The sequence below is a fragment of the Lissotriton vulgaris genome, chromosome 6 (assembly GCF_964263255.1).
Source record: "Lissotriton vulgaris chromosome 6, aLisVul1.2, whole genome shotgun sequence".
In the NCBI taxonomy this organism is placed as follows: Eukaryota; Metazoa; Chordata; class Amphibia; order Caudata; family Salamandridae; genus Lissotriton; species Lissotriton vulgaris.
In genome coordinates, this window is record NC_141694.1 from 825,697,388 (window position 1) to 825,769,476 (window position 72,089).

The following is a 72,089-nucleotide window of genomic DNA, read 5'->3' on the forward strand; positions in this document are numbered from 1 at the left end:
GCCTTTTGTAGTTTGATCAAATCTTTTAACCCCTTTGCCATGGCCGCGATTTCGCAGCAGTGTGGCACTTCCGCAAAATGGGCGGAGCCACGTTGGCCGTTGGCCGACGGCAGCACTAGCGAGGTAGTGCTCCCGTCGGCCAACGGCAGCACGCATGGGGTTAAGATCTGTCTCTAATAAATGAGCAGTTAATCTCATTATTGATTAATTCCAGAATAAGTTGACTCACTCTGTTTAGTGGCAACCCAATTTCAAAACTCATTTCAGCCACAAAGTTCAGTTCAAGGAGGCTCAATTGGATGCAAACTGTTATATCCAAAGGTGAAGCGTGCTCTCTCCTAATCATTGAGAGCTAGGTACATCCATTCAGCTGAATAGTACCTTTGACACAGAGCTGTAGCTCTCTTCAACCTCCTTACTGTTGGCCCTACTTCATCACTGCATCTTAGGCCAAATCCGTCAGTATCTTCTGGGATAGTGTGTGGTAGGTACACGTCAGATAGACTGTGTCACCCACCCTCTTGTCTCATTGGCCACAGGTGTTCAGGTACAACTCGAACTACAACTGCACTAGGCCCTTTGCCAGGATCTGAATCTGGCACAGTTAACACTACAGGATGGGACTCTTGTGTACTAACTTCAACTGTTGACTCTCTCAGACCCTCTCAGGTGAAACAAGTGCTGTCCCAGCTTTTGCTGATCCCCAAAAGCTTAACTAACCTGCTCCCTCTGTCTCATTGTAACCACCAGCACATCATGAACAGGTTCTGTTATATCATCAAGGGGACACAGGACTCTGTGAGTATGGGCAGTTAGGGCGACCTCTGCACGTCACAGAAGTTGTGGTGATCTAGATCACTTGGTATGGTCCACGCCACTAAGGCTCCAAACACGACTTGCACAAGTGCTTCTTCACCATTACCTAGTTAACAGGACTGAGGTCATGGCACTGTTACTGTTGAGGCAAGGCTGTAGCCTCTCCAACCTGGTGAGACACAGAATGCCTTACACCAGCCAGTCCTTTGCAGTAATCAAGAATCATGTGATCTGTAATGTTCACAAGTGCATTTGCAGGTACAGCTGGCAGTCTCATTGCCCTCCCCATGATGATTTCATGGTGCGTCAACCCTGTCCTCCTAACTGGAGTACTGCGTAGACTCATCAGTACAAGGGGCAAAGCATCAGGCCATTCCAGATGTCGAAGCACACACTTTAGCCAACCTGGGGTTCAAAGTGCCATTTGCTAGCTCCAAAATTTCAGATGCCTCTGATCGGTATCTGAAGCGGAGTCTCTGTTCAGCCTGTAATCCTGCGCATAAGATTAACAGGACCTCATTCTTAAAATGAGTTCCTCGGTCTGACTCCAAAGAGGTCAGGAAAACAAACCGATGTATTAACTTCCTCAAAAACAACTTGGCCACTACGAGAATATAATTTCAGGTAAGCTTCAACCCACTGTGAAAAGATGCACACAATCACGAGGACATATCTCAACCCCCTGCACACAGCCATCTCAATAAAGTCCACTGGCATCCTGTTGAAGGGACCTCTAGATCTCCATATGTGACTCAGTGTTACTGCTAGTCTTCTGCCTACATTTTGCTGTTGGCACACGACACATTTGTGGCACAAACTTTCAGCCATCAATCTGAATCTCGGGTTAAACCATGTTTGCCTAAATAGGCGACCATGGCGTCTTTCCCTACATGTGATGGGCCATGAAAATGTCTCACCATTAGAGGTAGCAAACTATCTGACAACATAAGTCTTCCCTCTCCTGAAACCCAAATGTTATCCTCACTTCTTTTGACACAACCTGCTATTAACCAACCTTGCTGTTCTTCTTCTGACATTTCTTCCTATAACCTTTTAACTGCCTCCCACGTATCAACTGCGATCAACAACAGACTGCAGTTTGTGGCATCAGAATTTTCATTCATGTATTCCCCATTAAAGCTGCAAGAATTCAAAGTCTAGTATTGTGCTGACTCATCAGCATACCTATTGTCCATTGTCTCATAGTCAGTGTCTTGTTGATGTGTGGAACACTTCACCATGGCAATCTGGGTGGGCAGTTGCAAAGCCTGTAACAAATTTCTCATGCTTTCACCATTGCAGATTGGTGACCCAGAAAAGATCATACAACCATGTCAAGTCCATAACTGTCCAAAGTCATGAACAACACCAAATCCGTCCTGGCTATTAGTGAAAATTGTCACTTTCAGCTGGTCTGAAACACAGCATACTCTGGTAAGAGCAATCAATTTTGCCACTTGTGCACGAAAACACTAACTGAAGCCAAGAGGCTTTGACTGCACCCGAGACAATACTGACTGCATAGGCAGCTCCCAGGCTTCCATCATGGTCTCAGAGTCAGAAGCCATCGATAAACATCACATAATCTGATTCAGGTAGTGGCACATCTTGTATTTCAAGTCCTGGCTTGGTGCACAGTTCAGTAACATCATGCTCAACTTCACCTTCAACAATTTATTTTCCAAGAAGAGGCAATAAAGTAGCAGGGTTTAGTACAATACATCTTCTAGGGTGAGATTCTCGGCTCCAAGAATGATTTTATCTACTTAGCAAGCCAACTATTGGTAGGGTGCAGTGTTCTGGTACGAGTTAACAGAACCTCGATTGAGTGGGAGACAAAGAGACTAAAGGGTGACCCATTACAATGCTCTCGCACTGCTCAGTGCTGACACTAGTGGAAGCAACAGCTTTAAGGCAACCAGGCAAATCAGCAGCTATGGGATCCAGAGTGGCAGCAAAGTAGGCCACTTGCCTGCGGGCATTCCTGTGCATCTGAGTTAGCACTGAAAGTACTGACAGCATCACCAATGACTCTAAATTCTTTTTGAGTACCTGATTAAAGATGGATGGACTCTCCATATGCCCTTGTGGGACTTGGCACCATGTCAAAACATGGTTGCCAAAACAGAAAATGAGGAGGAACTGAGTATTCTTATGCAATGGTATATAAATGAAGGCTTGGCACAAATCAATGACAGAGAACCACTCAGGCTCACATTGAATCTAAAGCAAAATCACAGCTGGATTTGGTACCGCAGGACAACAAGGAACAACAATTAAATTAACCTTTCGCAGGTCTTGGGCAATGTGGTACTTACCGTTGGGTTTCTTCAATAATGGGTGAGTTACATGGACTCCCCATAATCTCTTTCAGAATGCCTTGCTCAATCATTGAGTCAATCACTGGAGTTATCACAGCTACAGTTTCAGGGGTCAGATTACATTGTGGGATTGTCAGGTACTTAGCATTTGGCTTCACTGTTGCGCACTGTTTCAACACCTTTGATAAGTCTGATGTCTTTACCTAAAAAATGGACATAACAGTGTGTCTCTCAACTCTTGAGTCAAATGGTCTTTTGTCAACATAGGGAACATTCCAATTTCTGCTCTCTATCTTGCAAGTTTAACACAATCAGTGCTGCAGCAATTCCCCCTCTGTGCTGCAGATCCTTTACTCCCATTGTTCATGACGAGCTCAGCTCGTCATGAGCACACGAGCAGTGTACTGCATGACGAGCTGAGCTCGTCATAAGCATCGAAGGGGTTAAAGGCAAATGTCCTCATCATGGGTCTGGAATTCGATTCAGTTTGGGGTGCAATAAATTGAACAATTCGGTGTGCACAAGAGATCTCGTCCATGCAGATTTATACGACATGAATCACACAACATAAATCCGTGATTATCCTCAAAGGACCCTATTTTGACAGGTACTGCTTAACCCCTTAAGTGCTGCCTCGGTGCATTGGCCGACGGCAGCACTACCTCCCCAGTGCTGCGCACGACCATTGGACGTCCATTCAGCACTAGTTCCAATGGACAGCGCAGCACTGGGGAGGAATGTTTAATAGCATCTATGAGGTTAAGAAACTGGGTTAGTCATTTGTTTATTTGCAACTCCTGCAACTTGGATTCTGTGTCCCAAGAAGGGAAGGTTGGGAAAACATTGCTGTTCTCACAGTCAAGCAGACCACACCAGCATCGCCCGGGAATGAAACAGGACTTCCATTCAACTCATCATTCATGTATGAACCACTCCTGTCTACCTCTAAGGTTGCGGCAAGTACGCAATGCTCCTTCCCTCTAATTGTAACAGGTCTGAGCTGAATTCATCAACTGCCTGCATAATGGAGTAGTGGTGGGGCATATCCTGATCCACAAAGGGATTAGTGATTTGATTGGGGATTTGATTTACAGTATATCTCAGGACATTTACATTTTGTTGGAGCATTGGGTCTGGTGGAACCTGCATCACCTGAGCTTGGGGCATTTTGGCATTTTGAATTCTTTGTTTGTGTACTTGCTGAATATGAACCATATTATTTCACTGTGCTTCCACAAATCCACCATTCTGAACCTGATTGCCAATAATACATTGCATAACCGAAGATCTCTGCTGATGCACTTCCTGCATGAGACCAGCATACCCATCAAGCTGTGGATTCTGGCCTTGCTGTGTAGATTTCATCTAGGCTATCATTAATTTCTACTTCAATTTCTTGTGTTTCATTTCTAAACCATTACTGCACTATTTTGAATATCTCAAAATCTCGCTGATGGGCTTACTCTGGCAATAAATCAAATGCTGCTGAATCATGGAACTAACCTCAGGCTTCAATCCATACACACATCTGTAAACAAAATGTCCCATATCCTTTGCCACAATAGTGTCTATCCTGCTGAACTGTTTCAAAGCCTGCAACAGTCTTTCGTAGTAAGCATGTACTGACTCTTTGGATTCTTGGGTCGTTCTATCAATTTTGGAGAGAGTTGCAATTTCCGAAATCTAATCACCTGGTTATACTTCTTCATTTCCAATAGCGACGGAGCATGTGATTGAGAATATCTCATTGGCCATCTTGGACCAATCCATAGAAACTTTGCATTCAGCCCATAGATCACCTAGAATCACAATTTCAAACAAAGTATCCAAACCTTTCCATGAAACTTTTGATATGTTCACAAATTGATCAACCTGTCTGTACTATTCCACTGGGTTCTCTCTCAATTTTGGGAAATCATTTGTGAATGATGTAAGATCAGTCCTGCTCCATGGTATGTGGACACACCCTCCACCAGGCACTTTTCTCATGGGAAGCATGTGTATATCCTCATCTTTCTCCTCTGTTCCAGATGGAGGCATCTGCACCCTAACTTTCTTTGCTCATTTTCATTTGACCATCTACCTTCCCATTTATCTAATTCACTCCATATTTGATTGTGTGCCATTAATTTCTTTATCTGTAATTTCATTCCTAGTGGGCATATGTTTGCAGGATCTTTGTCACTAAAGCTAAACCTGTAATTTTTTTGTAAGACTTTGGATTTCTATGTATCAATTTCATGTCTTTGGACCAATTCAGATAAATTCTCATGAGCCTGTTCTGCATGTTTAGCAATGTCTTTACACAGGAATAACAGTTTGTCATCAAATCAAATCAAGAGCCCCGATTATCATTTCTTCTAATTCCACTTTCAAGCTAGCCAAATTCATTGTCCTTACTCTCACTGGTACTTGGACATTCATTCTACTCATTCCAGGATTTCCACTACTTGTCAGGGTATCTATACCTTTAAACAAGTCATCAAGTTCTAGGGCATTAATGCCTTTTTGTTCTGCTGGGGTATGAAGAATTATTTCTCCCCCATAGGTACCACGGCTAGGACCAGGTGGTGAGTGCAAAAGAGACATGTCAGAAATTGGCTTTCCCATAGGCACCTGTGTCTTCCGGGTGCTGTAATTCATCATTGATGGAGCATTTGTGTTGGGCAGGAAAAAAGGTGTTGACCTCTGAGGAAATGTCCTTGTCAGGTCAAACCCTCTCTAGTTTAATGTAGGGCCTGCACTTTCAGCACATGAAGTATTCCCTTGTGTCTGAACCACAGGAGTCTGAGGAATGGGTCTCACTGTCAAGCCCACTGAATTGCTGCCCATGGCATTTATTCCAGTAGGAGCAGCCAACGTATGTGCAGTATTTCCTGCTGCTCCTGGCTTATACAAAGGAACTAAAGGATCAACTTTGACAGGAAGGGTGGATGCATCTGGGGCATTTAGAGCATGTGAATTTGAACAGGCTGTCATTCCTGAATGTTCCTCCATCGGATCAGGATTCATATTTACTGGTGCCGTAGGCATATCAAACGTTTCACTAATAGGTACATTGCTCTCTCCACCAGTCTGGGTGTCATTGTATGGCTGTGGATGATTTAACAGTAACTCAGTTATAAAATCAACCTTTAAATCACTGTCACTGTCCTCAGCTGCATTCTCTGGGTCATCTGTCTCTGTTTTCTTTTTCTTCTCCTTGTGTTTTCCTTTCCCTTTTCCTTTTCTTGTTAGGACAGGGTATAGTCTATCTCCCTCAATAATGTCAGTTCTCCAGGATTTCTGTTCTGCATCCCATCTAGCATACCCACAAGTCCATATGGCTATCTTTACTCTTCCTTGAAATTTCTCTCTCTCTTTCTAAGATGAGACATGTGTTCTCAAGCATTAAGTGCCTTCATATTGTGTAGGTCCAGGAGGTGGTTTCATTTCATACAGCACCCTCCTCTCCTCACCCTCCTCTCCTCACTCACTCCTCTCCTCGAGCCGAGTGGTCGCTCCCAGCATCCCCTGCTGGTTCCCGGTATCGTAGCGCTGATTTAACTGTGACATTACCGGCAACATTTGCCTGCTGCCTGCCTCTTTGCTTGATAAATTTGTTTTAGTCTGTTTGCTGTTTGTTTAGCGCGTTTTACTGTAGCGCATCGTAGCGCTGATTTAACTGTGACTTTACCGGCAACATTTGCCTGCTGCCTGCCTCTTTGCTTGATACATTTGTTTTAGACTGTTTGCTGTTTGTTTAGCGCGTTTCACTGTAGCGCTCCGCTTTGCTCCCCCCTCCGCCTCCATCTTGATTGTTGTTGTTGTCCTCGTGTGCCCGCCCCGCCTCCCAGCTGAGACGCCCTCCCACGAGCCTTATAGAGCGCTTCTCCTCCTCAGCGCGCTGTGACTCACTCCTCTCCTCGAGCCGAGTGGTCGCTCCCAGCATCCCCTGCTGGTTCCCGGTATCGTAGCGCTGATTTAACTGTGACATTACCGGCAACATTTGCCTGCTGCCTGCCTCTTTGCTTGATAAATTTGTTTTAGTCTGTTTGCTGTTTGTTTAGCGCGTTTTACTGTAGCGCATCGTAGCGCTGATTTAACTGTGACTTTACCGGCAACATTTGCCTGCTGCCTGCCTCTTTGCTTGATACATTTGTTTTAGACTGTTTGCTGTTTGTTTAGCGCGTTTCACTGTAGCGCTCCGCTTTGCTCCCCCCTCCGCCTCCATCTTGATTGTTGTTGTTGTCCTCGTGTGCCCGCCCCGCCTCCCAGCTGAGACGCCCTCGCCCCTCCCCCCCCACCATCCATTAATGACAGTAGCTCATGCGCGTAGCGTTCACGCGCAGCGACCGCGCCCAATCTGCGCCGAAGGTGCGCCAAAGGTAAGCCCGTCTACGCCCGTCCGCGCCTGGACCGCGCCCAGCGCCATACCCCCTGGCCCCCGTCCCTCCCAGCCCCCCCGCATTACCTACGATGCCGCCACCCTCCTAGCCCTTAACCCCGGCCGCGCCCCCAACTGCGTCCAAGCCGCCCCTGGCCAAACCCATGGACCTTTCTCCTGTTTCTCCTGCAAATTCAGCGGCACCGTCCACATCTCCGCTACGACCACACCTCAGCTCCCCGACCCCAATCACCTACAATGCATCCTTCTCAACACACGATCAGTCCACAGACACGCCATTGACCTATGGAATCTACTAAACACCATCTCTCCTGACGTCGCCTTCCTAACTGAAACTTGGATGAATGCTTCCTCCGCACCAGACATCACCATTGCCATCCCTGAAGACTATAAGATCACTCGCAAAGACCATACCAGCCACACAGGAGGAGGAATCGCTATCGTCCATAAGAAATCTATCCGCATCTCAACCAGCTCTGACGCCAACCTCGCCAACTCCGAACACCTTCACTTCCAGATCCACATCGACCCCAAAACCACACTCAGAGGCACCCTCCTCTACAGACCACCAGGACCCCGCGCAAAATTCAGTGAAGACATCACGGACTTCATCTCTCCACACGCGCTCCCCTCCAAAGACTATATTCTTCTGGGAGACCTCAACTTCCACCTTGAAAAGATCAACGATCACAACACCGCCACCCTCGTGGACAACCTCGCCAACCTCGGACTTAAACAACTAGTCACCTCCCCCACCCACATCGCAGGTCACACACTCGACCCCATCTTCTCATCCAGCAATCATGTCTCCTTCAGCCACACTACGGATCTCCTCTGGACTGACCACAGCTGCGTTCACTTCACCTACAACAAACCGAAATCCATCAACCACCCCCAACCTACCCTGCAAAGAAACTGGAACAAAATCACTACGGACCAAATCTCTGCATCGCTCCTTCGAAATTCCCCAGCCCTCTCTTCTAACGCTAACGAAGCCGCCGCCAACCTCACCCTATGGTTATCCAACACCGCTGACACCTTAGCTCCACTGAAAAAACGTCAAAGCAAACCTGGCAGCAAGAAAGCCTCATGGTTCAACGATAATCTCAAGAAGTCCAAGAAACTCTGCCGCTCCCTTGAAAAGGCCTGGAAAAAAGACCCAACCACCAGCACCAAGGAAGCCTTCAAAAGCGCCACCCGCACTCACCACCAACTGATCCGAAAAGCCAAGAAAACAGCACTCAAGGATCGACTTGACAACAACGCCCACAACAGCAAGGAACTTTTCAACATCGTCAAGGAATTTTCCAATCCCTCAGCCAACTCCAACGACATCACCCCTTCTCAAACCCTCTGCGACTCCCTAGCCTCTTTTTTCCACAACAAGATTGCAGACATCCACAACAGCTTTGACAACCAACCCGGAAACCAACCCACCCTACCATCTGCTGACCATCTTCCCCCCGTAAACACCCTTAACGCCTGGAACCCAATCTCCACTGAGGACACCATCCGCCTGATGAATTCCATCCACTCAGGATCCCCCACTGACCCATGCCCTCACCACATCTTCAACAAAGCAGACTCCGTCATAGCACCGCACCTCCGAGACGTCATCAACTGCTCCTTCAACTCCGCCACCTTCCCGGAAGACTGGAAACACGCTGAACTCACCGCCCTTCTGAAGAAACCCACTGCTGACCCCACCGAACTCAAAAATTACCGCCCCATCTCGCTTCTTCCATTCCCGGCCAAAGTCATCGAGAAAGCCGCCAACAACCAGCTCGCCGCCTTCCTCGAAGCCAACAAATCCCTCGACCCCTCACAATCTGGCTTCCGAGCAAAACACAGCACTGAAACCGCCCTCATCGCAGCAACAGACGACATTCGAACTCTACTGGACAATGGAGACACAGTCGCCCTCATCCTCCTCGACCTCTCTGCAGCATTCGATACAGTCTGCCACAGCACCCTTCTACAACGCCTCAATAACATCGGAATCCAAGGAAAAGCACTTGAATGGATCACCTTGTTCCTCTCCGGAAGAACCCAGAGAGTCCGCCTTCCTCCATTCAAGTCCGAGGCCTCTGAAGTCATCTGCGGCGTACCACAAGGATCCTCACTCAGCCCCACTCTCTTCAACGTATACATGAGCCCACTCGCGGCCATCGCACGCCAACACAACCTCAACATCATCTCTTACGCGGACGACACGCAACTGATCCTTTCTCTCACCAATGACCCCAGCACCGCCAAAACTAACCTACACGAAGGAATGAAAGAAGTTGCCGAATGGATGAAACAAAGCCGTCTGAAACTGAACTCAGACAAAACTGAAGTCCTCATCTTGGGTACATCCCCCTCTGCATGGGACGATTCCTGGTGGCCGGAAGCCCTCGGAAAAGCACCCATCCCGACTGACCACGCACGGAACCTTGGCGTCATCCTGGATTCTTCACTCTCAATGAACAGACAAGTCAACGCCGTTTCTTCATCCTGCTTCAACATTCTTCGCATGCTCAGAAAAACATTTCGCTGGATCCCCTCCGAAACAAGGAAAACAGTCACCCACGCTCTGGTCACGAGCCGACTGGACTACGGAAACACCCTCTACGCGGGGACTACCGCAAAACTCCAGAAGAAACTCCAACGAATCCAAAACGCCTCAGCCAGGCTCATATTAGACATCCCACGCAACGAACACATCTCTGGTCACCTTAAAGACCTCCACTGGCTACCCGTAAATAAGAGGATCACTTTCCGACTGCTTACCCACGCACACAAATCACTCTACGACATCGGACCAGATTGCCTCAACGCACGACTGTCCTTCTACACCCACCCCCGCCAACTACGTTCTTCCAGCCAAGCCCTCGCCACTGTACCTCGCATCAACAAGACCACCATGGGAGGCAGATCCTTTTCATACCTGGCTGCTAAAACATGGACCTCACTCCCCGCTTACCTTCGCCTCACCCAGAACCACTTAGCGTTCAGAAAACAACTTAAAACGTGGATATTTGACAAGTAATCCTCCCCCCCTTCCTAAGCGCCTTGAAACCCTCTGGGTATGTAGTGCGCTATACAAATTTTATGACTTGACTTGACTTGACTTAATAATCCTTATATTGAATGTCCCATAATGAGGAATTTTCGATGCACTGTATTTCTCAGTGATCCTAGGCCATTGTGCGAGCCAACCACATGTGAAAAAACCCAAGTCTATCACCATAATGTAACCTTGAGCACCTTCGGGTAGTGCCTCTTCTCCTTTTCTAGCAGGCACTGTAACATCTTTCTTCACTAGGCTCTGTAATGCTTTATTTTTTTTATTTTCAAACAACAATATGCCATATTCACAAATGACTCTCAGTTGAATTGGGAAATTATTTTTAACCACAATTCTTTCTTCAGCAATCACAACCAATCCTAGCACCGGTCTCTATGACTTTTTCAACCAATACCAGCGTGGCTCTACACCAACTGATCTATACCAGCTTGGCTCACTGTGACGTCAATCTCCCTCCTTGCAGCAGCTCACCCTCCTTTACAATTTTCACTCGAGAGCATTCTCTCTGCTCAACTAAATAAAAAAAAGATTATTCATGCACACAAGAGACAATTCGGAACAATGATTTCCAACATATTCTAACGTTCACTTCAAGTGAAACCTCAACCAGCGAGATCTGGTTTGGATTGATACAGTTATTCCCTGTGCACTGAGATCAACTATACCAACCACATATCAGAATCACACAAAGATAAAGTCCCTATCTCAGTAATGCTGTTGACGATGTCTCATGGCAAGCTTCAAAACACAGCAAACTTCTACACCCAGTGTCTCCTAAACTGAAGCTTGAATTTACGTCACTTATTCCAGGATCTTAGACCACGACGTACCCAATTACCACTTCAACTTCTCTGCATCAAGCTCCACATTCACACATCAACTTAAATTAGCTCTGCATAACACCACACAGCCATTTCAAAACACCACAATCTAAGCATGAGCAATAGCAAACCGCAACCCTATTAATACTCACACTTCCCCACTGTTACAAGTCATTTTTGAATTGTCACAACTCCATCAATCCTTCAACCGAACCATGAACTGTTGGACTTTGGACTGGCCTTTGGAGTTTTCTAAATAGGACACCCTACCTCTCTCAAGTCAGAGGAAAACAATCCAACGTTCTACCAGATTTGATGCAGCATTTTCTGGGCCCACTTGTTTACCGTTCGTCCGCCGACAGACAATTCTCTATGACTGAGAGGTGAAGGGAGTTAGCATTAACATTAAACTAACTTCAATTAACAGTGCAAACCATTTGGCTACACAATTAGGACCAGGAATCAGTAGCTTGGAATTTAGAAGATGCGTTACAAATTCAAAATGAAGTTCAAATACACAATTCGTAGCACTATAAAGATACAAAATAACAATGGGGAAGCCCAACCTCCTAAAGAAGTTTAGGCGTACCAGAATGAGATATACAAGAAATTCTATCACTGCAATGCAGAATAATAATAAACGCAAATAATTAATGCTCAGAGAAAAGTCACGTTTTTTTGTCTATGCATATGTAAATCTAGAATCACAGAAATCCAGGTCCAGATGAGGAGGATGGTTCTGTTAATTTAAAGAGTCTCAAAAATCAGGGAATTCCATGAAGAAAATCAGAGTCGAGTAAGGAAAATAAAGTTTAGAAGGTGTCAGCATTTCAGAAGCTCATTCAAGTGTCTTCTATGGGTCACAGAGAAAAGTGTCAGCCTAAGCCACACTTAGGAAGGAATCAATCAGGCATCGAGGTCTAAACCTATCAAGTCCAAAGGAAAGGATGGTCCCTAAAGGGCAAAGAGGGTTCGAAAGAGACCTCCTACAGCATCTCTGGAAAAAGGAGTTCTGAAGTCTGACAGGGTGAACACTTCATTATAACACATAAAGTCCAATAGGTAACAGCCCCTTTTTACGCATCATCAGTGGTCCATTGTTTTGATCCAGTTCTCAGGTAGCAGATGGCTACATCTAGAAAAAGGCACACACTAGACATGGGAACTACATCTGTTTCTCATGCACACATCAGATTGCTACATTTGCTCAATAGGCATTTCAGTTGATGCTCTGGTTCCCCATGTTCCTCCGTCAATGTATTCTTCTTATTCTCTAGTCTCTATCTCTAGTACCATAATGTATATATTCTGCAACTAACGAAGCATGTGAAAAATGAAATCAGCATCATGCAGCATAGGCAAATATAGGCATTCATAGGACAATTTAAATGTTAACTTGATGGTGCACATTTAATAAACACAAATTAATATATGTTTTTAGTACATTATGTTCACATTACATGTAAAATTCAGTAAGCCTTTTGAAATACTCGTTTGTAAGTTTGGCTGTGATACATCTAGATCAAATATTTGAAATATTAATGCACACATTACATTACCTTCATGTCATTTCAAGTAAAATCATATTCTACAAATGTAAGGATGGGTTCTATTTAGTTTTCAGGTCATTAAGTGTTATCCATGTAAAAAACGATTTTATCTAGATAGTAACTACACTAGCTACTAAATGAGGATCGTTTATTATCACACTTGGCTATGGTAAAACACATTAATACGAATGAATTATCTAATCCTACAGTGGAGGCACTTTTTAATTATCAATGTCAATTGCAACACTTACATTAGTTTGTTAAACCATACCTGAAACATGTTCTAAATGCACTTCCATACCATGTGTCTGTTAAGTCTCTGTGACATTTCTGTGACGTGTAAATTGCTAAAACTAGAGCGTGTACATTGTTTCCATGCCATAACTGTTGAAAAGATCAGTCAAAACAATAAAATAAACACTGTCAGGTTTAATTTAGTCTGTAGAGCTCTGAGCTTAACACTGCAACATTCTACTCATGGTGAAATGCACATTGGTGTAGAAAGGATGCCAAGAGCACTAGTGTAAGTAACGAAAGTGGATGACCCTATCCCCAATAAATAGAATCCACATTACATTATCCCCCTCTTACATCTTCCCTTCTTGTTTCTTTTTTTACCTCACTCGCTTTTCTTTTCATTCAGTTCATTACCTCGTTCCTATTTATCTTGTCACTTCTCTTTTTCCTGCCTACTCCCCACTTCTCTTCCGTCTTTTGCTCTCCTCTCTTTTTTCTCCCTCCTGCCTCTTTTCTCCTCTCTGCTTTATTGCTTCATCCTTGCTTCTCTTCCTCATCCTCTTTTGCTCCTCCTCATTATCTCTTTCCTTTGCCTTTCTACCACCTCTTCCTCACCTCTTTCCTCTGCCTCTCTTCCACTTCTCCCCATGTATCTGTGTGACTCGCTTTCTTTCTTGACTGACCCTATGATAAACCATTTCCTGCCAAGCTTCTTCCCATCTACATTTTTCTCATTCAGGATGGCAGAAGAATGTCATCCTCAGAACAATTCACTTGAGAGTGAGCATCTTTCCTATCACTATGCTCCCATCATGGCATCCTCCAACTTTGATGAGGTAGGCATAAGCAAATGAGGGATCCAACACATGATATCGTGATGCGGGTCACCTATAGGTTACTAGTAGCTAGGCAAACTTAGGAATGAGAAGACATGATGGCTGTATGGAAAGCCACACTCTCCTAACTATGGCACTATTGACCAGGGTTTTACCTGTCGTCTTTCTGGCCTCTCTGTGCTGGACATTCCTTTGCTGCCGCTTTCCCTGAGGGCCCACGACACCACTCTGACCGCGGCTGTGCAAACACCCGCTTCGCGGGTTGGGATACGGGTAGCGGAGGAGTAGGACTCCGTTTCCCAGCAGCCCCTACCGGCGCCCACCAACGACGTCACAGGAAAGCGCCTGGAGGCGCTTAAGAACATTGAGTGCCTCCCGCAGTGCAGGACGCGTGCGGGCGTGCCCGGGCGACACCTAGGCCAAGGGCGGGCCCGACTGCGCCCGTCGCAGCCAGAAAGAGACCAGGCTGGGCCACGTCCCTTTTATTTTTCCCTGCCCATCGTGGAGGACTCATTGGTGGACTTGGTTAGTGACTTTGCTTTGGTTGTGTATATTTATATTTTGGGTCCAATACATTGGCATTTGTTAATATAAGCATTTTATGCCCTGGGGGTACTGAGTACCTCATCTCATACCAAGTGTGCGATCAACGGTCCGAGTAATTGGGCACCATGGCTACAAAACTAAATTATGTGGGTCAAAGGGGGGGGGGCACATTGGATGCCTTTTTAACCTGGGCTGAATCCGTGTTTCAGCACGAGATCCAGCTCACTGAGGAAAGATTGTCTTTGGGAACTTACGTAGATCAGAAAAGATCATCCCTGGGGGCCATAAGAATGGCTAAATCACCGATGGTAGTCATTCAATCTACAAATAACCCAAGTTCAGACGCTACAGAAATCCCGCGAGGTAGTATGACTGATATGAACCAGAGCTTGGACTTAGAACGGGGAGACGTGTCCGATCCCTGTGTCACGGAGAGCATTAGTTCAACAAGATTGATCACACATGGTGCTATTCATGGTCCCACAGTGGCCCTTACTAATTTGCAGAACCCCGATTCCCTTTCGGCTCAAATCCCACCCCACGATCAATCCCATCCCCCTATTAATACTGGGGCAGCTCAAGATAATCGAGTTACTAGGCCCAAGAGACTTGCAAGGGACAGTGTTGGAGAGGTGGTGGGTGGCCCAGGGGAACCTCTGGCGAAGCGTACTAGGGGTGGCCTAGCCACGAGGGACAAAAATAAAGAAAAAGGGAAAAATAAGCACTAAAAAGGGAAGTTGTCCCCAAGAGCTGAGTTTGATGTCCCCCCATCGCTTAACCCCAATGTGACTGAGATGGGGGACATAGGGGACAACCTGGCTTATTAGAAACACATGGCGACATTAATTTCAACTATCCTTGCACCCTTTTGGTCCAAGTTAGGGGTACGTGAAGAAAAAGTTGCCCTCTTTGCAAAAGGTGTCGAAGCAAGGGCAAACATGGATGTATTGAATGATGTAGGGGAAGGCTGTGCATCCACAACAGGCTTGAGGAACAATGGCCCAAGCGGGATCCAAAATAAAGTTTTGACCCATGGTGTAGCTGACAGGCTTAATGGAATAACATCTATTGCAACTCCACTAGCCCAGGTTACAAGTTCAACTTCTGGGGGGCAGCCCCTACTACCTATTATTACACCACAGGGCACGGGTCGGCAGCCTATCTTGCCTCGTGCAGGTATTCAGAACTTGCACGTACCAAGGGAACCGCCCGGGACACTGATTGCCACTCCGGTGTGTCCTGTTGGTGGTCAAAGTACAAATAATGCATTACTTAAACCTGCAAGAGACATCATAGACTTACTGCCAACCGCTTGTCCCCTTGTTGTAGTCTTGGCTGGTGTTCCACCGTTGAGATCGGACCAGCCCGAATCTTGGACCCAGCTAAGAAATAAAACCAATGACTGGTTAACCAGACACAAAGGTTTTCGGTTCTCTTTTAGTAATAATATCCTGATGGTGCGCAGAGTCGCATGGGTGGGCCAATCGCAAAAGAATGTAGGGGGGGATTGCGTTATAGTTCATTTTAAAAGCCCTGCAGTTGCCCAAATGATTCTTAAAGCTCATGACCATCATTTCCGCTCTGCTACTTCGATTGTGGCATTCCCACTGGGGTATTTTTATAGGCCGCCGTTGAGACCCCATGGGGAGCTTACCCCTCTCATTGCGGTCTCAAACAGATTTGAGGCCCTATCCAACTTACACGATCAAGGTTGACTGTTAGCAAATTATGTAGATACAGAGGAGTTATCAATTAAGGAGCCACTGGTAGATATTGAATCCCCGCTCTCTATGATTAATCCGGTATCATTGGTAACACGGCATATTGAAGATCCAAATCTTACTGTGCCAGCAGATGTCGAACCTAACCCTATGGGGCAGACTGTAACCGTTCCGGAATTAAAAATTCTTTCATGGAACATAGCTGGTTTACGGTCAAAATGGGGGAGTTGAAGGAGACCCCAAGGGATGTCAACAGGGTTAAAGAGCTTAGGAGGGCCTATAAAACTGCAGTTAAATCTAGAAAAATGCAGTTAAGAGAAATGGCATGGGACAAACTCACCCAAGTGAGCATTTTGACTAGTAGCAGCAGATTCTGGAGAGTGGTTAATAGCCCAACGTTTGACGAATCAACCAATTCTGTTACAGATTGTCTTATTCCTCCGGAAAGGTGGGTCGAACACTTTGGGGATATATACTCTGATGTGAGCCAGGGGCTGTCTAGTTGGCAAGGGGCAACCACCCATGCTTCAAATGTCTTGTACTTAAAAGGGGAAGTCACTGAGGCAATCATGTCACCTCCAAGGGGTAAGGCACCAGGCCCAGATGGTGTTTCAGCCGATCTTTACAGGGCAGATCCTTTCGTATGGGCTAAGATTTAAACTTTTATTTTTAACGCTGAGACACAGGTTGGCTTCCCCCCGTCCTGGGCTAAGGCGCGAATTATCCCAATATTTAACAAGAGAGGATCCGGCCTGTTTTAGACCGATCTCACTCTTGGATTCTGAAGCCAAGATAATGGGGAAGGTCGTCCTCGCCCGCTTAACAGATTGGCTAGATAAAAATTGCATCATCTCTGATCTTCAGTATGAATTTAGGCAGGGAAAGGGCACGATGGGACAATGTCTTAATCTCCACCTAGTAATAGGGAAGTATACAGTCGCAAAGCGTGGGGACATCCACTTGGCATTCATGGACCTATCCACTGCTTTCGATCTTGTAAATAGGCAAAAACTTTGGGCTTCCCTTCATAGCATCGGGATGGAGTCTGCTTTGATTTCTTTTTTGGCAGCCATTCACGAAAATACTACGGCTGCGGTCCGTTACAACGAGGACGGTAGCCTAACAGATGCTTGGGCCGTCAAGAGAGGGGTTCGCCAGGGGTGCATTTTGGCACCCCTGTTGTTTACACTTTATATTAATAAACTTGGGGACGCCCTGATTTCCTGCTGTAAGGAGGTCCCAAAAGCAGGCAAAAAAATTATCCCAGCATTACTATACGCAGATGATGAGGTTTTGATAGCAAGGATGTCGCGGGGGTTGCAATCTCTTTTAGATTGTTTTATCGATTTTATGGACTCTCTAGACTTAATTACAAATCTTAAAAAATCACATTCAATGTCGATTGGTACGGCTAGGGAAAGGAAGGTCAAATTTTATTGTCCCCGCCTTCCCATACTTAGGTGTTGTTTTTGATGAAAGACTTTTGTGGGTTACACAGCGTGTACATAAAAAGAACACTCTTGCCAGGGCTTCTGGGGCAATATTAGGGTTTGCAAGAAGAATAGGTTCTAGACCACTCCCGCCCTCATGAAGATTTATAATGCCAAGTGCCTCCCAATGGTGACCTACGGGAGTGACATAAGGGGTTATACTGAGACTGGTGACATACAGGCAGTTGAAAATTACTTTTTTCGTAGGTTGCTGTCGCTCCCGGCATCCACTCCAATTTTTAACCATCATGAGGACTTAGGTGCTGGTTTTATCTCAGATCAGATCGCCATTGCCCCACTACTATGCTGGCTGAGAAATTGGGCGCAACCGTCAACTAACTTGAATCAGCTGATCATCCAAGACTGCGTGTCTCTAGACAAAGGGCTTGATATCCCTTGGATCTGCTTCATTAAGACCCAAATGGATTTACTTGGCTGTCTTGACTTATTTTTAAGTCCCAGAGCTCTTGGCAAGGCAGCCATTAGAGGATTGAAGCAGCAGTTCTTGAATAGATCAATGTTAATGAGGGAGGAAGGGGAATTAGCCAAACCCTCAGTGAGGAGTTTTGTTATGCTGAGCTTAAGTAGGCAGATGCAGCCATTTCTAACTTACATAAATAAACCTTACCATTTATTCGCCCTAATTAGATTTAAGTATAATATGGTGCCCTGGTTACTATCGTTCCAAAAAGGCTATTCTAAAGAGGGGTCGTTGGGTCCCTGTCCTTGCGACAGCTTCTCAGAACAGAACACCCTCCATATGATGTTTTTCTGCGATTTATACGTTACGTTACGCAGGAAATTTATCATACCACTCTTAAGAGGGCATAACTTTGAGCAAGTTAGGCCAGCATTAGCTTATTTGCAAATGCTGGGCTCCCCGGTTGTTTGCTTTGGTGTTGCCAGTTACATTACAGGGGCTATTAGGCGACGGAATAGACTTCCATTATAGTCCTGGCTTTGTTTATCTTAAGTACCCTCGATAAAATTGACTTTTTTAAATGATGGACATCGGTATGTGACACACTTTTTAGTATTTATTTAAATACCAAGTGATGTTTTTGGTAGGAATGTGTTCCACATGTTGGCCCATGGTGTTCTTGTAAATGGCATTTGAATTGAAATGAACTTTTGTATTGAATATAATCTTTTAATGTAAATATGTAATGTGATCTGCGCTTTGATGGTTTTAAATTTTAACCGAATAAAGTCAATTTTGATTTATTGTCCAGAACCTTGATCTTGGTTTCTGCCACACCCACAATGGCCACATTAGACACTGGCTGTCTCTAGAGCTCAGGACATTCAACGTTTCTCAACTCAGTGAGTATATCTTTTGAGGGGAACCATCATTTTCAGATCCCCTCCTTCTCTCCTCCTTTCCTGCACATTATTTTCTTGGATCTGGCCAAGCCCAGGCTATGCTTACTAAGCTTCAAACCATGATGATCTCTTAAGCCCCACAAACCCTGATATGAGATCGGTGCTTCATCTTATGCCCCCGCTAGTGAATCCAACTGTGCATAATTTACGGTGACGGAATGGCAATGGTCTGCTGGCAGTGTGCTGTTGCTTCTAAGGTGGTGGGTGTGCAGTAACATTGCTAGAGACGACTTGGGAACTGATTAGCTCTTTAAAGTAATCAGCCACGCAGTAGAAGGCCTTCAACATGGGCCTCTGGACCGTCTGTCATGAATATTTTAATTATATGCCACAGCAGGTCCATTGTAGGTGGCTGGGCCTGAATCTGTGAGAGTGGAACAGTATCTGTAGGAAAGTAGGATCTGCTTCTTATGGTTACGCCCACTTTTTGCTTTATGTGATGCTGTTTTTGACTAGTCTGACTAGGATCCTGCTAATCAGGACTCCAGTCTATTTGTTTTCTCCCTAAAACTTGTTATGATCAGTACCTCAGTACATCCCAGATTGGATACTGGTACCCTTGTCAGTCCCTAGTATATGGTACCCATGTACCCAGGGCATAGGTACCCCAGAGATCCCCCATGGGCTGAAGCATGTATTATGCCACCCAGGAGAAACCATTCAAAATGGAACTACAGGGCTGCCATTGTAGCCTTTGTAAGTTGGTGCTTGCACCACTTACTAAAGATATAGGTTTACTATTTCTAAGGGTTACTGCACTTAAAACCTATAAGTCACCCCTATAGCATGTGGTACTGCAATTCTGGACCCTTCCCTTTTACCAGCCTCGGGGTCCAACACTCGTGTTATAAAATACCGTCGTATCATGACGAATTTGGTATCTACGAACCGGTAATGATTAGGACATCATCCCTATGCATTTGCGTCATGATTAAATGATGCTAACACCCTCAAATCTTGATTTGCGTCTCAAACCCGCAGACTCCATTTTGTAAACGGCATCCATCTTATGACTTGCCCTCATATAGTCAATTGATTAAAACCGAGTTTGATCTGAAAGGACACGTCCACCGTAGCTGACTTCCCCATGACCTGGCCGAGCTGACTCCACTGCCTCCAGCCAAGCCTGTTTGGGCAGCTCCTCGCCCAGTGGCCGAGCCAGATATCATCAAGGCACAACATGTCATAAACCCTTCACTACATACAGACCCTGTTTTCCATACACACACACACCTGTCCATGATTCTTGTTTATGACCCGTTTTATGATGGGAGGGTGCTCGACCTTATTGGCATTTCATCGATATCTGATGGGAGTTCTGGATCTGGCGGGGTAATCCATCACCAACTGGACATCTGAAATATGTGCTGACCAGCATGACTTCGCTCTTTGTATTATTGTGGAAATATTTGTATTGCCATATCGTAAACTTAAGAATTCTTGCCCGCAGCTGTTATTTATGTATATAAGGAGAAGTCTGGTTCTGTAAAAACGAACAGTCTCCTGAGAACTTACGGCCCGTGTTGTCGTACTTCTAGGACGCATGTTACTTGGTTGCAGCCAATAAAACTCGATCACTGACTTCAACTAGAAGACTCTGTGTTTCTGTAAGTCCAGAACAGGGAGAACCTAGAGGTCTTCGGGTGTGGTCCCCTGGCACCACCGGGTCTCTAAAACCCGGCACCTCAGTTGGCGTCCAACTCGAGGCGATATCAAGCGGTGACGGTCCAAGCCAGATGTTCGTGAGGAGCTTCGTGTGAAAATTCCGGAGGACGGCCAGCCACTTCAGCGACCCCTGCATGTCGACGTGGTTCCGAAGGTCTTTGCTGCGAGGTTCCCCGCGTCCCGACGGCTACGAAGGACTGCTGCCCTGACTATTGCCCTGTTTTGGACCCAGTGATCCTTGGTAGAGCGAAACGATAGACGAGTCTTCTAGTGACGTCACCGATCTTCAATATTCAGTTAAGTATAAGTGGAGCGTCTCCCAGTTCTTAGTTTGGTTCTTAGTTTGGTTCTTAGTCTTGGTATCCCAGAGATACGGTTTGTATTGGTACTTGCAAGCACCAAAACCGAGGGATTCGTGTATTCACGATAATATCATAATTAGATAATCCCTTGAAGTTTGAAGCTAGACTAGTGAGCGAAGATGCCTGGTCTCAGCAGACTTGGAAACTTGTTTTGTCTTGGTTGTAGTAAGGACTCCCGATTAGAGGATTCGTGTCCGGTTCCTCCGATTGGAACTCCAACATATGAGTTATATATAAAGCACGGAGTAGGTCCTATTGCGTATAATGAGGTATGGATAAAATACACCCGCAAGGATGGTGTTTTAAAATGGCCCCAATATGGTAGTTTTGACTCAGAAATATTAGATAACCTCGAGGTCAAATTGTTCAAGAAGAAAGCCCGGCCGGCGATGTTTGACTCTTTCCGCTTATGGCGCAAAGAAGCCAAACAGAAAGAAATAAAATTAGCAAAGAAAAACAAAAGAGGTATGTCAATGGTACAAGCTGCCATCGCATACAGGGATAATGAGGAAGAGCAGGAAAGTGAACAAATGCTCAGAAGCAAGAAACTAGCAATAGATAAATGCTACCCGATGTTACCACATGAGGGACAAGACTCAAAGGGTACATCCGAGAAAGATCCACTAATGTCCCATTTATTGAACTCACCACCCCCATATACATCAAGTGTTGTGGGACCCCCGACACGTATTGTTATACCGCGCCCTGGCGCACGAAAAGCAGCTCTTGCACAAGCACCAGCTCCTCTTCAGCTGGTTCCTACTTCTCCGGCGCAGCCTTCTCAAGGGCCGCCGCCTTTGCTCCACACTCCATCTACTTCGACAACTTTGCCTACCGCTCCAACTATTAACTATGATACTACGTCTGCTACTGCCTCAACTTCCTCTGCTGTTGCTTCGACTTCCTCTTTACATCAGCCTGTCTTTTCTGGCGCATCTGCCTCGCCACAAGCTTCTCCTTCTGTCAGACAGAGAGTGACAAGTACTGTCACTGGTCTATTCTCGCCTTTCTTCGGGTCGCCCAAAACGACCCCTAAAACAGAACGTAGACAGTTGCGTAGTCAACTACCCGACTACGAGGAGAGAGAAGTACTGAACGAGTTAGCACGCAAATGGGTTACTGATACTGTAAGGTATGATGTTCAGTCTGTCATGAAAGTCTTCAGTCAGTGGGATTCGTCCACTCAGAGATATGTATTTGAGGAGATGTGCGTGTACCTCTGGGAAGATTTACAAGACAATGACCCAAAACGCTGAATGCAGGAACTAGCCCGCATGCGATTCAAATTTTACGAAGGCATGATTGTAGGTGCCGATGTTGAAAAAGCAATGGATCTGTTGTTATCTTATAGGAGTCAGGGAAACAGCTCTAGATCATTCGATGAGGATGATGTGTCTGGTAGGAAAAAGGCGCGACAATACCCCATGAGAGAGGTTCCTCCAGTATGGAGAAAAGGTGATGCGAATGCACAACCACCTGTTCCACCGCATTTCCAGCGAGTATGGGTACATGTCCCCTGGAAAAGATCCGAAGTTTTAGCACTCAAACAGACATTACCTGATCCACGTAAAAACCCAGCAGGATATTACAAGGAGTTGTCACAGACTGCCAGCTCATGTATAATGAATTTAGCAGATATAGACATGTTGTTTGGGAATGTTGTTCCGCATCCTTTATGGAGTAAAATTCGTCATGCAGATCACGATCAAGAACTAGGTGACTCATGGGCTAATATTACTGCTACTGATGCTAGACAAATTGGTGGTTCTAAACCCGAGCCCTTAATAGCAGACCTTCCCGATAGGATTATCGCGTACATGAAAGCATTAATGCCTGAATTACGTGTAAATTGGGACAAGCTATCTGCGTGCAAGTAGAAGAAAGATGAGAATGTGTCTGACTTCTTCACGAGATTTGAGGAGACTTTCACCGATCATAGTGGTCAGGACATGGCTACCGAGGGTGGCCAAAGATTGTTTGTAGACACATTTGTACATAATCTGCTTCCTGAACTGTGCAATAAATTGAAAGATTCAGAAAGGGCTTGGGCTGTCTCCACGTCAGCACAGATTTTAGCCACAGCCCAGTACTACGAAAATAGGCGCAAAGACGAGCTAGATAAGACATAGAAGAACACTAAGGAACTAAAGACTAAAGTTCTTCTCCAGCAAGCGTATCCGCCTAGCACTCCTAGTCAGCCCAATTATCAGCAACCACAGCAGTATTCGAGAAACGCGCAAGGGAACGAGTTTTCCCACCAGCGTTCTCTGTATGGCCCGAATCAATGTGCATATTGCAAGGAAGAGGGTCATTTCAAAAGTAATTGTCAAGCTCTTGCGCGACGCTTAAGCGGTGTTTCCGGCGCAAGAGGTAGAGGTGTTCAACAGGTTCCTAGAGGTAGGGGCCGTGGAAATTTCTCCCAGAACACCACTTCTTTTCCGCCTCAGAATTCTATGAATAGCTTTGACCAACAGAATAATGCGTCTTCCAGGTCTGCTCAGTACTATGCAGATGACTATTACGCAGAAAACAAGAATGAGGGTAATAGTTGCTAGGACAGCCATGGACAAAGAGAGGGAGTTGTTTCAGTTCCAGTAGATCAGAATGGACCTTATGTCGAGGTAATTACATCCGGAGTGTCGGAGCCATTTCTGCTGGAGACTGGTGCTACAAAAAGTTCGATTAGGCACTCAAAACTTCCTGGCGCACCTTTGTCTGGCGAAATGAATGTTTCAGTAGGTTTTTCTGGCGCCCCTGTTAGAAACCCGATCTCCAGTCCCATGCCCCTTTCTGTTGGCCCATGCGAATTAGAAGCACCCCTCATTCTTACCACAGGTTGTGGCGAAAATTTGTTAGGTTTGGATTTACTGAAGAGACTATATGCGACCTTGTACTGTTCTCCTTCGGGAGTACAACTTACGCTTGGTAAGAGAGTGATTTCCCCGATGTATTTGTCAAAAGAGAGAATTCCGACTGAGTTGTCATCTCTTCCAGATGTACTTTGGGCGAATGGTTCTAATGATGTGGGTCATTTAGAGATAGCACCATATGTCATAACATTAAAAGCTAATGTCAGGTTGCCACGTATTCCCCAATATAGAATATCAAACGAATGCGAAAAAGCTTTGCTAGCGATCGTCTATGATCTGATTGCGAAAGATGTCATCGAAGAAACTACAGGCAACATTTGCAACAGTCCTGTTTTGCCTGTCTTAAAGCGTACCGATCCTTCACAGCCCCCTGTGTACCGATTTGTGATCGATCTAAGGGAAGTGAATAAGATCGTTGTACCGCAGTTTCCAGTCGTTCCCGACATTACTGCCTTATTGACAATGGTTCCAGCCTCAGCCAATTGGTTTTCGGTGATTGACCTGAAGAATGCTTTCTTCAGCATCCCGATTGCCGAGCAGAGCAGAGACATCTTCGGCTTCAATATAGGAGGACGAAGCTTCCGCTTTAAACGCGCTCCTCAGGGCTACTGTGAGAGTCCATCAATATTCAGTCAGGCTCTGAAAACACAACTAGATACGATTATTCTGCCTGATGGCGCGACTCTGATCCAGTATGTAGACGATCTACTGATCGCTGCAGATACTGAAGAAATCTGCAAGCGAGCCACGTTGTCATTGTTGCGTCATTTATGCGACATGAAGCACAAAGTCTCGCTTTCCAAACTACAATTTTGCCGACAAGAAGTAACCTACTTAGGTCACATCTTATCGAAGGAGGGAAGGAGACTGACCCCAGAAAGAATACAGGCGATTGCAGAACTGAGTGTCCCAAGGACACAAAGAGAAGTGCATGCCTTCTTGGGCATTACATCGTATTGTAGACAATGGATACCGAACTTCTCACTGTTGGCCAAACCTTTGCTGGCATTAATGCGTAAAGACACACCCAATCCTTTGCCTTGGTCTGAAGATTGTCAGGCGAGTTTCCATGAGTTGCGTGAGGCATTATGTTCGGCTCCTGTGTTGGGCAACCCCGACTACAGCAAGCCGTTTACATTATACGTCCACGAGAAGGAAGGTTGCGCATTATCAGTCTTGACGCAGCACTTTGGGGACAAACAACGCCCATGTGCATATTTCTCCACGACTCTAGATCCCGTAGCTAAGGCATTACCGAGTTGCTTGAGGGCCACTGCCGTAGCGGCTGTCTGCATTCGACAGTCCGCTGGGTTAGTCATGAATAATACTCTGACCGTTATGGTCCCACATGCAGTAGATATTTTACTAAACAGAACGAAGACACAACATCTGACTAGTGCTCGACTGTCCAGCTATGAATTGACCCTGTTAGCAAGTCACATTCACATATAAAGGTGTGATACACTCAACCCCGCTACGTTATTACCTATTCCAGCAAAGACAGATGAGGTCGATAAACATGATTGCTGTTTTAGGACAGAGGAAGAGACAAAAGGGAGAGTAGACTTACAGGACACTCCTCTCTCTGAATGCAATGATAATTTATGGGTTGATGGTTCATGTTTCAAGTTGCCGAATGGTGATACGACTGCAGCATATGCCGTAACAACATTACACACGATTGTAGAGACAGCTCGCATCCCCCACAATTCTGCGCAAGCAGCAGAGTTAGTCGCACTCACAAGAGCGTGCGTGTTGGCGAAAGGAAAACGAGTGAATGTGTACACTGATAGTCAGTACGCCTTTGGCGTAGCCCACAGTTTTGGAAGATTGTGGCGTGAACGTGGGTTCCTGACGTCTCATGGCGCAAAGATTCAACACGGCCAGCTAGTACACGACCTTCTCGAGTCACTGACCTTGCCCCTACAGGTTGCGATCGTGAAGTGTAGCGCGCATAGAAAGATCCGAGATGATGTTGGTCGAGGGAATGCATTTGCCGATGAAGTCGCGAAAGAGACTGCAAGGAACACAATGAGTCGGATGTATGTCGTAGGTCCTGCTAGATGGACCCCTGATGTGGGTATGTGTGAGGACACCATCGAAAGTGTGAAGTTCATACAAGCTGACGCGACTGAGAAAGAGGTGAATGAATGGAGAGAAAGCAAAGGTAGGTTAGACGCGAATGGTTGTTGGGTCGAACTGTCAGAACATCAGCGATGGTTGTTACCGGATGCTTATGTGCTCGCAGTGGTAACGATGGCCCATGGAATGGCACACGTCAGTGTGAAAGGAATATGTAAGTTGTTGGCCCCAGTATGGCAGAATAGTGGTATCCCAAAATGTGCAGAGAATCTGGTCAGAAATTGTATGGTGTGTTTGAAGCACAATCCCGGTAGAGGAACCCCAACCCCAGCTGGTCATTTTGCACCTCCGACGTATCCGTTCGAGGTCTTGCAACTCGACTTCATTCACATGGAGAGGTGCAATAACCTAAAATATGTCCTTGTTGTCGTTTGCGCTTTCTCCAGGTGGGTAGAAGCGTACCCCCCTAAGAACAACACTGCATTTTCAACTGCCAAAGCCCTTGTCAAAGAATTCTTCCCTAGATTCGGCATGCCTAGGATTGTCTGGAGTGATAATGGAAGTGAATTTGTGGGACGAGTAATGAAGAGAGGGTGTGAGTGTCTAGGCATCCGCCAGAAGTTTCATGCTGCAAACCACCCCCAGTCGGCAGGCCTGGTAGAGTGCTATAATGGCACGTTAAAATTGAAACTGGCCAAAATCCAATCCAGCACAGGTCTCAAGTGGCCAGACGCCCTGCCTTTAGCACTCCTGTCTACCAGAATGATTGTCCATTCTAGACTGGGACTCAGCCCACACGAGATCGTGTTCGGGCGCCCAGCAAATATATGGGGAGTACCGAGGCCAAGAAAGCTCAGTGAAATCGAGTACCCTGTACTGTTTGACTTTTTGCACAAATTGAAAACTAAACTGCATGCTTTACATCAACAGGTCCACAGCTCCTCTCCACCGGCATCTGACGATCCAGGCCATGCTATCGAACCTGGCTCCTGGATCCTGATTCGCAACTTCAGACGAGCAAAGAACGAGGAGCCTCGCTGGACCGGACCTTTCCAGGTTTTACTGTCGACCCGCTCTGCAGTACGTGTCCACGGAAAGAAACATTGGGTGCACGGCGCCCATTGCAAAAGGGTCCTGTTGCCCCTTCCATACGACCGATGGGTCCAGCAAGGAGTCGCTGACTCTGAGACTGAGTTTGTACCACGTTTTGTCCCCTTCAGCGATGCACGACTAAAAGGAACTAGTACCGACAAAGAGAGCGATCGTATTTTACAAGAATCAGTGCCACCGTCGCTGCAGTTGGATACTACAGAACCTGAAACATTGTTTGAAGATCACACCATGCCTGGAAAAGAACGATATAATCTGAGGTCAAGACCGAGGGACTGACACACTCGAACTAGTGCGATCTTCCCTTTTCCATGAACTATTTTTGATTCCACAGCTCTCTCGCCCAGGAAACTAGTGCATTTTTGATTTTCGAACCGCCATCCGGTTCTGCTGCTAAGGCCACGGTTGAAGTCTGAGGAGTGCTGCCGGGGACGCCTAGGTCAACGGTTCTGGTCAGTCTGAGGGAATTACCCCGGACTGGACAGAGCACACATCTTGGCAGAAGCAACCTCCTACCGCAGGCAGCAACCAGAGGATGGAGTTTCCGAGGGTAGAGAGACCTGCTAAACACATGAACTTTGAAAAGAAAATATGTATTGTAATGGCAAAGAGACGATTTCTAGTATTGAGCATCTCAATGTTGTGTAGTATAATAATGTTTTTGACTGGCTATGCTCTGTCCATCTTTCGAGTTCCATTCATACACAACACACCGCTCGCACCCCCCCTACTGTTCCCGCACACTCCTTCAACCCTTTACCTGAACACGAGTCTGCCAGAAGACTAGAATTCGTAAACAACTCATTTGTCCAACTCCTCCACCAGCACCAATCTGTGATGAACACTACGAACTGTTGGATATGCGGACTCATGCCACACACTACGGATAAGGGCATCCCTTACTTTGTCCTGCCATTTAGTTACTTCGGTTCTCTGTGGGCTTTCCAGACCATGTTCCTGTTTTCCCTAGAACCATACGTTCGAGGGGAGAACTTAAACAATAAGGCGCTAGTGGCAGGAATCCGAAATATGAGTAGAGACATCGACACAGTTAGAGCCACTCCCAAAGATGAGTTTACACCATACAGTAGATGGAACATCACCAAGTATGGGATTTCCCTGAGTGAGAACCAGAAATCAAAGAAATCCTCCCCAGTCTGGGTAGTACCCCACTGTGGTCACTTATGTCTGTAGGGTATTGGCAGGGATCCCAAAGCACAGTTGGGGAAGAGCACATGCACGGAAACATATGTGTTTGCCTCCCGAACTTCCCCTCCATTCTTGGCGGCTAAAGGCACCTATTTTGTCTGCCATGACAAAGCCTACACATGGTTGCCCTCTGACTTCTCGGGCACATGTTTTATCTCGTTTCTGCTGCCACCCACCTACACGGCCGGGGCAGATTACCACCGGACAAGGACAGTTAGGGGTGTCGTGAGTCAAGACGACACTGCAGGTCAAGAATTTGGAGACTTCGCAAAGGGTTTTCTGCTATTTTGGGGGCCTATGGTGAACAGCAGAAACATTCGACAATTAACGAGAATAGTTGAGTCCGCCGTGACTGAAACGGCCGGTGCCCTTAGCAACTTGACAGCTGAGCTTCAGTCGGATCGACTTATGACCCTTCAAAACCGGGTTGCCCTGGATGTCATACTTGCAGACCGTGGTGGTGTATGTAGAGTGATCCAATCTAGTTGCTGCATTTTCATCCCCGATAATGCTCCGACAGTGTACCAGGCCATCTCCAAATTACACAAAATCTCTGATTCCCTTCACACAGAGAAAGGGGATTGGTCTCTGCTAGGGTGGTTCTGGGAACTGATCTCTGCCTGGGGATGAAAAACTCTGATCTTCATTGGGATGATCTTAGCCGTTCTGTTTATGTTCTGCCTGTTTGTACAGTGCGCTCCTGCAATATGTGGCCTCTGCGCCACTTCATGTGTAAGGAAGCCTGTGTCAAGGGACGAACTGAGCAACAGAATGATGCTAAAGCAGCATCTCCGTGAATTCATCAATACAGATTTGGACTCTGACTAGCGTGAGTTATTGCCTAATATGAGGGCAAAAGGAGGGTCTGTGGTACTGCAATTCTGGACCCTTCCCTTTTACCAGCCTCGGGGTCCAACACTCGAGTTATAAAATACCGTCATATCATGACGAATTTGGTATCTACGAACCGGTAATGATTAGGACATCATCCCTATGCATTTGCGTCATGATTAAATGATGCTAACACCCTCAAATCTTGATTTGCGTCTCGAACCCGCAGACTCCATTTTGTAAACGGCATCCATCTTATGACTTGCCCTCATATAGTCAATTGATTAAAACCGAGTTTGATCTGAAAGGACACGTCCACCGTAGCTGACTTCCCCATGACCTGGCCGAGCTGACTCCACTGCCTCCAGCCAAGCCTGTTTGGGCAGCTCCTCGCCCAGTGGCCGAGCCAGATATCATCAAGGCACAACATGTCATAAACCCTTCACTACATACAGACCCTGTTTTCCATACACACACACACCTGTCCATGATTCTTGTTTATGACCCGTTTTATGATGGGAGGGTGCTCGACCTTATTGGCATTTCATCGATATCTGATGGGAGTTCTGGATCTGGCGGGGTAATCCATCACCAACTGGACATCTGAAATATGTGCTGATCAGCATGACTTCGCTCTTTGTATTATTGTGGAAATATTTGTATTGCCATATCGTAAACTTAAGAATTCTTGCCCGCAGCTGTTATTTATGTATATAAGGAGAAGTCTGGTTCTGTAAAAACGAAGTCTCCTGAGAACTTACGGCCCGTGTTGTCGTACTTCTAGGACGCATGTTACTTGGTTGCAGCCAATAAAACTCGATCACTGACTTCAACTAGAAGACTCTGTGTTTCTGTAAGTCCAGAACAGGGAGAACCTAGAGGTCTTCGGGTGTGGTCCCCTGGCACCACCGGGTCTCTAAAACCCGGCACCTCAAGCAGGCCTTTACAATCCTGAGGGCAGGGTGCTTGGTTCTATGTGAGAGGTGCACCTGCATGAGCAGGACACCCTTGCAGCCTACGAAGTCCATTCTCCCGGGTTGTCAGAGAAGCAGCCATATACTATATATAGAGGGGCACCGCGTAATCATGCAATGACCATCTCGAAAACGGCTGCAATGAATCCTATCATGTTTGGTAACAAACATGTTGGAATCATACCCCCACCCCATAAACAATGTGGGAGGTATGATTCCAAGCACTGGAATAGCCGTCCGTTAGGCTCTCAGTGTTCCCGGCACCATCCTTCTTGACCCATGACAGCACAAAATGGTTGCTGCCGACCAGAGACACATTTCTGCCCTCCTGCTGCTGAGCCAATTTTGAGCAGAAGAAGGTGCAACAATAGGCATCCTGTCACAGTGAGGTGTGACCACCTCCCAGACAGGACTTAGTGTATTAGGGCTGGATGGGTGCTCTTGCCAGCGCCTGAAAGTCTGCATGAGAGGCACATTTGGTGTCCCTGTGTATAGTCCAGCTCAAACCAGTTCTGGGAGCCGTTGGCTCCCGCTCTGGCACAAAACTGGACAAAGGACATGGGAGTAACCTCCCCACTGTCCAGACCCTCCCCTGGGAGGTTCCTCTGAATCTTCCCAACCCTTTTCCTCAGGTAATTAAGGGCATACCTGGGTTTAGAACCCTAGATTTGTCATGGGATAAGATTCAGAACTGAAACCCCTGCACTTCTACCGTCTGTGCACTCTGGACTTCGCTGGACTTCATTTGGGCCTGACTTCATCTCCCTTCCAGTCTGCTGCATTGTCTGTGCACCATAAAGGATCTGTACAGGACCTCGGGTGCATCCAAGACACTTGAAGAAAATCTCCCCTGAAGTGAAAGTGTCACTTCCCTACATTCGCAGGCACCTCAACACTGCTGACTGGTCTACTGATCCCGAGCTCCTGCGGACTCCGAAGGGATTAATACCACAAGTGCTAGTTTTCAACGTCCATAGAGGCCTGAGCTTTCCTCTCACCTAGTTTGAGGTCGGAATCCCTTTTGGGGGCAGCAATAACTGAGCCCCTGTGCACTGCGTACTTTTGCAAGTGCAAATGCTTGTTGGCAGCTTTGTGACAAATGCATTGGGCTCCAAGTAGCCTCAACCTCTAGCAACCTCTTCCACCAAGATCTTCAGCCACACCGTCTCGTGGGCACCGTGGCCTCCTCCTTTTGGTGAGCTGCTCGAGGTCCTCTTGCGACTCCTGTATCTCCGGCTAGTGGGTTCATTTGAGGGTCACCTTTGTTTTCCTTGGGCTTCCCTGATTGCTTGGGCCTGCCCTGACTCCCCTGCTTGCGGGGAGTCTACTGGACCTGGCTGGTCCCAACCATGTACCTTCTTGACTTCCTGCATGGGTTGCATTTGCCAAGGCATGTTGGTGCTCCCGCCGGACCCCTCAGCACTCTACATCCTGTGAGACAGATCGTATATAGGTCCTGGTCTTCCTCAGTGTCACCTGGTCGTCACAGCTGCAGAGTCAAGGTCACTGTCATCTTTCCTGAAGCACCTGACATCGGACAGCATTCGTCTTCCAAGTCTCCTGGTCACTCCTGACATAGACTTTGTCCCCTCTGCTTTTAGGTACTCCTCTTCAAGAATCCACATTTGAATTCCCTCCGCACGCCTAGTCCTAGACGTCCCTCACAGAGACCACATCACCCCCCACCTGAGAGACCTGCATTGGCTCCCCGTCGACAAAAGAATCACCTTAAAACTCACGATCCACGCACACAAAACACTCCACAAGACCGGCCCAGCCTACCTCAACAGCAGACTCTCCTTCTACGCACCCAATAGGATACTCCGCTCCGCCGACCTTTCCCTGGCCGCCGTCCCGCGCATCCACAGAACAACCTCCGGGGGCAGATCCTTCTCCCACCGCCCGCCAAGACCTGGAACGCCCTCCCCCTCCACCTACGACAGACTACAGACCTCCCGGCATTCAGAAGACTGCTCAAGACCTGGCTCTTTGACCACTGACTGCAGCCCCCCCCCCCCCAGCGCCTTGAGACCCTAGCGGGTAGGTAGCGCGCTTTACAAATTGATTGATTGATTGGTTGATTGACTTTATCCTCTTCCAGCAGTTGCACTTTCCTGAAGTCCTCCACTGAGTTCGACTGCACTTTCCGACACCACTTCACATGTATGCACCCGGCTTCCCTGGTGTAGCAAATGTGAGTACTACGGTATCCAAGGGTGAGGTGGCCTCTCCAACCTTCTGTACCTCAAGGGGTTTCTTCAGGGTCCACAGGGTCCTTAATCTTTAAAAATCCAACGGCGACTTGCACATAGACTTGTACGGAGCACGCAGTAGTGTTCCCACACTGTACATGATCTCCGTGAGGTCCCTATCTACTCACCTTGGGTGGTTCCTGGGGTCCCAGAAATTCTATGCACTCTCAACACTGTCTGGACTTGAGTCGTGGTTCTTATATCACTTTCTTAGTATATGATTTGGTCCCCCAAGGGGCCCACTGTGTATTAGTGCTATTTACTGTGATTTCTTCCTAAAGTATTGTGTGCTTTGTGACTATCTCTGTGTAGGAGATACTGTAATGTACTAGATAGTGGTATATAATAAATACATATTTTCATAAATACTTGCTGTGGTCCCTTTTCATTTAATCACTATTTTAAGATTGCATTCTGGTAAAACAAGCTGCTTTGCCCTCCTTCAAGACTAAGCCTGAAGGCTCTCCACAGCTACCACTTAGAGAGCTTTCCGTGTTTGTCTAAGACCTCTTAAATCACCATAAGGGTTGTCTGGATTGGTGCAAGGTGCCCACTTATATTAGTGGACATCATATCCCAGGCCAGCTTATCACAGTATCCCACGATCCTATATATTGTGGGTCCTGATCTATTGTGTTTATCTGAAAACATTAAGTTAAAGCAACAGGGCCAAGAATTAAATGTGTTTCCTTGTTATTGTAAACCAAAGGATGCCCAGAATGAATGATGCCCTTCTTTGGTTCACAACTGCAAATGACCAGACTTAATGGAGCTTGGCCATAATTTAAAGCTTTTTTTATCCAAAATAAGTGGTGTTCATTTTATATGCGCAACATGAATGATGTGGGTGCTTCTTTTGTTGCAAAATGAGTTATTGGAAAATCTTCCACGACAATGGATGCCCTCCTTTAATTTTGAAAAATGCCATGTGTTCAAAATAAATAATACTCTCCTTTCATCGCTAAAAAGAAAGCTGATGCTCAGAATTAACAACAAGTTCCTCTCACAGAGCCTTGCCTGCACACTAAGGCTCTTTTGGTGTCATAAAAGATGGCTCAAATCGTGAACCAAAATTGTGCTTGTGCTGTAAGGAGGAATCTATGTTCATAGTGGTGGTGGGAAACTGTTTGTATTTGAATTTGGTCTATTTAGCATGGAGTAATGAGAAATAGGGGCGATAAAATGTGGAAAATAAGAAAGGAGTGCCATAAAAATGACACAACTCTCTCATAAATATGAATTAGAAAGACATAACGGTTTAGAAAATGACATGACAGGGAGGGACTAGTGTGCAATGTGAAAATGTAAAGAAGAAGGCGGGTTTCAGCCTTGTTGATGCTCACATTAAACAATTAGAGGGCTGATGCGCTTGATTGGAGCTTTCTGAGACTGCCCAAGTCCTAGTAGTCTTCATAAGAATAAGTCCTAGAGACAATTAATAAAACCTTGAAAAGACAACAGCTCAAGTCAAAACCATAAAGTTGTATTTAAAATTAAGATCACTATGGGAGGCAACAAGGCATTGGTCTCAAATCAGTGGGAAATTAGGATTTATATTAAATCTACATAAAATTATGCAAGACGATCAACGTAAGGTCTAGCTCCAAAGTGACGATCAACGTAAGGTCTACCTCCAAAGTAAGTATCAGCAAGAACAAAGTATAGTCAAGCAGGAGGTCTCCAAAGAAAGACCCAAATAAACTTTACCAAAAAGCTCTGAGCAAAAATTAAATGACAGATTGGCACAAAGTCTGCACACTTAGAAAGGCAGGAAAAGTCTATGTTTAAAATGAGTAAACAGGTTAGCATGGAGTCTGCTCCCTAAAAAGGTCAGCCAAAGGTTTGGTACATCTCCCAAAAGCATTATATTTTATAAAGTTGTAAGCAAAAAAGACACTCAATTATCATTGTGTGAAATGACATAATAGGGCTGGGTTAACAAAGATGCACATAAAACACTAATCAGTATTCAAATTCACGATACATGAAATAAGAAATATTTACAACCATCAAATTTGATGCATATTAATAAAAAAAATAAAGAAAAAACAGGAGATGACTGTGCATTTCATAAAAAAACTAATACAATAACACATGCAAGCAATGAATGACCCATGTAAACGTTTCAAGCAAAAGACCTTGAATTGTTACAGAGACAAGAACAGCTGGACATGGCTTCCTCTCCAGAAAAGCACATTACTCTATAAGAAGAGACCACGACTAACACTATATTTAAAATGTTTTTCTGAAATGGAAAAGAACACAGAGAAACACCAATGTGGAAACACTTGTAAACGTAAAATAAGAGTGCACATTTTCATCTGAATGGATGCCAATGCAAGCAGGCTGCTGCCTTGTCATGTCAACTGTGGCATATGTATACCAACTTGAACACATCTGAAGTAAGCATTCAGTCAGTCCGTCAATCAATCAAGCTTTATTCGATCTAGATAAATCATAAATCCCTGCTAGCTATCGTCCTATCTCCATTCTTCCAGCCGTTGCAAAGGTGTGTGAAAAAGCAGTCTATAAACAGCCAGCTAATTTTGTCGAATCTTTCAGCCTGCTCCATCCGGCGCAATCAGGATTCAGGTCCACCTATAGCACCGAAACGGCTCTTGTGGAAATGTCGGAAGCCATCAGAGACTGTTTGGACGCTGGCGGCAGAGCATCCCTGATTTTATTTGACCTCTCTGCTGCCTTTGACACAGTGCCACATTACCAGTTATTGGCCCGCCTTTCGAATATTGGAGTATCTGGGCTTGCGTGGGACTGGCTGAAATCATTCCTGGAGGACAGGTCACAGCAGGTATGGCGGCCTCCGTTTTCTTCAGCCCCGAAGAGGGTCTCCACTGGAGTCCCTCAGGGCTCCACTCTGAGCCCTCTTCTTTTTAATATATATGTCACCCCCTTGATCTACCTTGTAGAGGAGCTGAGAGCCAAGATCATCAGTTATGCAGACAATACCCAGCTCCTCTTCACTTGGAGAGGTAGTGACACATCCCGACCCTGGCCAAAGACTCCCTTATGGCAGTCTTTAAGTATCTTGCATCTGCTAAGCTCAAAAGCAACACGGGCAAGTCAGAGATTCTTCTGTATGGGTCTTTCACACCTCAGTTCAGGGAGATTATCTGGCCTGAGGATTATCCCCTACCCAACTCCACGGGTTTTCCAGTAAAAAACCTGGGTTTGGTTTAGTGAGAATCTACTGTTCAAAACTCGGATACAGAAACTTGCTGGTCTGCGCTTTGGCACATTGAAATCTCTAAGGAGGTTTCTACCTTTGCTTCCCAGGGCCACCAAGGAGAGGTCACTCATGCCCTCATCCTCTCACGCATAGATAATGCTTACGCCCTGTACATCGGCTTGCCAGGTTACCAGCTCAAGAAATTGCAGGTGATTCAAAATGCAGTGGCCAGAGTCTTGTTTAACATCCCTGGGCGGGCAAGCATCAAACATCATCTACAAGAAAAACACTGCCTCCCAGTAGCCCAACGTGTTAAATTTAAAGTGCTTACATTGGCACAATCTGCTATTCACGGTCTGGGCCTATCTTACCTCGGGAATTGTTTCTGATTCTAAGGCCCACATGCATCAAGCACTTTTTCATTCGCAAACGGTGCGATTCCTTAAAATCGGCCGTTTGTGAATGCAAAAGTGCTTTTTGGGATGCATGAAGCAATTTTAGAATTCGCAACATTGTTGCGAGTTCTAAAATTGCGGGTGCTTTTAAGAAGTCGCAGATGTGCGACTTCTTAAAAGCAATGCATCATTACTTTGACAAGTGGAAATTCGCAATTAGGGTTCCAAATTTACCGAGTGGTTGAACCACTCGGTAAATTTGGAAAAAGTGTTTAAAATGCTTTAAATGTTTTTTTTTCAACATTCATGTTTCACACACACATGTCCTTAGGACATGTGTGTGTGAAACATGATGCGAAAAATACATTTCAGGGGTGCATGGGGGGGTCCTTTGGACCCCCCCCTGCACTCATGAAATTTTCTAAGTGCCACTCGCAATTTGCATTGACTCCTATGGGCCTTTTGGCCCATAGGAATCAATGGGAATTGTGAAAATTAACTTAAGAATTCGGTATTTCTTTGGGATTCGGTAAAAATTGCGATTTTTACCGAATCACAAAGAAATACCGAAAAAAATGATGCATAGCATTTTGCACTTCTTAATTTGCGATTCCTTATTTTTCGCAAATTAAGAAATGCAAAATGACACAATGATGCATGTGGGCCTATGTACCTCAGAGACAACTGCGTTCAACTTCACAGTATTTGGCAGAGATCTCCCGCTTTCGTTTGAAAAGAATGGGGGGCAGATCCTTGTCCTTTATGGCAGCCACAGCATGGAATGCCCTCCCCTATGAACTGTGCAACATCCCAGATCCAAAGGTGTTTAGAAAATGGTTGAAGACCTTGCTCTTCAGCTAATTTGTCAGACCATTCACTTCTTGCTTGTTCCTCTCTGTTTCCGAGCCGGGACACTCTTGAGTAGCTGCGCGAGCTACAAGTGTTTATTCATAACATAACATAATATAAATGCACATAATACACAATTTCATTATGAAAAAACAATAAAACAGAATCTTCGCAATAAAATTTTAAATTAACAACCCCCACTTTCATTTTAAGTGCAGTTTAATTTGCAGGCACTGAATAAGTCCAAATCTGTGAGCCATTTAGATTTAGCTATTTGGTCACATCATCCTCCTTCTTTATCTTACGAGACTTGATTCCGAAGCAGTTAGTAAGGCCTCCTAATGGCATTTGCACTGTCCAAATCAGATTGGGAACATGTCTTTCCAACGGACTCGGAAAGGTTTCCGACCAAACGAGTACAACGTGAGTTAGGCATTAGGAATATCCCAATCCGAACCAACAGCATTTGGAATGACCGAGCTGTACAGAGCAAAGTTGTACATCTCTACATGCTGGATTTAGACAGCCTTTCCGAATCGTGCTGTCCGGCTCAAATCGGCAGTCGGAATCAGACTTTGGGGGCCCATAGTGGGCCCCCCTGCACCCGAAGCCATCCCAATCAGGCCCGTTGGGGTACCCATGGGTCCCCCCTTACCAGCATAGCACAGTGTGGCAGGCACCAGGGGGTGCCTGCCACAGGTTGCCCGATTTTCCCCAGCCACCCCTTTCTTCAGTTGGAGCCCATGCGTTCGGTCCGAACAAAGGCTCCCATTGAAGTCAATGGGAGTCCAACCAAATTGAATCTAGAAGCATCCGGATGCATTGTACTCGTCGGTTGGATTCTCCTGAGCCGATTAGGTCGGAAACCATTCCCAAAAGAAACAAGGGACTACTCAGTACTTGATTGGAGAGGGAGATTGGAACAAAGTATTCTGGCGAAGTAGAAATATATTATAAAGGTTAAAGCCAACACTGAGCAGGTAAACAGTGTATTAACTGAATATTTTTTGTGTTCAAGAGGTTAGAGATAAAAAAGGTGCCCAATTATTACTTCAGCAGTAATTAGTGGGGACTAATGTGTGGAAATGAAATTTTTTTCTACAGTGTTTGTTTACAATATTATCTCGACAGCATGTTTCCCTACACACTTTCCTGCAGGTAAGGTCTCTAAGAAAGTGTTTACCCACAACGCAAGCGCCAACAATTTCTTCTCATCCTATAATGTGAGCAAAGTGAATAACAGGACCCAAACCGTGGCTTAAACCAAAATGATGCCCCTCCCCCACCAGCAGAACATGATGATGGGACCCCAAGTCTGCCTTATCTTATTAATATTCATATCCCTTGTGCAGAATGCACCTCCTATAGAGCTAGGGGCCCCCAAAGTGTTGCCTTGCCCCTGCTTTGATGTACACTTCTTGCACAAAAACAATCCTGCCTATAACCGACGCCATTTGGAATGATGGAGCTGTACAGAGCAAAATTGTATATCTCTACGGGTTGTGTTCCGAACGACCGAATACGATGCTTGATTTAGACAGCCTTTCCGAATCATGCTGTCCAGCTCGAATCGGCAGTCGGAATCAGATTTTGGGGGCCCATAGTGGGCCCCCTGCACCCGAAGCCGTCCCAATCAGGCCCGTTGGAGTACCCATGGGTCCCCCCTTACCAGCAATGCACAGTGTGGCAGGCACCAGGGGGTGCCCACCACAGGGTGCTGGATTTTCCCCAGCCACCCCTTTCTTCAGTGGGAGCCCATGCATTCGGTCCGAACAAAGGCTCCCATTGAAGTCAATGGGAGTCCAACCAAATCGTATCTGGAAGCATCCGGATGCATTGTACTCATCGGTTGGATTCTCCCGAGCCGATTAGGTCGGAAACCATTCCCAAAAGAAACAAGGGACAACTCAGTACTTGATTAGAGAGTGAGATTGGAACAAAGTATTCTGGCGAAGTAGAAATAGATTATAAAGGTTAAAGCCAACACTGAGCAGGAAAACAGTGCATTAACTGAATATTTTTTGTGTTCAAGGCCTCATTCAGAGTTTAGAGATAAAAAAGGTGCCAAAGCGGATGGGTCAAATTTCCATCATCACGTTATTGGGTAAATGTTGTGCCCAATTATTACTCCAGCAGTAATTAGTGGGGACTAATGTGTGGAAATTATTTTTTTCTACAGTGTTTGTTTACAGTATTATCTCGACTGCATGTTTCCCTACATATTTTCCTGCAGGTAAGGTCTCTAAGAAAGTGTTTACCCACAACACGAGCGCCAACAATTTCTTCTCGTCCTTTAATGTGAGCAAAGTGAAAAACAGGACCAAAACCCTGGCTCAAACCAAAATTATGCCCCCCCCCCGCAGAAAGTGATGATGGGACCCTAAGTCTGCCTTATCTTATTGATAATCATATTCCTTGTGTAGAATGCACCCCCTATAGGACTAGGGCCCCCCAAAGTGTTGCCTTACCCTTGCTTTGATGTACACTGCATTACGTAGGTGGTACATTGTTAACGCTTGGGTGTTCCAATGCCTCCACCCATGTAACTTGACGTAAACCCAAAGTTACAAAGACTTGTAAACCATTGTGTCTGCCAGATTGGTGCACCTAGTGGAGGTGTAACAAGGAGAAATATTTCCATTTCTCCTTGTTCCTTCCTCTTTCCGTGTGTGCTGTATTTTGCTGCACACAGAGACAGGGGAATATGTCTCTTTGGATTGTTTTTGTTCAGGAATGTGTACTTCTTGCACAAAAACAACCATGCCTATAACTCAGACTCCCTTGCACGATGGTGAGAAAACAGAAATGTTCTGTATCTTTGCAAATATGGAGAACTTCTACTCTCTCCCTTTCATTCATCGTAGCGCATCAAGTTCCCCTGCTTCACCGCTTTGCGTGAAATAATAGTAAATGTGCACCAATATGCAGTCAAGGGATAATGGCGCTAAAATAAAGCTGTGATCAATTATTATTGTATAACTTAAAGAGGACGTGGAGAAAAACATGCAATTAGGCAAGGGCTCCCTATAAAATGAAGAATGGAACAATTTGTCTTTTGGGGAATCATGATGACTAAAAATGGAGCTTCAAGGAATAATTTATATATAATATTGATATCACTGGAGAAAATTATAGTTATACTTAACGCTGTCAAAGTCAATACGAATTATAGTAGCGCTGGCTAAGATGATCAACTTGCCAAAATGCTTATTCAAAAGCATGAGTCATATACCGAAACATTTTATAATTTTTTTTCTTTAAATATTTTTTTATTAGATTTTTCCCCTTTTTATAGCATGTACAGGGCACATAGACAATACTATATACTTAGTACATCTATATAGCACTAATTATTGCAAAAAGAAAGAAAAAATATCTACATGTAATTGCATTCTTAAATTAGGTCCAACTGACAAAAATAGATAGTCATCATACTATGATATAATACAGAGGTACAGAAAAAAAAAACAGTCAATAGGGAAAACAAAAGAAAAGAAAAAAGGGAAATATATAAGAAAAAGATACCAAGCCAATAAAATGTCTACTGGCTAATATTCCCTTCTTTCCATCGTTTAATCGGACCCCATATTTATGTACCCAACATTTTTCCCTTCTTCCCCTTCCTAGCATATATAGCAGATTCTAACTTATATACTGACAGCAATTTGGCTAACCACTGATGGCAGGTCGGGGGGAGGGGATCTAGCCATGCCGAAGCTATGCATAATCTTAAAACTGTCATTGCCAAAAATATAAAACTTCCACTCCATAACTGTCCCTCCTCTTCGCCTCCTAGTAATATTATTGATGAGGTTTCACATCATACAATTTCAATTCCTAATGCATTATTTAGAAAATTCTCTATATCTTTCTTTGTTGAGTCTAAATGCGGGCATGCAGCAAAGATATGTTTTAGATCCGCTTCTATATTATCGCATCTAAAACATCTGGTACCTGATAGTGCTCCCCATTGGGCAAGTTTGGCTGGTGTAGAGTACAGATGATAGAGGACTTTATAATGTTGGGACTGTAATGCGGCTGAACACAACATCTTCTGACCCATATCTAATGATAGGTAAAACTGATCTTGACCTATCTCTAAACCAGTTGCCCATTTATCCGCCCATTTCTCCAAATCATCTTTCTTAGAGTTTAACAGTTCTGAATAAAACCTCTTAATCGTACAGTCCATACCTACTTGTATAACCTCCATTATTGAGTTTTTTGCAAATCCCGCAGCGCCACCCTTTTTTTTATTAATAAAGCTTCTGACTTGAAGATATTTAAAAAAATGTCTTGTCTGTAAGCCATAACTTGCCTGTAACTCTGTAAATTGCATCATGCCTTGTGGGCTTAAAATATCACCCAGTTTCCGAATTCCTTGCCTCCCCCACTCATTGAAAACTGCATCGGAAAAAACCTCCCTAGGAAGATTAGGGTTGCCATCAATTCTTGTGTAAGTGTTATACTTCCCTATACCAAACCTCTTGGCGAAAGCTTTCCAGATGTTATATGCTGCTAGAATAGTTTTAAATCTTGTCCTTTTGAAATAGCTTGCATCTGTATATTTCAAAAGTAAGTTTTCTGCCTCCAACCCCATAACTAATCAATAGATAGCTAACGTACCAAATTCATCCTGTCCTTCTGCCTCTGCACCTCCCAGCAAGCCCACCATGTATTGTAATGCTGATGCCCAATAATATAACTTTATATCTGGTAACGCCCATCCTCCCTTTTCTCGTGGAAGTTCCATATACCTGAGCGCTCTTCTTGTTTTGCCCTTGGCCCAGATAAATCGATTAATCATATGTTCACAGACTTTGAACCACTTATTTTCAAAGAGTAGCGGAATGGCTTTAAATATGTACAAACATTTTGGGAGAACTATCATTTTTACAATATTGGTTTGTCCCACAATTGAGAGGTGTAAATTGTCCAGTCTGTCTAGTTCCTTTTTTACTTTAATGATTATTGGGGCAATGTTCTTTTCCACTAAAGTATCAAGATCAGCAGTGATATTCACTCCTAAATACACCCCTGCTTGAACCACTTGGGTATCATTACAGTAGGCATGAGGATTTTTAATTATTTGTGTCTTAGACGTATTTAGAGCATATCCAGAAATACGTCCAAATCTCTGAGCCTCAATCTCTATCTGCTCAATAGCCTCCGTGGGATTTGGTGTAATTACTGCCACATCATCGGCATATGCAAGAATCCTGCATTGCCCCAAATGGGTGGACAAGGGTATAATTCTGTCACACATCTCTATCCTGCGAATTAATGGATCCATATACATTGCAAATAGTAGCGGAGAGCACGGGCAACCCTGCCGCATGCCCCGCTTAATCCTAAATTGTTGGGTAGAGCCTGCATTTACTTTTATAGAGGCAACTGGGTCAATATATAAAACCTGAAGTGCTTTAATATATCCCTCTTTAATCCCTACTCTCCTTGAAACATGCCACAAATAGCCCCAGGAGACCCGATCAAAAGCCTTTTCGGCATCTAGTAACATGACTGACATCGGTCTCCTATGACTTCGGTGGCATCAAACAAAGTAATAACCTTACGTATGTGGTGCGTTGTGCCCCTACCCGGGATGAACCCATGTTGGTTATTGCTTACTAGATTTCCTATTAATGTAGCCAATCTTGTTGCCAGTGCCTTGGAGTAGATTTTAGTGTCGGAGTTCATTAAAGTGATCGGCCTATAGGAGCCGGGCTCATTGGCAGGTTTCCCCCTTTTTAAGATTAATACAATATCAGCCCCCCCCCCCCCCAAGACCCTGGGATGGATTCCCCTGTTTGGGCTGTCTGTATTGTTTTAACTAAGTCAGCTCCTAATATGTCCCACAATATTTTATAAAATTCCATAGGGAGCTGATCGGGGCCGGCAGCTTTCCCTGAAGGGAGGTTTGATATAGCTATTTTAATCTCAGCTGAGTCTATGAGTTCTTCTAATCCCTCTGCCTCCGCCTCTGTAAGATTTTCTTTTGGGATTTCCTGCAAATACTCGGTTATTTCCCTAGAGTCGGTAGACTGTTGATCATCATATAACACCTCATAGAATTTCCTAAATACATCTCGAATTTCCTCCGAGTCTGTGTGTAATCCACCGGTTGTATCCCTGATCTCTCTTATCATTCCTGACGCCGCTATTTGTCTAGCACGTATGGCTAAGGTACGTCCTACTTTTTCACTAAATTCGTGACATCTCTCGTGAAGTACTTCGCTGCCTTATTTGCAATTTCTTCTTCTGCGTCGTTTTTTGCTTTCATCTCCTTAACGAGTGCTTGTTCCACTGCTACACCTATTAATACAGCTTGATGCAGCTCCTCTTCCGCATCTAGGACTGCTCTGTCTAGTTCCACTTTCCTAAGTCGCTCCTGTTTGCGTTTAAATGTACTAAAACTAAGGGTCTCTCCACGAACACCTGCCTTAAAGGCATCCCACACCATTCCTACAGGTGCACTTCCTCTATTATTTTCAAAAAATTCTATCATCCACTTTGACATGTGCTGTATATAATTATCACCCTGAAGGAGACCCCTTTCAAAAGTCCACACCCTACCGATTCTAGTTCCTACTGTTGTGTTTAATGTTAAAATGAGGGGGTTATGATCACTAAGGATTCGGGGAAGTCTACCTATCTTTAGATTGGAAAGCAATACATTTGACACAACCTTACACAAATTCGGTGCGGAGCTGAATAATATGTAAATCCTTTTTTATCTGGCCTAATTTTCCCCCACACATCTGTCAAAACATTATTCGCTAATAGGTTGGATAATACCTGATATACTCTTTTTTTCCTACCATGATATCTCCCAAAAGAGCCTAACCCTAGACCATCCGCTCCGTTAATGTTGAAGTCCCCGGCCAGTATAATGCGCGGGGCCCAAACAGCAAGTTCTGTGTCCAAAAACTGTAGAATCTCTGGATCATCTTCTGTTGAGCCATATACAACTCCCAGAGTTGTCCACTTCCCATCTATCATACATTCTGCCATTGCCCACCTACCCCATTGATCTTCCAATTTCTTTCTAACCAATACATTCTTACTCCTTGACAATATAGCTACTCCTCTAGTTTTAGTGCCTTGCCTGGAATATGCTATTACATGAAGCCCCAGTTGTTGCAGCAGATGCATTTGCGAAGCCATAATGTGCGTTTCTTGTAAAAATATAAAATCTGCATTCATTTGTCTTAGTGCGATTGAAACTCTTTGTCTCTTCTGATAATCATTCAACCCACAGACGTTCCATGTTGCAAATCTAGTACCCATTAAGAATTTTTACTATTTTTCCCTTCTGCTAATTCCATACAAGTAATTAGGAGCTCTGCTTCCTCTAAGCTTTCCACCTTTATTTTAGTTTGACATATATCACCACTGTCTCTTAACCTATATACGTTCATCAGTTTTCTCGTTGTGCTATACTCTGTGCTATATTCTGTGCCCTGTGCCTTTGACATCTCCACTCCCCCCCTCCCCACCCCTCCCCAGACACCCCACCCCTGGATGCCCACCCCCCGTACTGGCAAATAGGTCCACCGGACCTATATGTGACAGCCAAGACCCCTGGGACGCCACACCTCCCACCTCCCATCTCAACCTCAACCTTTAAATCCCCTTTTCCCCATCCCTTACCCCAAAAGCCTATTGTGAAAAATATGGAGATAATGTGTAAGATAGGAGCTCTGACGATCCTTTTTTTTTAATATGTTTTCCATCAAATTTCCAGTGCTTGTCAATTGATAATATTTAGATTTTGTTCCCCCCTTTTTTCTACCTCTTTCGAGGAACTTCCCTCACCACAACCGCTTGTCTATTCTGTTCCCTATTCTGCTCCCTACTCTCTCTGAGGGAGGTAAGGTACTCTTGAGCCATAATCTCAGAATAAAAAACTCTTACATGACCATCAAGAATTACTTTAAGTTGTGCAGGAAACATTAAATAAACTTCACAGCCTATATTCTGAAAAGGTGTTATCAACTGCCTCATACGCCACCTCCTCTCAACCGTACTGTGGCAGATGTCAGGCTGTGCAAAAAAGGATATGTCTTTATATGTACGCCTAGATTGTGGTTTCGCTTTACTCATTATCTCCTCTCGTAGCAGAAAATTTCCTACATAAACCAAAATTGCACGTGATTTACTAGGCGTATTTCTCCTTTTCTGTGTCATTGGGAACCTATGGGCCCACTGCACCTCACTTTCCCAGTCCCATCGGTTCATTTCAGGGAATGCCCCTTTCAGTAGGTCAAGCACAAATGCCCGAATGTCTTAACCTTCCTTCCCTTCCTCGACGCCCAATAGTCTTATGTTATTGCGTCTCTGTCTGTTCTCAAAATCTTATAGTTTCCAGAGCACATCTGAGGAGGTCTTATCTTGTTCCTGTTTGGACTCCTGTAATTTTACCACATCATCTTTGAGCATTCCTGTTCTTTCCTCCACCTCTGCAACTCTGGTAACCACCTCTGTATACAGCTTATTCATCTTTCGAAGTGTACCTTGCAGTTTTTCCGGCAAGGAGGCAAGATGGCCTCCAGCGGACCGTAGGGGAGAGTCGCACCTTCCCACTCTCCTAGATGATTGCTTGATATTCCAACCCTGACCTGCATCTAATCTGTTTACGGAGTGGAATGGAAAAGAATAATACCTTGTTATGTTGGGAGTATCTGAGATATGGACAGGTGTCATTTTTGCATCACATTTAACTGCTGAGAAACGGATAATTAAGAATATTAAGAGAACTCTAATTCTGACCCAAAACGCGATCTCACTGTTTGAAGGGACCGCAAGGTTTCTGCGCTCCGGCTGGAGCAAGTTGGTGCTAGGTATGGCCCCTAAACTACAAAGATCACCGAGGCTACAAAGACACCAGCATGACGATCGAAATAGGCAAAGAGAAGATGATGACGGTACTTCAAGTGATCCCAGTGCCCCGGTGTCAAATTCAAGGACAAAGATGAGGACGAAAGCGCAGCTGCGCAGTGAAGCGGCGAGGGAGCTGAAGATTCAAAAGTTAAAACACAAGGAAGTGGAGCTGGGGAAAAAGAAGAAGACAAACAATAGCACAAAATGCAGCAAGGAGCAAACGGATTCATCATCGAGGGAGACAGCTCTTCGCCAACCCACCATAATGGAGTCCTTTTCACCCATCCCAACTGCAGCTTCAGATCCGTTCCTGACTCTGACTACGGATGGCTTAGGAAAGATGCTGGAGCAGACACAGACGCAGGTCGACTGCCAACCTTCACCAGCACGCACTAAAGCAGACGTTACAGAGGCAGTAGATCCGATAGCCTTTACAGGTGAGCCGCTTCAGCAGGGCGGGATTTCGAATGACGTGCAGCCGCCCACAACGCAGCCTGTAGAGTCGGCTCCAGAGAAAGAGAATGTCATGCAGGGAGCAGACATAGGGCTGGGATCGGCCTGTGTGGATGAGCTGTGTGCAAATCAAAAAACGACTGACTCAGCCGGCACGGCCATCATAAAGGACGGGAATAAAGAGCTGCAGGTATGTGAAACCGATAATAGAAGCACGCCAGGACTTGAAGTGCTAAGTGCCGGGAAACAATTTAGAGACGGTCTTGGTGATGGTGGGTCTGGCATAAAGAATGGTGAAAGCATGGATATGAGGAGTACAGTAACTAATAATGAGGTAGCAGCTGCAGCACAAAATGCTGAAAAAAACTTAAGCGCTGGGGATGAAAATATAGCGCAGGAAGAGAACATAGTGACTGATGCTGATGCTGGGTTGAGGCCACAAATGAATAATGAAGGGATTGTTAAGGGTATGAACAATATAAGTAATGGGCAGGCACAAGACCAAGCTGCTACTTCGAGCCCAGTATGTAGTATAGGAGCAGTAAACATGCCTATACAAGTTTTGCCTTCACCTAGTGATGATTGTTTTTTCACCGGTATTGATGAAGATGAAGATAATGAAGTTGATGAGGGAGGGGAGGAGGGGGCTGATTCAGACACAGATTCGGTTTCTACTGAAGGCTCTGATACAGATTCAGAGAGTCATAATGAAGATTCAAATCGAGAACCGTCTGAAACGGACCAAGAGACTATACAGAGAGGGCGTGCAACGAGGCTAGATAAGACTAAAATTAAAACCAAGACTAGAATCCGCAGTAGTGCTAGGAATCATCAGAGCTCTCCCCAACTATCAATTGCTAAAAAGCTTGATTGGGACTACTCGGCTACCTCACAATTGTATCAGGATGGAGCTAGTAGTCAACATCATCATAATTCAGAAGCAGGGGGGGGGAGTGGCAACACTAACCCTAACTTTAACTCTAATTTTGAACTACTATTCTCCACACTAAAACAAATTCAGGATGAGGCCATGGCTGAAAGCCGAAGAGCAAAGCGCGCTACAGAAACATTTTAATCACTAAACAAAGTGTTGGAAAATTAATGAGGGATAAAATAAAGAGAATGAGCCTAGAGGTACTACAGAAAACAAAGAGGATGGGGGAATATAATTGCCAGAGATGGAGGTATATTATCTCGCATCACAATTACAATAGGTAACAAACGATATGATATAGAAGGTTTAGATAAAATATGATTTAAGGGATTTATTAAGGAAAAAACATTTAGATTGGAGACTGCTTGACCCAAAATAATGGACGACCACACCCCTGTTTGGTAAGAATTACACAGGGACATTAGAAGCAATTGCCTAAACACACAGACTAAACAGTCCAGATGCATAATTCTGGGATAAAAAAAATAGCTCCCGCGAAGCACAAAGAGACGTGACTTTTTCCTTATAGAAAGAGAGGGTTTGAGGAGAAGGGGAGGGCTATACAATGGTACACTTCTCACAGTCGAAGAAAAGCAGAGCACTTCCATAGTGAACACACATGGCCATTATCGCCGCTTTAGCGGGACTTTTTCCCGCTACAGCGGCAATAATTTTATCGCCCTATTACCTAGCTGTCGCTAACACCAGTTAGCGACAGCTAGTAGGAGATAGCGATCAGCTTGGGGCCCGATTTGCATGTCAGCGATAATTATCGCTAATGACATGCAAAGTGGGCGTGCCAAGATGTTAGCAACTGGAAACAGTCGCTAATATCGCTATCTCCTATTGCCAACAATGGCTTAATTTTGGAAATATTCGCGCTAATTTTAAGACGGCTAAGCACATCAAAAAAATCTGGGATCAAATTTTGTCCATTGGTAAAAGTTCATTTTTTAATGCTGAACTTAGACTCTGGAACAATCCAGGCCTTCCGGGTATCTTCTCTGATGGGACAGGAAACCGATGGATTAGACATGGAATTAACACACTGGGAGATCTTTATGGATCAAATGGGATGTTAGATTTTGAGAGCCTGAAAGCAACAAACGGTATAACTAATGATATGTACTTTAAATACAGACAAATAAGAGATTTCCTTTTTTGCAAAATGAAAATAACGGAAGTTACACAATCGGACTTATTGGAGTGTATATACCCCGATAAAACAAAATCACTAATAAAATTGGGCTATCAATACTTAGTTAAAGGCAAGTGTGATGATACGATTAAAATTGCATTAAAATGGTCTGGTAGACTTAATATGGATATAAATCCTACACAGATTGCAAAGGCATTATCCCATTTAAATAACATAGTACACTCCTCCAATCTTAGATTACAACTCTATAGAACAATTACAGAACTTTATTATACACCACAAAGTATATCTACTTGGACACAGGGGAATCCAGCAACAGATAAAACTAAATGTCCAAAATGTGACTTATATGCGGCTGGAATTGAACATATGCTGTTTTCCTGTCCCACATTATCTATATATTGGAACGGAATAATGGAAATCCTAAAACACAAACAGATAACAACTCCGGTACTCTCTGCACATTTAGTTTTATTAGATCTTCAAGAAATTAATTGTCTCAATAAAGATCTCATAACCATACTTTTTGCATGTGCAAGATTAGTTATAGCTAGAACATGGATATCTAACGATCCTCCTAACGTTTCAGAATGGTGTGCTTTGGTTAGCGAAATAAGAATTATGGAACTTACATTAGCTAAACATAGAGGCCCAAAAGCCTTTAAAAAAAAAGAAAAGATTTGGAAACATTTTTTTGAACTATAAAAGTGGAAATTTCTATTTACCGGTGACTATCTACTATTTTGGGCATTTTCTTTAGCCAGTTAAATAGTACTCCGTTTCTTTTCCTCTTGTTTTCTTATTTTCTCTGTTGATCGTTTTTCTTATATTGTAAAACCTAACACAATGCTAACATTATGTCACTTTATTGTTACTTGATTCAATGTATTTTTTTCTTCTTTTGCCTTATCTTGCAATAATAAAAAAGAATTATATAAAAAAAAAAGACTTTTTCCTTATAGAAAGAGAGGGTTTGAGGAGAATGGGAGGGCTATACAATGGTACACTTCTCACAGTCGAAGAAAAGCAGAGCACTTCCATAGTGAACACACAGGGCCATTATCGCCGGTTTAGCGGGACTTTTTCCCGCTACAGCGGCGATAATTTTATCGCCCTATTACCTAGCTGTCGCTAACACCAGTTAGCGACAGCTAGTAGGAGATAGCGATCAGCTTGGGGCCCGATTTGCATGTCAGCGATAATTATCGCTAATGACATGCAAAGTGGGCGTGCCAAGATGTTAGCAACTAGAAACAGTCGCTAATATCGCTATCTCCTATTACCAACAATGGCTTAGTTTTGGAAATATTAGCGCTAAGCGTGAATATCTCCAAAAGCTAACGCCTGCCCTGACCAGTTCTTAGCCATGTTATCCAATGAGAGGTCGATAACATGGCTAAGAGAATTGTCACGGTAATGCCTGAATATCGCTGTATTGACAGCGATATTCACGCATTTCTAATGATTTTTTTATCGTTTCTGAGATAAACCTTGATAATAGCAAGTTATCTCACCGATAAAAATCGTCGTAGCGCGGCGATAAAATTATTCCTGCTAACCCTGCTTAGCGATAAATATCGCTATTTCTAGGTAATATGCCCCACAGTTCATGCAACACACTAGATTGTATGAAGCAGATGAAAAACCATTGGGCAATCCATTGATGAGCCTAGAACAACAGTTACATACCAGGTAATTATAGACACAGAATACAACTGAAATCTGATCACACACCTGTATGGAAGTCTCTATCTGTAAATGAGCTTCCTTTCAGACACTTTCCAGAATGGGCTACTGCTTAGAAATTGTAATAATAATAGCAGCTTAATTATAAATATAATAAAATGTGAATCTGATTCTTTTGAACAGTAGTATGGTTGACTGGAGGTGTTAATTGAAGCGCTGATATGCTAAAAAAAAAACAGCTGATGCATTTGGAGCAAGAATTACTCCACAATATTCTAGAGTCTAGAACAGAGGTCTTCAAACTTTTGGGTGCCGAGACCCCCCTGTCAACATTTTCAGTTGTAAGGACCCCCCTCCTGACAAACATTTCTAAACCTGTAGGCAGGGCTCCTGGAATTCTGAGGCAGGTGAGGACCAAATTATACAACAGGCTTGGCTAAATTGTGTGGGAAGAAAATTTTAATAATGTTATGTGATGCCGTGTTATTTTATGATAGAATTACTTCATTATTTTGACATTTTCTGCACTCTGTAAAACTGAGGAACGATTTCACCCCATCAGTACCAGTTTATAACCAAAATACAGCAATTAACATCAGAAAGATGTCTAGTCAACCTTTGTGATGGGCCTTCCAATCCGCAGGAAGCTCACCTGGCCCTGGCCGAGCGCAGAAGGGGTCCCTTAAAACCCTGGCTGTCTTGTGCAGAGTTAAGCAATTTGCTCATGCCGCTTTCCTCTCATGCCTCCCTTCCATCCCTCTCTCCTCTCCTCTCCCAATCCCGGATCCTTCTCTCACTTTGCAGGCCATTTTCTTTCACCCCTTTTTACAACTTCTGAACTCTCCCTATTCAACTTCTCATTTCACCCTTAATCAGCTCTTGCCATTCTGTCTTTTCACTGCCCTCATCTCTAACAGTTTCTCGCATTTATCTCATGGTCCCTCTGGCCCCGTCACTTCCCGTGCCCATCTGCACTTCTCATTCACCTCAAGTCTCTCCATTCAAATTGTTGTCTATTTGTATCTTACACCTCTCCAGTCCCCCCATTTGTCTTTCACATCTCTCCTTTGTTCTTTCACACCTTCTTGAGCCAATGTCCCTCTCCCTTGTTACCTCAGCACCAGTGCTTAATTTGAGCAGGTGGTTTCCGGTGCTCTGCACTGGCACCTACTTGTGCACACTGGCACTATGACCGTCTGCCACATTGTGGCTCTGTCTGTGTAATTTAGAGATGAGCAGAACAGCTGTTTATTAATTTAATATACTTTAAAAATGATAAACTCCTGACATCCATGCCATTCTTATAGCTGTGGGGGCTTGAAATAGTCACACTTGCACAGTGTTATGGCTGGAAGTTGCATAGGTATTGTCATTGGCCGCACAGGCAAGGCAATGGGTGGGTGGTTAAAGTTGCAGTGGCCTACTGGTGAGGTCCCTGGCACATGTTTTATTACAAATTAATCACTGCTCAGCACCCACCCCAGTACTCCCTCTCTTCCCCTATCGCTGCTATCCCTGACCCAAGTTGCATCAAATTACTTTTTAGATCATCTCTCAGCTATCTTCTCTCACAGTCTGACAGTAGCCCTCCTCTGTGTCCTCAACTTTCCATCACACTCACTTCTTGCATGTCCGCACTTCCCTTCGGCACTTCACATTTCTCCTCATCCCTGACCTCTTCAATCAAATTCTCTCAGTCCCTTGCTGTCCTTTCTCATCCTATCATCTCTCCTCACTGAGCACACGGGTTAGACCTGTATGCTCCTCTTGGCCTGTGCCACTCTGCTTATTGTTCCCTAATTCAGGAAGGCACAAATTGTCTGTCTTGCTGTTTTGGTGCAGGCTACACAGATATGGAACGTGCACCCTCCTTTGCTTCGCTCCACCAAGAATCCGTTATCCTTTAGGAAGATATAAAAATCCGGCTCTATGCTCTGTAGGTCACCACATTTGGCTGGTTCTCCTTCCTCTTCTGTATGTTTCTCATTTTCCTTCAGGCAGAAGATGGCTATTAGCCCCAGGACACCTTTTGGTAACAGTAGCACACTACAAATGTAAATAATAATAGTAATAGGCAGAAGCAGGGAAGCCACTAGACCCAAACTTCGCGGGGGCCTACACTCCCAGGCAGGGCTGGCCCTAGCACTGATCACACACAGCGCAAGTCTTTTTTGGTGCCCCCTCCCCCGTTTCCTCCTTCTTCATAAATTCCCTCACTACCACTCACCAACAATGCACCTCATCTCTCTGTAGCACCTTTCTGACAAACTTTTTTTTATAGTGCTACTCATAGTTTACTCACACTCAGTTCTGTGATCTGCATAGTATATGTTCTTTGTAGCAGACACATTAACCCTCTGCGCTCCGTGGATAACAAGAGTGACCATGTGAGTGCGCGGTGAGCGATGCAACAGTGTGAGAGTAGGGAAAGAGGAGTGACTGCATGGTGAGTGAGGGGAACATATGAATTTGGGTGCGGATGTAAGTGTAGAGTGGGACGAATGAATGCATGGTCAGTGATGGGCTTGTTTGAGCGAGTTGCAAATTGAGCAGTGAGAGGGCAGGTGAATGAGGTGTCACATGAGTGCAGGGTGAGTGCAGATCAGTAAGGCTGAGGTACAGGGTGAAAAACGCAAGTGCATTGTGAGTGCAGAGTGATCACTGTGAGTGCAGGGTGAGAGGGTGAATGATATGAGTGCATGGTGATCAGTGTGATCAGTGTGAGTGCATTGTGATCGCTGTGAGTGCAGGGTGAGCGTGAAAGTGAAGTGCGAGAATGAGAAGTGAGTTCTCTGAATGCAGGGTGCATTCCCAGACACTTGAAGTAACTCAGCATATTATTGACAGCGGCGTAGGGTTTAAGATATAAGTTAAACTATTGCTATTATGACATTAATCAGGGATTGAGGGTGGAGGAAATAAATATTGTGCTGATCCTGCAACACATTTCCAGTCCTATGGTTAGGGTTGCCTGCTCATTATTTTGATGTCCCAGACGGTACAAAAATAGGCAGTCACCTAAAGCTGTATATTTCAGCACTCATCTGTGCGTACTTGGAACAACAAATATAAATAGAAAGCACTTTTGTTCAATGATCCATGACTGATAATTAAAGGGAACAAAGACAGAAAAGTCACATTACGAATGAATGCATATGATTTTATTTACAATCCTATTTAGTGTCAAGAGGAGGCCTTTGCAGGCTCTTTAACTATCAAATGGCTGGTGTTTTTCTTCTGGCATCCCTACTTTATATTTCTTTTCATGTAATGCATTCTCACGCTACTGCAGTAAATGTAAAATTCAAATGTAAGGAATAGGCAGAGTTGGGGCCCAGGGGGTACTGGAACTAGAAAAACGAGCATTTGCATAGCCAATAGGTCTCGCCTTTGGAACCTTATAAGTTTTTAGCCATGCAACAGATGATGTTATTGCACCAAGGATATTGTGCTGCATAACTAAATACTTATAAGGTCCCAAAAGCGAGACCTATTGACTATGCCAATGCTTGTTTTAACCTATACAGGATAAGTGATTTGCCCATAATCACTAGATGTTGGCCAGCCCAAGGCAAGACTCGAAATTTGTTCCTTAGTACCACAGCCCACAGCTCTAGGCGCTAGAATGCATCTCTCCCTTGTGGAACACCTCCCTAAGGATAATCTGTGAAGTGATATTCCGCAAGTGTGGAATTTCCGTATCTCTCTGTGTTAAAGAGCTCTGAACAGGGGGGGGGCGTGGGAGGGCTAATGCATAACAAAACACCTGCTATTCAATGCACTAAAAGCGCTAGCTATTCAATGCGCAAAAAGCGCTACCTATTCCCAGTGCCGTGGTGCTCACGCATGCAGCCTAAGCAGAGACCTGCTCATCTCCAGCTCGGCTTATCATCCTTCGGAGGCCCACAAAAGGAGTGTTTTTACGCGGAGTGAAACACCCACTAGTGACAGATCTGCAGACTTACGAGCCTGTTGCAGAATTCACACTGTACTGTAGAAGAGCGTGCAACATTCTTTATGTAATCGGGTCACACGTTGACCCAAAGTATTCTTACAGGTTTCACTCCCTCTGAGCCAACCTGTGGTTTACAGTGGGGCTGAGGGGGTTAGGGAGGTCATCAGAGGCAGTTGATGGGGAATTGAAGGACCCCCTACTTTATTATCATGTTAATGCTGCCTGAATGGGCTTCTCAGGGAGTGGGAAGTGAGGGTAGGGGGCTGGAGGGAGGCAGCCCCTGGGAGAAGAAGACAGGCAGGGGGTAATTAGCCGAGGAGAGGGGGCCGATTATTCATTGCTGGTAATCCCCCCACCCCAGCTCCCAATCCTTGCCCCCTCTCTTTGAGGCAGGAGGGTGGAAGGGGGTGCAAGGAAAAGGCGAGAGGTGGCACGCAGATGGAGAGAGATGGAAGAGAAAAAGGAGGGACAAGGAGATGAGAGAACGACGGAGGGAGTTCGAGCGAGGAGAAGGGAGAGCAGGGAAAGGAGCAAGAGAGAAGTATTTTTCAGAGAGCAGAGAAAGAGCTGGGGCAGGAGGAAGGGAGAGTGTATGGAGATTGGAGAGAGCCTTGGAGGGGCAGCGCATGGGCGAGGCTGAAGGGGAGAGAGAGGATGTAAGACGGACATACGGCGAAAACTCATCCATTGTGGCATAAACCCTTAGTCTCTGCCTGGTAATTATAATGTAAATATTATATATTAAGTGGTGTAATGTCTTGCATTCTAATCATGCATCTTCGAGGAAAAAAGATCTTCAACTTGGTTGTGGTTTTTTTTTTTTGCCGATAGTTCAGGTTTTCCATTAAGGAACTTTGGGAATGTGGGGCTCTAAAGCCGCATTTCAGAATGCCCACTAGTCAAAAGATAGCTCAGCGGGCAGTGCCTACACTTTTACAGCACATATGTAAATATATAAATGGTCTTTAACAACCTGTGAAAAACTCTGGCGTGCCAGGCTGTGCTGGAGATAAGACTGCAGACACAGCCCAGCGGAGCCCTCAGCAGCTCGAGCTGAGACCCACTACGGGGGAGGAGGGGGGCTGAATCCCTTGTTGTCCATGGGCAGAAGTGTGACCGGGAATGCGCGACCCCCATTAAATCACTCCACGGCCCCCCTGGGGGTCGCGCCCCACCCTTTGAAGACCCCTGGTCTAGAACATCACTTTGTCTTTGAGAAATAAAACCAACGTTTGAAAATCTCCAACTTTCACATTAAAATTAAAATTTAGATTTTTGTTTAGTTTATTATTTCTGAATTAAAGTAAATATTTCATAGTTTATGTGTTTGTTTGTTGTGTACTTGATTGTGTAGTTTTCCTATTTTTTTATGTTCTCATCTTATAAATGCTTGGCAAAGTCTCGAGCTATCGAGAGTGATTCAATGGGGGTCTACATGAGTTAAAGTGGACAGATGGAATTTAAAAGTAAAAAAACTGCTGGTCTACAACCGAAGAAATAAGACTAGCCCAGGTAAAAAAAGCTGAAAAGTGGTAGAAGATATAGAGATGTGGAAAAACTTTACAGAAAGACTTCTCTTCCCGGAAAATGATAGACATCCGTGATATAAGAAATCAAAAAGAATCTGGTTAGGACAATGTTAGAAAATATTAAACACATGAAATATGGAAGAATGGAAAACAGATAAGAAAAAGACACATGTACTGGAATGTGGAAGATTCCTGAGACTAGAAGACGGGACTAGAAGACGGGGAGAGATACATCAAGAAATGAATTTCATGGCATATGTAAGCACAATGCGTTTCCGGAAAAGATGAATGGTCGTGTTGAGGGAATTGTTTAATTGTTACCATGTTCTGTGTTAAAAATAAACGGACTGTTTAACTGTAAGATAAAAGCGAAATACGAATGTATGCACAGAGGAATAAGATGAAAGCTAAATAAAGTACGTTTGGACAAAGTAGAATGTAGTCAAGGTCTATCCCAGAGTTTTAGCAGAGCACAATAGTCGAGCATTGAAGCATGGTGTTCATCAGCAGATTTTGCGCCATATCATGATAGCTCTTTGCACAGACGCACACCTGTATTTTTAGGTCGAAGCCTACTTGACCGCGCAGCTGTCTGGTTGCGAAAAGACTTCTTTGGGACGTTCTGAAAGCTTTCCAGGGAATGCTTTCAGTCCATTGCTTACCATTCAATCAGGGGTTTATAGAGTGCGCTACGCAGGCGCTGGGGCTTTGTAGTTTGCAACTCACATTTGCTTGCTTTCTATTTGCTGGCTATATTTGTTTAAGGATGTCCAGCAGGTCTCTGTACCTCCCATGGATCATAAAACGTTTACTATCCCACCTTGTATTCTTCCATGAGTGCTCGCTGTCTGTAATCAGGCCTTTACATTGTGTTCTTATCTTGTCACATTTAATGTGCACTCAAAGACAGAGGTCAACTGTCAGGCTATGTCTTCCAAGGGAGCTGGGTGTACACTTTTCTTGCACTGACTTCAAAGTTAGAGGAATTATGTAACAATCTTGCTGAACAGTGGGGCTGAGAAAGGAAAGTCTTTTTTCTATCACACAACAAAATGCAAAAGTCTGTAAATGAAATGTGCAAATATGTCAGACCTTATTAGAACGAGGAAACTATAAATGAAGCAAATGTTTTTATAATTTTGAAGTGTAGTGGAAACAAATATTTGAATATGATCAAAACAAATCAATACACTAGGTGATGTCATTTCTACACATTATTTGTTTGTTCTCTGTTTAATTTTATCAGTTAAACTGTATGTGCAAATGCAGTGATCATTTCAATTGAAAACATGTTGGCAGTATTGACAGTGTGCTACCATACCATGTATATTTTACGGCTTTCTACACTACATCATTCTACTCCACGCCATGCCACCTTACTCGACAACACTTCATTCTACCACCCTCCACTCTACAACACTCCACTTCATGGCACTCTATCCCAATCCACCCTATTACACTCCACTCTATGGCACTCTACTGTATGATATCCACTCCAAGACAATTTCACTCCACTCCACAACACTAAACTATATGCCACTCAAAGTCACTCCCCTCTATTCCATTTTACACCATGCTATCTCACTGTAAGATACTCTATTCGACTCCACCCTTTGGCACTCCACTCAGTGATACTCTACTCCATGACACTCCACTTCACGACATTCCACTCCACTTCATGACACACCACACCACACCACTCCACTTCACAAAACTCCACTCTAAATCACTCCTCTGTACTACACTCTAGGACCCTTCACACTAGGCCACTCCATTTCACTCTATGCCACTCCATTCTACAACAATCTAATTCTACGACACTCCAATCTACAACACTGCTCTCTACTTCACGCTATGACATTTCTCTACAGCATTTCACTCTATGACAGTCCGCTCTAAGACACTCCATGCCACTTTGTCCAATATACGCTACTCAACTCTTCTCTACGCTACTACACTGCATGCCACTCCACTCTACTGCACTCTATGACACTTTACTCCACTCTATACTAAACCTTTCTCTGACACTCCACTCTATGCCCCTCCACTCCACTCTACTACATTCTACTCCTCTCTATGCAACTCTACAACACTCCACTCTATGGCTCTTTATGCCACTTCACTCCAGGCCAAATTACTCCACTCTGCGGCATGCCACTCTATGTCACTCTACTCTACACAAATCTACGCCACTCTTTTCTATGACACTCTAAGATACTCTATGATACTTAACTCTACGCCACTCCATGCCAATCTAAAACACTTTATTCTACAACATAACACTCCCCTGTACGCCACTCCACTCTACGGCACTTTACTCTATGACCTCCACTCTATGACCAGCCACTCTATGACCCTCCACTCTACGCCACTCTACTCTACAGCACTTTACTCCACATTTTCGCCATTCTATGCCACTGCACTCTAGGACACTTTACTCCACTGTACACCACTGCACTCTACCCCACGCCACTCTGTACCACTCCACTCCATGACACTTTACTCCACTCTTTGCCCTACTACCCTACGCCCCTCCACTCTACGACACACCACTCCACTCTACAGCACTTTACTCCACTCCACTCTATGCCACTCCACTCTTTGACACTCTACCTTACAACACTCAATTTTATGACCCTCCACTCTACTCTACACCACTCCACTCTATGCCCCCACTCTTTGCCTGTCCACTCCACAACACTTCATTCCACGCCCCTTTAAGACACTTTTCTATATTCTACAACACTCCACTCTACAATACTCCGCTCTACAACACTCCACTCCATGACACTCTGCTCTGCTATACCCTACTCCCCTACACTCTACAGTACTTTACATACTCTTCACTTTACTACTCCACTCTGTGCCTCTTCAGTCTATGACACTCCACTCCACATCACTCCACTGTACAACACAACACTCTGCAAAATTATACTTCATGACTCAGCCCACCACAACATGACACACTACTCCACTCTATGATAAACACTACAACACGGTGCCCCACTCTAAGCCACCCCACTTTAAGACACACTAATCCACTCTACACAACTCACTCCAGCCACTTTACTCCACTCTATGCCACTGCACTGCACCTAACATTTAGCAATGCTGAACAGCAGCCATACTGGTGTACAGCATGGCTTAAACACATTGGCAAAGCTAACAGCTCGTGCATATTCGATACCTGATGGCTTTGCCAATGCGTGTTCTGTGTGAGGTGTCTAAAGTTGAACCATAACTTGGAAATTCTCACTTTTAATGCATAACTTTAAACAGAACAGTCAGAAACAAAGAATAGCAGCCACTGTTCCTGCCTTGTTCTGTGTAAACCTTTTGAGTTATCTCAAAGAAAGTTCGAGATATATTTTTGATCTTTAGACCCCTCACACACAAAGTCATTATGGCACGGTCCCAGTACCATGTATCCCATGGTATTGAATGCTTTTGACCGTCATTATTAAACAGATGATGCTCAGTCAGGGTGTGCATTGCAAGGGCTTGCTGTGCAACATCATATGCATTAGTTTAATTGATTCATTAGTTTAACTGATCTCCCCAAGAGGTATGTGAGGTTGTGTTTTTATCACTGGCTGTGTCTATTAGTGTTTCCTCTGTAATTCTGCCATTCCCAAGTTCCTTCTGTGGAACTCTGTATCATTCAGCTGTCATGTACTCTTCATTTACCTGCAGTCAATGTTGGGTGCATTGCCAGCATAATACATTCCTTTAGCTGCTAAATAACATAACACTACTATTAAGACATAACAGGGATATCATAACAAAATAGTCAAAACGGAATGAAAGGTCAATGCCTCACCAGGTGGTGCAATTGCCTGTTTGCGAAAATGCATTTTTGGGATGTCCTGAAAGATTCCCTGGGAATGCATTCAGCCCATTGACTTTGCAGTGTGTAACTCACATTTACTTGCTTTCTATTTGTTTTAGACTGTCCAGCATGTCTTTGTCCATCCCGTGGAGTATAGTCAGGGCCACTGTAATTATGCAATTGTGCGGCCATGGGGATTTTCACATAAATTTAGATTTGCCGCATTTGCACATAATCCATCATCTTCCGCATAATCTGCAGCAAAATTAATTTCTACCTCACATGGTTCGAAAGTAGCTAAAAATGCAAAAACCTGTATTGCTGAACAGCGGAAGGCCTTTTGCAAAGCTGGACTGGCCACCTTTCTCTTCTTTATTGCTATATTTGAGTGTAAAATGGGCACTAATGAGGTGTAACCTATGCCCAGACAGTGATTCCAAGTTTAAAAATGACAGAATATTGAAGCAATACTTTTACAAAATGCGTCCCATTATGCTGCATATTATGTCTTTTCTTGCCACATAATTCATTCAACCCTGCCGCATAATTTGGCCCTTTCCAGTCGCAAAATTTCAGTGGCCCTGGATATAGCCTGTTTACCATTGCGCCTTGTATTCTTTTATCAATGCTCACTTTCTATAAAGGGGCCTTTACATTTTGTTCTTATTTTGTCACATTTGCTGTGCATTCAAAGATAGAGGTCAAATGTCAGACTCTGTCTTCCAAGGGAGCTTGATGAATACTTTTCTTTCACTGACTTCAAAGTGAGAGGAATTTTGTGACAATGTTGCTGGATGCTAGAGTGAGAAAGGAACGTTTTTTTCTAGCACACAACAAAGTTCAAATGTCAGTAAATTAAATGTGCAAATATGTCAGACCAAATCACAATTAGGAAAGCACAATTGAGGCACATTTTTTTGTAATCCTGAAGTGTAGTGGAAACATATTGTGATATGATCAAAACAAATCACTACACAATGTGATGCACTTCCCATACATTTTGTTTGTGTGCTGTGTGGTTTTATTAGTAAAAATGGATGTCCAAATGTAAAGATAATTTCAATTAAAAATGTGTTGTCTGTAATGGCAGTGCCCTACCACACCGTGCATATTCCACTCAATGCCACTCCAATCTAAGATGCTCTACTCCACTGTACACCACTCTACTCCACTCCACTCTATGACACACCACTCTAAGGCACTACATCCCACTCCACTCTATGACACTCTGCTTAATGATTCTCCACTCTATGCCAATGTACGTCACTCCTCTTTCCTCAAATCTTTCCCACTCTTTGCCACTTCAATCTAGGCCACTTCACTCTATGCCACTCCACTCTACCATACTCCATGCCACTTCACTCTATGACACTTTACTCTATTTCATTTCACTCTACAACAGCATACTCTATGACACTCCACTCTATGCCACTTCACACTATGCCATTCCACTCTGACACTGTACTCCACTCAATACTACACCTCTCCACTCAGTGTCACTCCACTTCCCTGCACGCCACTCCCCTGTACTCCACTCTATGACACTTTACTTCCACTCCACTCTACACCCATCCACTCTATGAGACTCTGCACTACTTCATTCTACAATACTCTTCTGCACTCTACGTACCTTTAAGTCACTCTTCTCTACAACACTATACTCCACTCTATGCCACTCTACACCCCTTCACTCTACAACACTCTACCCTCCACTCTATGCACCACCACTCTAGGACGCTCCACTCAACTCTATGACACTTTACTGCACTCCACTCTTTGCTGCTCCACTCCAGGCCACTCCATTCTATGGCACTCCACTCTATGGCCCTCTACTCCATGAACCTACATTAAAGTCTACACAGCTCCACTCTATGCCCTCACCTCTATGCCCTTCCACTCTACGACCCTCCACTGCACTCTACAACACTTGACTCCGCTCCATGCCAATGCACTCTATGCCACTCTACTCTAAGACACTTTACTTCCCATGCCACTCCCATTTACTCCACTCCACACTATGGCACTCCATTCTACATCACTCTACTTTACTTCATTCTGTGGCACTTTACTAGACTCCTGCCACTCTATGACACACCACTCTACTGCCCTCCAATCTACTCTATGTCCATTCTACTGTACTCCACTGTACCCTACTTTATGCCACTCCACTCTACGGCGGCCTATGCCATTTCACTCTAGGACACTCTATTACACTCTACACCACTCTACTCTGCTCTATGCCACTCTACTCCACTCTATGCCACTTTATGCCACTCCATTCTTTGACACACTATGTATGCCACTCTACTTCACCGTACACCACTGCACTCTATGCCACTCCACTCTACCCCACTCCACGACTCCACTCCACTCTACGCCATTCCACAGCACTCCACTCTAAGCCACTTTACTCCACTATATGCCAATCCATGTCACTGCACTCTATGACACTTTACTCCACTCTACACCATTCCAGACCACTCCACTCTATGCCTTGCCACTCCACTGTACAACACTTTACTCCACTCTACACCCCTCCACTCTATGCACCAGCACTCTGCGACCCTCCACTCACCTCTATGACACTGTACTGCACTCCACTAGACGCTGCTCACTCGAGGCCACTCCATTCTATGGCACTCCACTCTACGATCCTCAACTCCATGAACCTACATTATAGTCTACACCACTCCATTCAATGCCCCTCCACTTTATGCCCCTTCACTCAATGACCCTCCATTCTACAATCTCCACTACACTCTACAATGCTTTACTCCACTCCATGAGAATGCACTCTACACCACTCCTCCATACGCCATCCCATGATCCCTCTACTCTATAACACTTGTCTCTACAGCCCTTGACTCCACTATACACTCCTCCACTATATGACACTCCACTCTCCAACACTCCACTCCGCTCCACTCTATGACACTTTACTCCCCTCCACTCTACACCCCTCTACGCTATGCACCTCCACTCTATGACCTTCACTCTATTACACTTTACTCCACTCTATTACACTTTGCTCCTCTACTCTCTACGACACTCCACTCTACAAAACTCCACTGTAAAACACTTCATTCTATGACACTCTTTGACATTCCACTCTACTCTAAGACATTTTACTCCGCTCCACTCTATGTACCTCCAATCTGTACCCCTCCACTCTACACCCTGCCACTCTATGACCCGCAGCTCCATGACACTTTACGACACTCAACTCTGCAACACCCCACTCAACGATAATCCACTCTTCTCCACTCCACTGTGTGACACTCCACTCTATGACACTCCACACTAAGACATTTTACTCCACTCCACACTACTTCTCTCCACTCTACGCCACTCAACTCTATGGCGCTCCACTCTATGACACTTAACGACACTCCTTGCTATGCCACTCCACTCTATGACATTCTCCTCTATGAAACTTCGCTCTACGTTACTCTGCTCCACTCTATGCCACTCAACTTTATGACACTTTACTCCACTCTACACTACTCCACTCCACTCTACAAAACTCCACTCTATGACACTCCACTCTACCACATGACATTTTAGGACACGACACTCAAAGATGCAACACTCTACTCTACTTTATGCCACTCTACAACACTCTACTCCACTCCACTCTACAACACTCTACTCCAATCTATGCCTCTCCACGCTATGCCCCCCTACCCCACTCCACTGTACACCACTCTACTCTACTCCATCCAAATCCACTACGCCCTACTCCACACCACTCCACAACACTGTATGCCACTCCAATCTATGGCACTCTACCCTACTCAACTCTACTCCACTCTATGCCCCATCACTCTAAGCCACCCTACTACACTCTACTCCACAGCACTCCACTCTACTCTGGTCCACGACACTCCACCGCACTCTTCGCCACTCCACGCCACTTTCCTCTGTGTCACAAACTTTTAGCCATTTTGAACAGCAGCCACTCTGGTGTACAGCATTGCTAAAAAACATTGGCAATGCCAGTAGCTCATGCATCGTTGAGACCGTTTGCCTTTCCCAATGTTTATTCTGTATGAGGTGTCTAAAGTTGAAAAATATAACTTAGAAATTCTCCCAGTTAATGCATATCTTTAAACAGAACAAGTCAGAAAAAAGAAAGACAATCTCTGATCCCTGTTTCTGATTTGTTTTGTGTAATATTCTTGCATTACCTCATAGAAAATTTGAGTTATATTTTTGATCTTTGGACTCCTCAGACACAAAGCCATTTTGACACAGCCCCAGGTTACATGTTTACAATGTTATTTAATGCTTTTGACTGACCTTGCAAACAGGTGAGGCTCAGTACGAGTGGGCATTGCAAGGGCTTGCTCTTCAACATCATTTACATTGGTTTAATTGAGGCATTAAACATTCTTTTAGTTGCTCTTCCAAGGATTAGTCAATATCGCTGTCCACTTAAAGCCACAACATGGGCTGTATCACAAAAAGTGAGCACTAGGAGCGCTAAGTTTAGATGTTATCACCTTAGACAGAGGGAAATGGTTGCTTGGCACAGGAACTTTCAATGGATCTGCTATTTCTGGCTGTAAATGTAGCAGCTTTTTTGACATAGCGAAAGTAAACAACAGAAAATAAGGTAATATACACAAAGCACCATAACAGCACAATTAAAATATAACTGGCATATCATAACAAGATATTCAAAATAGAACACAAGACCATAAACACTCAAAACAAAATCACGTTGCAAAAATTCAGCCTAAAACACAGTAGTACAAACAAAAGAGCACATCACCACCACAACAAAATGCCACACAAATATGCACAAAATTATTGCCACAATTTACCTCCTCCAGAATCCTGTTTTCATAAAACATTGGGAAAAGATGTTTGGAGCAACCACTATCTTAACTTACCACCAAGGACATGAAATAGCACCGGTGGAAAATGTTTTGTGATCTCTACCCAGAGTTAGTTGGGCCTTAAGGTGTAGTTCTTCAGGCATTGCGACTAGGGGCTAGATGTACAAAGCATTTTTGAGGTCACAAAAGGCCTGACTCACAGACTCGGACCTCTGGCGACAACAAAAATGCTTTTTAAAATGTACAATCACCAAATTGCGGTTTGATAACTTGTTACCAAATTGTAATTTGAGTTTGTGATCAAACATCTATTTGGGATTCGGAAGGGGCGTCTTTGGGGCATCACTTCCAAATACTGAATCGTAGTGGTATGTTTTAAGGTTTTGTGACCGCAATGGGGTCGCAAAACATTATTAGTTTACCGACACCTTAAAGGAGGCAGAAACCAGTTCGCAAACTGGAAGGGGTCCCCAAAGGACCCTTTCCCCTTTGTGAATGTTAAAAAAATATTTTTAAGAGTAGACAGTGGTTCAATGAACCACTGCCTACCCGTAAACAATAAAAATCACGCTTATATTTCTTTTGTTTAAATGCATCTTACTTTCCTTGAAGGAAAATGGGCTGCATTTAAAAATAAAAAAAGTTTGCTTTATTAGAAAGCAATCACAGACATGGTGGGCTGCAGTGGCTGCGATTCCAAATGTGACCAACTAGAAATCGCTATTTCAAAGATGGAAGTTTTCTTACATCATGAAGTGCAATTCACTAATTGCAATGGTAAGAATCACAATTAGGAAATCGCAATTCTAGATTTTTGTACATCTGGCCCCTAGTCATGTTGCTGACAATAATTTTAAGTCTCGTGAACCTGCACCTCCATTGGGGCCTGGATTGCATTTTTTGGCCAAAATGAGTCCTACTGAGTTCAATTTCTAGTGGAGGGGGAGAAGTCAGTAGTTTCAAAACTGCATCAGGAACTTCTGCCTGGGCGGCTGGTGGTGTCCATGTCACCTTGCCATGTATTCCTTTATATTACTGTTATTGCTTTGTTATTATATGCTATGTTGTTTTATGTCATTTTGTGTTGCCCTGTTTTATCCTATGCCATGTTCTGCTATGCTACGTCATGTTACATTGCCCTACATTATGTTATATTATATGTTATGGAGATCTTATGTAGGATAGGATTAATGGATTTTAACGGTATATGGGCTGTGTTTGGATGTTAGGAGCCTGGTAATGGGTTAGCCCAAAAGAAGGCTTTGCCTGCAGTTCCTTGGAGGGGGATGTAGCAGTGAGAAGAGTTTAAGTCATATGATCCTCCTCTCCCTCAACTTGATTGCGAAACCAGGTCCTCTCTCCTAATAGGACAACCACTTTATATGTGTCCTATAAAGACATCGTATTTTTTCAAATTTGTTTTACAGATTTTGATAAACACTTGGCTCGTATTTTTGGTGTAATTACCTGTTTTTGCATTATTTAGGATATTTAGATTCAAACGAGGGCTGCCAAAATCCTACACGTTCTGGTGTTAAACAAAATGGCTACTGATACCGGCAACCACTGATAGAAAACAGACGCACGGGCAGGTTGTAGCATTTAAGAATGATATTCCAGGAATTGCTCTTGTAATTGAATACGCTAAATTCTGACAGTGGAATTGGACAATTACAAGAACTTAATTTCCTTGATTTTTCCAGGAAATTACGTGTAACCTATAATTAGGTAAAAAAAAAATTAAAAGCCCGTCAACCGCAGGTAATAACACTGTCAGACGACATGGATTTCAGCTGGGAACAGAAAGTTATTCTGATATCACGAGATGTGGGCCAATTACCATATTGATATTTTAGAAACACGTATTGTGTAATTGAATGCAATTTAAATGATCAAAGAGTTAGAAACCAACCCTCTGTTTCTCATGGTCTCTTCCCCAATGCACTTCCTAGCTTTCAGACGGCAATATTTTGGCATTCATCGTCTGTCTGTCTCTCTATTTCGTACTCCTTGCCAAATTCCACAGTGCACCGTGGTGGAGAGCAATTCTGCACTGTGCATTGATTTCAGGTCAAACGCACGCGATCTGTGATCAAAAAAGCATACAAATATATGATTGTATGAGGGAAATTAGTAATCGATTCATCTACATATAACTGCTGGGTACATGTGCGTGTATAAATATCGTGCCGTTTGTAACGAAAAAACAGGACTAAGCCACTTATGTTCAGCAAATGGCCAACAGCTCAACCACAACTCCCTCCACTGCATACTCGTGGCACACATGATGTCACAGACGCCATTACAAATGACATCAGCAAAGCGTTCGCAATGACTTTGGTATTTTCCCTCCAGTGCCAATATTGAGATAGCTATGGCAATTACATTGTTTTTTGTTTGCAAATTTCTTATTTGTGTATGGGTTTTTATTTCCTGAAAGTGTGTGACATGGTGGTCATACGTTTGTTAACACAGATATTTTATGTCACCATATGATATTAAATTGTCCCTTCATGACACTATATTTTCTTTATTCAATCAATCAATCAAGCATTTGTTATGTGCATTACTCACCCGTGAGGGTCTCAAGGCGCTGGGGGGAGGGAGCAGCTACTGATCGAACAGCCAGGTCTTGACAAGTCTCCTGAAGGTCAGCAGGTGCTGGGTTATTCTTGCCTTGAAGTGTAATTGCATCTCGGTATAAACGTAGGGGATTAACATTAATGGTGGCTTCTTTGAGGGTCTCAGGTATGTTTGCTGAACTTACATGAAAGCTAGTTTGTGTCTCAAAACATACTTATTAAATGCAAAGAAAGCACCCAGCCAATGACATTGAAGAGATGGGATGTTCACCTTAGCATCTTCTTGAAGTTCAAGTTGTAGAACATTGCACGATGTAAGATCCAACCTCATAGACAAGAGTAGCTTTTATTTTTTGTGATTATGCCTACCAAGTTATAGTAAATGTGGTACTAATTGTTGGTGCAGAGTTGCCCTCATAGGGCAGAGTCAAAGGCACTGGTCTCTAATACTTTTGAGGTTACAACTGTTGCGTGCATCTGTTACCAGAGGCTTGTCTGTGCACACAGAAGCTGTTCAACTCATAAGCAATATATGTACAGGATGCACATGACGATGAAGTGGTACTACCAGACCAAAATAAGTGCACTATCTCCCTATAGAAGAGTGGCTCAATGGTTAGAGCGCGTAGCTACACGCTCCACTCCCAGGTGCACTGCGCATAGGGATTCCAGATCTCGCTTCATTTTAAACCATTCAAACTGTTTGAATGGTTTAAAATGAAGCGGGATCTGGAATCCCTATGCGCAGTGCACCTGGGAGTGGAGCGTGTAGCTACGCGCTCTCCACATACATTACTGAACTTGAGTGTATTCTGGCTTGCACAATCCTGGGTTGCACGCAATTGGTCAAAAATTTTGAAGTAAAAACTGGATACAATGGGAGAAAATGGTGTGCAGACCACCTACATGCATCAATGGTTAGAGCGGCAGACCCTAATGCAGAGGTCTAGCCCGGGACCAGGGTTCAATTCCCGGCCTCGGTGGGTCTTGGGCTAAAAAATTCCACAGACCTGATAATTCTCGCCTCGGTGCCTATTCCAATCATGGAGTCCCACTCTGCAACTCTGGGCAATACCTTGCTTAATCTCCACAACGGGCCCCACAATGCTAAGGATGCCTGGCCTCCACCTTGGGGGTGCCCAGGAGTGGACGCCTCACAGGGAAAGCCAGGATGGGTTCCACAGTGGTATTCGTATAAGCGCCTAGAGACCCTTGCGGGTGAGTAGTGTGCTATACAAGTATCAATTTACAATTTTTATACGTTCGCCATGGACAATGATTGTATCCAATGAAATCCTGGAGTATGGGCTTTTAGCGTAATTATTTACAATGAAGCACACTGCATCCACACTCGGGGGCTTATTTATTAGAGCCTTGCATCACTTTTGCATTAGGTAAAGTGGTACATGTGGGACGAAGGGCTCACACAAAGGTTTATGAAGCCACGTAAAGCCACCCTATGGTATTTTGAGTGGCCTCATAATTCATCAGTAAGGCAATGCAACATAAATCGCCGCGCTGACTTACTCGGCTCCTGCGATGTAAACCTGGGGAAGTGACAAATCTGTATGTATTCCGAGGCAGGTGTAAGGAGGAGAAATATAGTCATTTCTAAGTTTTTTTCCTCTTTCCATGTTTCTGCTGCACACATAGGAAGAGGAAAATGCGTTGTAGCATTGTTTTTGTGCAGGAAGGTGACCCTTCTTGCACAAAAAGAATCCTGCCTGCAGTTGAGGCCCCCTTGCACCATGGTGCAAGGGTGCCTACGTTGGCGCTAGGCTGCCAAAACTGCACCAGCACCGGCAGAAAGGACAGCAATGCACCATATTGCTTGAATACGCTGCATTCATGCCCTTTCAATTTGGCTTGGGGCAGTGCAGCAAGGTACCGTGCTGCGTGCCCTACGCCAAAATGCCATAAATGAGGCTCTTAGTGTCTTCAAGAAACTGACCATCCCCTTTAACTTTGCCACACATAACGGATCTCTAAATTACTTGAGACACCGGAACAAGGCTTAATATGCTGTCTTCCAAACTGCATTCTGGTTCCTCAATCTGTGTATTAGAAAATTAAGATTTTTAAAACCACCCGCCATCCACTCATACACCCACACACAGACAAACTCTCATATGTATGCATGCACTAACACCACACTCATACACACTTTTTACTTTGCTTGTATTGATTGATCTGCAGCTAACTTAAATCAAATATCAAACTTAGTGTAGATTTGTCAAATAATGCTAAATGCATAACTAAAGCATAAAATGCAATTTCAGTGCATTCTGTAACTTACAATAGTTTTTGAATATTTGAATTAATGAAGTCAAGACACATTCAGCGTCTGAATGTCATTGATTTCCTTTCAAAACAATAGGACTTTTTCCACCCTTCTCAGACCTGCCCTCACTCCCTTTTTAGAGTCTCGTGTTTGGCAGCGCTCTGCGCTGTCTCAGAGAGACTTAAAGTAATCTGTAAATTGGGTTTACCTCTGTGTAATTTCTCCTGCCCCTTGTGATTGGTTTAAGTTTGGCATTGCTGTAGTTTTCATGATTGTTGTTGGCTGTTGGCCCTATGGTCACTTCCGTGTATTTCGGAGGCAGCGGCGCCTAACTACAGTTTCACTCCGCTCGCACTTCATTGGTTGCAGTGTGCCATCTGGTTGGAGGCATGGCCCCCCTCCTATCCCTCGTTCCGAGCAGATTTTTGTTCTTTCAGGGCAGCTCGCATAACTTAATTTGCTCTTCCTCTGGTGCCCCTCTCTGTATGGGAATGGAGCCCGTGAGTGAGAGATGGCCCTTGAGTGTGAATTATGCGGGGCAAAATATCACCGAAGCATGAATCGGGTGCTGCCTTTCCTTTGTTTTGCATGCTGCGGCGTGCTCTTTGAAGGTCGTTTTGCCCCTCCCGCTTCCTGCTAGATACTAGTGAGAGTTAATCTTCCCCATACAGGTAATGCTACTTGTCAAGATAATTAGCCAAGAACAATGCATTCATTACCAGAGCAAACAGACTAAGAGGTTTAGCCAAAGCGGCTGAGACGCAGGGCAGTGCGTAATGACCTCTTGTGATGCTTACAGAAGTCAGCTAGCTACCTTAGAGGGAGAGAGTTCAGGGCCGACCTCTCGCCAGTCTTTCAGCCCGTTTGCACTAGTCCATGGATTGCTGTAGCATTTATATGTCTGTTGAGTATGTTTGGGAAGAATTGATGGGCTTTAAATATGTCTCTTGCATAATACCCAAAGTTAGGATGCACTGAATTTAAATGTATATAGCGCTTTCTACCCCTGACGAGGCGCTAATATTTCACGCAGATTTTTGGAAAAAAAATTCCGACATCAAATAATGTTGATCAAATCTTTTGATTTTTGCTTAATTTTTATTTTACTCGAAAAATCATACACATTGCTCAAGGGTAAGTCTCAGTAGATAAAAGTGCTCTTGGTGCGTTCTACTTGTTATCACTGCGCCTTTAATGTTAATTGGCATCTGTAATGTGTGGCCTTTCATTTCCTTTGTTTTGCATGCTGCCGCGTGCTCTTTGAAGCTCTTTTTGCCCCTCCCGGTTCCCATTGAGCCCTCCCTCAACTTGGCACAGACACAACCTCTTCAATGCTTAATCCTCCTTCGCAGCATTTGCAGCCCTGCCCGACCTCCTCCCTCCGTTCCCAGGGATCTCCCACTCCACCATGAAGTGCTGGAACTCGTGGACACCCGCAGGGCTATAAAAGTCGTACCGGCTCAACAGGTCCCTCCAGAGATGCTTTTATCCCTTTTAAGTAGACGCTATTTAAGTTATTAAATCCAATTGCCACCTATTTAAGCTCTTACTCTGTGCTTTTAATACTCGAGGTGTCTGCATGTCACATCGCCTCTCCAAATGCATCTGCTTTGGTAATGGGTGGGTCATCTCAGTTTCCCTCAGTCACCCTCCCACTATACAGCCACCCTTAACCCCTTCCTCTCTTTTGTTTCCCTGAGCACCAGCCAGCACAGGACAAGAACATTCACTTAACACCTTCGCAGCGTCGAACGTTCAGTGCCCAGTGCTGAACATTCGAATAAGAGGTGCTGGCCTGTCGGCCAATGGTCGTGCGCAGCACTGGCAAGGTAGTGCTCGCGACGACCATTGGCCGACGGCAGCACTTAAAGGGTTAAAACATACAGCGCCTAGCATCCGGAGTCTCTCTTCTGGGGCCCCTCCCTTTTAGCCCTCACAACATCCCCACTCCACGCATAGGTTATCTCCCTCAACAGGCCATAAATCTTCACAGGCTGCCCATTTGCTTTGCTCTCACGTTGTATCTCCGGTTGTCCGTGTGTTGCAAATGCTTGTTTCTAAAATGCAGAGAGTGCATTTTTATTTTTCATTTACCCGAGAGGATTCCTACAGCCCTTTCCATTTAAACTGACCCTCTCCATTTCCCTGTTAAACTTAACTCTTCACACCTCCCCCTCTGCCCCTAACACCCTTCCACTGCCCCCAGCCAATTAAAACAAGCATTTACAATGCAATAGGTCTCACATTTGTGAGAATTTGAGCCATTGGCATTGTAAATGACAATGCCTTTTATTTACGTATTGGTTTTCAAAACATAAATAAATGGTATTGTCATTTACAATGCCTATGGCTTAAACTCGTGCAAATGCGAGACCTGTTGCATTGCAAATGCGTGTTACTCCATGTTACCCCATTCCAGTACTTCTTTAATTTTTTTTCCACAGTAGCAAATTCAGAAATGTGTCTAAAATTTAGGAATGCACGATAGGATAAAGAAAAAATACCAGGTGCAATGTTATCATAAATGATGTCTGTTGAGATGTCTTTAATGTGGTTTAAGTGATGTAATATGAAAGTGCATATACTGAGAGGTGTTCAGAGGCCACGCCCCTTTTTACAACACTCTGCATCGCAGCTCCGTGGCACTTACTGGAGGTTCCTGTTGGGCTAGTTGGCCCCTAGGGGACCTCTGGATTGAAGGGGAATTAATTCCCCAACTTAAAATGCGCCACAGGGCATGTTTGCACACATATCACCTCAAGCCCCGCCCTCTACCTTCACCACTGTGCAAACGCGCCCCGTAGCGTGTTCTAAGTTAGGGGATTAAGTCCCCTCTCATACTGGGGGTCCCTGGGGGCCAACTAGCCCACCTGGAACCTCCAGTATGCACCAGGGGGCTGCGTTGCATAGAGGTGTAAAAAGGGGCATGGCCTCATTACACCTCTCTGCAATGCAGCCCCTTGGCGCGTTTTCAGAGTGGGAACTAAATCCCCTTG